Source organism: Perca flavescens, chromosome 1 (genome assembly GCF_004354835.1).
Source record: "Perca flavescens isolate YP-PL-M2 chromosome 1, PFLA_1.0, whole genome shotgun sequence".
NCBI lineage: Eukaryota > Metazoa > Chordata > Actinopteri > Perciformes > Percidae > Perca > Perca flavescens.
In genome coordinates, this window is record NC_041331.1 from 22,267,535 (window position 1) to 22,328,482 (window position 60,948).

The window sequence follows — 60,948 nt, forward strand, 5'->3', positions numbered from 1 at the left end:
GTTCAGTATAGGTAAATTAAGCTTAAAAAAACTAGTTCCTCTTTAAAGGCACTCCTCCTTGAGATTTACCCAATCAATTTCAATTTTGTATGTGCAATCTTAACCTTACCTAACCTTAAAGTGTAACTCTCGCCAAAATGCATCCTGGGGTATTTTTGTGAATGTACGTGAGTCAAACTTTAGTTTAAAAGCATATTTAGGACCGAATCGCCACTTTTAAGATTCACCGTATTCTCGTTTTTGGGTCAAATGGCCTTTTGAATGGGAGAGCTAGGGGCACTCTCATGCTAGTCTCAAAATAGCTATTTTCGAAATACTAAGAAGGCTCGACACAACATGAAACTATGCTCTAAGTATCACCAGGGGCTCTACACCTTAACGCAAGCATTGACAACATTCTTTGTGTACACAGATTTACTAAAAAGAAAGTTTTTGAGCAACTAACCGCAGCTGTTGTTGTTTCCGGCCGCAGCCATTTTGTCAGTCAAAAACAATCAATTTCCAAATGCAACGTAACAGGGAGGAGAGTAAAGACGGAAAGCTCCTAAAGCTTAGTTCCATATAAATGCACGGATAAGTCGTTATTTTGTCGTTATTGAAAAACAATATTGACCTTGTAGTTGAAAAAGGAGCCTCATATGGAGTCCGTTCATTCGCATTCGGATATCGACTCGTTTTGACTGCCGAGGTGGTAGCGGCCGAAAACAACAACAGCTGTGGTGAGTTCCTCAAAAACTTTCTTTTTAGTAAATCTGTGTACACAAAGAATGTTGTCAATGCTTTTGTTCAGTATAAGACTGTGAAAATACGTAATTAAAAGACTACACACTTCATAGATGACGTCTGGCTGAAGCTACGATGTCTCTGTGTATTGTACCGGGGATGTAATGTTACTCAAATGAGCAGAGGATCTCGCTTGTTCTTTTGCTTATCTGCTGAAAACACTTGACTGGATAAAACACATCAGGTGAGATAACGTTACAGCTAGCTAGCGAGCCGAGCATCAAGCTAGGTGAGGTAGATTGTGTGAGACGGGAGATGTAGTTTACTGAGTGGTTTCACACAAAACTAAGTGGTACTACGACAAACCTACGGCTAACTGAGACTTTCTTCGGTCGAAAAATTATCTTTTAAATTGACAAACATCATATTTGTAATCCATGGCTCAATTCAAACAGGATAAAAAAATAATTTGCTTCTCCCCGTTCACTACCGTTCATATTTCTTCTGAGTTTAGATCCCATGAGGTCCACCGGAAGGGGCGGGACTTTGGCTCTCTATATGGACTCATTAGCTGCTTTCCGACCGGAGGGATTTTTGCAGTTCCTAGAACATAAAATTCCTAGAACTCTTTTTTTCTCGTGTTCCGACTGGACCAATTTGGGGATTTTTAAGTCCCTCTGGCTGCAGTTCATGTAACTCCTTCAGCTCCAACTTCAGGGCAGGGTCTTTTCGCTGTTCCCTTTTCAGCATAGGGACCTAGGTCAACGAGGGTCGGGTTTCCGGTACAGACAGACCAACAACCGGACAATTTTAACAATTTTTGCCATCTTATTCATCACTAAATTCACTTCTGACAACGTTTTAGGCAAGAAATGAACTGTTTAGATTTCGACTATAGGCAGTCTTGCGAAAATTGATGCCGAATTGACAATTTGCTTCAAAGTTTTCAGAGGTGAGAAGCTCCATGAAGGGAGGCAACAGTCGGCAGGCGCCTGCCCCGGCCGCTAGCTCGTCACTTGCCCAGTCCAGTATTTGGTTTCTGATTTAAACACTATAAAGACCGTTGCTGTGCTTTCATCACTGCCTTACCCCTCCTATGGCAACTTGGCCAGTGCGAATGCAAATGGAAAAAGCGGTTTTGGGGGAAGAGTAGTTAGTAGAACTGCTTAGAAGTGGACTTTTCCTATAATTACGTTCCTGTAACTACTTGGTCGGAAAGCGGCTATTGTCATAGGGTCACCTGCTGGCAACCGGAAGTCAGCCTGGTATAACGAACTCATCCTACAGATCTAACCTGATTGACTTCAAGGGCCCTATCTTGCACTCAGCGCAATTGCCTTTGTACACCGAACCATGTATCATTCCTATTTTGCACCTGACGCACAGCGGACATTTCCCTCCACAGACGCACGTTGATGTGCTCCTGGTGGAGCGGGTGGACGGAGGTGGAGTGGGGGGGAGGAGGAAGGGGCACAACAGGTGCAGGTGGTGCGTTTGGAGGCCCACGCTCCATGGCTGCAGCAATCCTCTTCAGACTTGAGGAGATGCGCCCGGGAGGAGCAGCAACATCGCCACACGATCAAGACGGACATTTATTACTTTGCCGCATCTTGGACAGATCCCGCTGGCGTGCACCAGGCAAATCCTCCGTCATAATAGCAATCCCCCGTGGAACAAGCGCGCCTGCTCTTAAAGGGAATGTGAGATGACGCTCTGATTGGTTTATTGCACGTTACGCCCAAACCACACCAAGCTACTTCAGACCAACCCATTTTAGATTTGCGTGGGGCGCAAGAGTCATTTATCCCGCCAGTAAAATAGCAACAGCGGCCGAGATCTGCCCACAAAGCTACTTGCGTTTCACGTTTGATACTTGCGTTTCAGATTGTTAAAATAGGGCCCTAAATGTTTTCTGTGCAATCTAAAGAGCTTTAAAGATGGAAAAAAGGAATTAAAAGCTTTTTCTTCAAACGACGCTGGCGTGGCATTTTGAGCATTTTTTCATTAACCATGAATTTGTTGTAACTCAAATGTACATTGTCCAATCTGCCCGAAATTTCCACTGCTTGATAAGAATCCAGGCCGGAGGACAGATACTTGCCAATATTTACTCTTAGTCATAGCGCCACCTGCTGGCAACAGGGAGTCAGCCAACATCACCCTATTATGTGAAATTTACAATGTGTGCTTTACACTTGTCTCGTGCCGCCCCCTGTACTTTAGCCACGCCCCTGTCATAACTAATCAACTATTTGAAGTAGACTCTTGTAGGAGGTATTATTGCACTCAGCAGAGTTCCTCTTTTGTTTGGTGCTGATTTGCCCCGCCCTCTATGCTTAAGCCACACCCCTTTCATTACTCACTATAATCTTAGTTTTGGACTTGATACCAAAATAGTAACAATTTGTTGATTAATCAATAAGTCGATCTGTTTTAATAATCGATTCATCATTTAAGTAAAAACAAACACTCCCTGAACCAAGATTTTCGAATGTAAAGATAATGATGCTGAATTCTTTGATGTAAATAAACCTTTATAATCAAGAAACAGCGTCAGCGGATTCCTCTTCACACAACATTACAACATCGCTACCGAATACACCACAATATGTTTAGAAAAAAAGGAAACTCCAAGGCACTCTTCTTCAAAATTATTTAAATAGCCTTTATTTTACTGGCTATTAGATAGAAAATGTAAAAGACATAGGGAGAGGCAACCCACGCGTAACGGCACAGACAGCCTTCTTCAGGGTGTGCGAAAGATATGTTGCTTTAAATTGTTATCTTAATGTTTTAGACTGTTGATCAGAAAAAAAACAAGACATTTAAAGGAACACGCCGACTTATTGGGAATTTAGCTTATTCACCGTAACCCCCAGAGTAAGACAAGTCGATACATACCCTTCTCATCTCCGTGCGTGCTGTAACGCTGTCTGACGGTTCCAGCATTAGCTTAGCCCAGCACAGATCCTGCAGGTAACTGGTTCCAACTAGCCTACTGCTCCGAATTGTGACAAAAGTGACAAAATAACGCCAACATGTTCCTATTTACATGTTGTGATTTGTATAGTCACATCGTGTACAAAAAACAATGTAACATGAGACACAAGTGTTTATGGAGGGAACAAATAAGAGATTGGATGGTGTTATACGCAATGTACAAGAGTTGAAGACAAGTCTGGAATTCACACAACAAATGATGGAGGAGATGAAATCAGGATATAAAGAATCTGAAGCCAAAATAAAATCTTCTGGAAACGACTTAATGAATTTGAAACGAGACATTGGTGAAATGTTCACTAAGTTTGACCTCATTGAAAATCAACATAAAAGGAAAAATTTAGTCATTGATGGTATAATAGATGATAAGGAAGAGAGTTGGAGTGGTTTGGAGCAGAAGATACAACACATGTTCTCCAATAATCTGGGACTGGATGGGAAGATTGAAATTGAGCGTGTCCAGAGGATGGGTCAGTACCAGGAGGGCGGAAGGCCAAGGAGAATCATGGTGAATCTACTGCGTTTGAAGGATAAACAACGCATTCTTTCCTCCGCTAGAAAGCTTAAGGGGACTAACACTTACATAAACGAAGATTTCTCTGGGGCTGTGCTTCAAAGAAGAAAGGAACTGTGGCCAAAGCTTAAAGCTGCTAGAGCCCAAGGTGAAAAGGCAATACTAAGGTATAATAAATTGGTGATTTTGCCTAGAGATGAAAGGACTTAGGACTGAGATACATTTTAGGGTAAAAGGATTATGTTTCTGATGGGTTTGGTAATTGTATTCCTTATATCATACTAATGTGTACAACTAAAACTAGTAAAGGTTTGGTTTTGGCACATTTAAATATTTGTAGCATAAGGAATAAAATTCAAGATATTAATGATTTAGTGCACAAGTATTCAATTAATATATTAGCCCTATCTGAGACACATCTTGAAAGTTCTATTCAAAACTCTGAATTATTAGTTCTGGTGGTGGTGTGGCGATTCTTGTGCAAAGCAACATTCTTTGTAAGTTAAAACATAATTTAACATGTAATGACATTGAAGCTATATGGGTAGAAATCCATGTACCTTATATGAAACCAGTGCATGTGGGCTGCTGTTATAGACCTCCTAATGCACACGTGGATTATCTGACACGCTTAGGTGAAATGCTTGATAAAGTCTCTGATGTCAATTGTGAATTATATTTGTTTGGAGATATGAATATTGATTGGAATGATGATAAATGCACAAAGAAAAAGAAATTACTTTCCTATATAAGTGTTTGTAATTTACATCAAATTGTTAATGTGCCAACAAGATTCTCTATTACAAAAGCAACATGTATTGATCACATCTATACTAATGTACCAGAATTATGTAATGATATTGTGTCAATACCAGTAGGGTTCAATGATCATAATCTCATTGCTGTTAATAAGATAGCTAAGGTCCCTAAAGCTAAAGCCATTTTTAGTACTTATAAAAGGTCTTATAAAGTATCCGCTATCGAAAAGATTGTGGGAGAGGTAACAAATGTTGACTGGAAAGATGTGTACGGTGGACACAACCTAGGAGATTCCTTAAATGCTTTCATGAGTATACTTTTGAATATTGTTGATAAATATGCACCGATGAAAAATAGGAAAATAAAATCACATGCTGGGAGGTGGATTGATTCAACATTGAAAAATATGATGAAGCAAAGAGATGAAGCTAAACAAGTGGCTGTGAAAACGAGAGTATTGGAGGACAGATTAATATACTGTAAATTAAGGAACCAAGTTACTAAAATTAATAAAAGGAAAAAGAGAGAGTACTACAAAAATAGAATTGACAATGTTAAGCATGATGGCAAAAAGCTCTGGCGTATTCTAAATGAAATTATGTGGAGAAATAAAAATGCATCACCTTCTTTTGTAGAGTCTGACGGAGGTTTTATAACAGATTCTAAAGACATTGCTGATTATTTTAATAATTATTTTATAAATAAAGTTGGTAATTTGAGAAAAGGATTTAGAACAGAAGAATTTAATTACTGTGAATTGATCAAAAATGAAATCATGGCAGATAAAGTGTGTAGCTTTAATTTTAATTACGTACAATTTGCTGAAGTTATGGCCCTGTTAAAGTCTCTTCCAACACATGGTAGTCCAGGCACAGACAACTTAGACAGCATAGTATTGAACAAAACTGCTGAATGTATTGCTGCTCCGTTGTGTTGTATATTTAATCAGTGCATAGCGAGTGGGATTTATCCATCTTTGTGGAAGGAAGGAAAAATGATTCCATTAATAAAAGACAATTGATTACCTTATAATGGGCATAACTGTAGACCTGCCTGCACTCAGTAAAATATTGGAAAAGATCATTCATACACAAATTTGTAATTATTTCCAGAATAATAATTTGATGACTATGTTTCAGCACACATATAGAAAGGCACATTCGACCAGTACAGCTCTTACACAAATGACTGATGGATGGCTTAGAAGTATGGATAATTCTGAAATAGTTGGTGTGGTTATGTTGGACTTCAGTGCTGCTTTTGATGTAATTGATCATATTTTAATTGAGAAATTAGAGAGCTACAGATTTTCTCCCTCTGCTGTTACATTATCTTTCATATAGAACTCAGCGGGTTTTTTATAATGGTTCTTTATCTAATTGCAAAAGTTTAGTTTGTGGTTTACCACAAGGAAGTTGCTTGGGTCCTCTTTTGTTTTCGGTTTTTAGTAACGATTTGCCCTTAACTGTTAAAAAAGCATCAATGACAATGTTTGCAGATGACTCAACTGTTTACTATGCTTCAGATTCATGTGATAAAATTAATCATGTTCTGTCTAGAGAATTGGATTCGGTGTATAAGTGGGTTAGTGGAAACAAATTAGCATTAAATATATCCAAAACAAATAGTATGATCATCGGATCAAAACAAAAATTTATGCTAGGATCGGAATTAAAGTTACAAATAGCCGGACAAAGAATACAACAAGTAGAAAAGGCTAAACTGTTAGGTTTGGTTATTGATAGTAGTCTCTCATAGACAGAACACATAAATATGATTGTTAACAGAATAGGATGTGGCATTGCAATAACAAAAAAATGTTGTCAATATGTAAATCAGGAAACTTTAAAAATAGTAACAGAGTCATTAATATTATGTCATTTGTCATATTGCACCGAGGTGTGGTCCTCTGCAACTAAAAAGGACTTAACTAAAATTCAGGTCGCGCAAAATAAAGCAGCGAGACTTGTACTGGGCTGCTCAATTAAAACAAGTAGAGATCAGATGTATTCCACTCTTTCTTGGCTCACTTTACACCAAATAATAACAGTTACTTTAGGTACTATGATATATAACACATTGACAATGAAAATGCCGATTACTCAGTTTAATCAATTAGTGTATTGCTACTCCGTGCATAATCATAACACTAGAAAGGCAAATACTGGTCATTAAGGGTGTGACGAGATCTCGTTTTACGAGATCTCGCGAGATTAAAACGTGACGAGACTTCTCGTCGAGGTGAAAAGTTGTCTCGTGAGGCGATGTGATGTCCGCGTGAAATTACTATTGAAGATCCCCCTTCCACTTTTAAATCATTTGTGTGCAAACATTTTGGTTTTCCTGCGGAAATAATAAACGGCGAAAGAGTGACAGACAAGACGAACACAATATGTAAATATTGTAAGAAAAAAATGCCGTATACCGCGGCTAACACGAGCACTATGCAAAAACACTTACAGCACCACCACAGCTCTCTACCAACTACAGCGACCGCGACGAAAACATTAAAAGGCCAAACAACTCTAAAAGCCTTTGCATCTCTGCCACCGGTAAGTGCAAGAGCCACGGCAATAACGAGGGACATAGGCGTTTTCATTGCAGCTGATATGAGGCCATTTTCTGTGGTGGAAAATGTCGGATTTCGGCAACTCCTAAATATCCTTTGCTGTCTCCACTTGCCAAAGCATACCTTTCCATCCCTGCTACCTCAGTTCCAAGTGAGTGTGTTTTTTCTACTGCAGGAGACATAGTTACTGCCCAAAGGTCTCAACTGCTGCCAGAAATAGTCGACATGCTTATATTCTTGAAAAATAACATGACCATATCTTAGGCTGTTCTGTGTAGTTTATCTTATAGAAAAAAATTGTTTCTGTTTGCACTTCTAGTTTTGAGAGAGCAGTACTTTGGTTATTGATACACTTACTGTTTGCATTTAAACATTTTCTGTTGTTTACACATTTATTTTATTTATACTGTTTATTTTTTTATGTTCGATTTGTGGGAAGGAGTTAGATTTTACAGGGCAGAAGCCAGTTGGTAGATTTTATACAAAACATTTTGCAGTGTTTGCATGTCCTTTACTGCATATGATTCATTAAAATAGTAAAAAAAAAAGTTAAATAACATTCATCATTAATAGTTGATTTCAAAAGGCACCTAAATTGTTTTGCATTTTGTGATTTTTCAGTTGAATAAAAAAACTATTTTCCATTCATATATTTCATCATTGAGGATTTCTTTAAAAAAAAATTTAAAATCTCGTCTCGTCTCGTTCTCGTGAACCCAATCTCGTGATGTGTCTCGTCTCGTGGAGTAAGCGTCTCGTCACACCCCTACTGGTCATATAACAATCCCTTATCCAAAAACTAATTTTATGATGAAAACTGTCCCGTATAGAGCTATTGTCATTTGGAATAACATTCCTATTGAAGTGCGTCAGCTTTGTAATAAGCGGTCATTTAAAAGAAATCTTAGATGTTTTGTGTTGATGTAGGTTTTTATGTTTTTATTAAAGTAATTATATTAATATTGTATTCATATTTAGTCCTACTATGAATGGAAACTAGATTGTATATATGTATGTGTTTGTGTATGTATGTATAGATATGAAATGTGTATATGCGATTTTGTTATGATTGAAATGTGTATATTGTTGTAATGTAATTTTTTTTAGAATGGACCCTAGGGAGACTAGCTGATTGCATAGACTTTCAGCTAATGGGATCCTCAATAAATAAACAAATAAATAAACAGCCGTCTTCTAACAGTAAACAAACCGGTTGTTTACAGTTAGAAGACGGCTGTGTCTCATGTTACGTTGTTTTTTGTACACGCTGTGACTCTATAAATCACAACATGTAAATAGGAACATGTTGGCGTTATTTTGTCACTTATTCGGAGCAGTAGGATTGCTGGAACCATTCACCTGCATGTTCTGTGCTGGCCTGATGCCGCTGGAGCCGTCAGACAGCATTACAGCACGCACAGAGATGAGAAGGGTATGTATCGAATTGTCTAACTCTGGGGGTTACGGTGAATATGCTAAATTCCCAATAAGTCGGCATGTTCCTTTAAAGATGTCACATTGGGCTTCAGAAAATTGTGATAGGCATTTTTACAATTTTCTGAAAAGGCCATATAATTATCCGAAAGATAAATAGAATAATAAAGAAATTAACCATCAGATAAATTGATAGTAAAAATAATTCCATCCTATTCCAAAACGCTACTTTTTGTGATTCCTTACTAAAATGTAAACTTTTTCTTCTACAAAACATAATTTTCATTTAACAAAAGAATCTAATCTCTAAACTTCATATAAACAGAACTTTGCCCAAATAAAATATTGTCTAAAATTTGAAAAATCTGTGATTGAAATAAGTATCTGTTTCATCAAAGAATAATTAAACATTCACTGTTAGGTTTTGGTACTTCAGAAGTTTTGATGCTCAGTGCCACAGGCAGTCTGCAGTCGGTACCAACAGTATTGAGGTTCAATACCGAGCTCTATGACTGAGGGCAAATGGCTTTAATGAAAACACTTTGTTCTCCACAACATTTTGTAAAGTTCGCCATGTTCCCGAACAGTCCTTTGCCATTGAAGATGTACTGCAGTTGTGTGGACAGTCAGGTTTTTCTGACTGTGACCTTGAATTGAAAGTAGTGATTTCCTGCAATGTATTGTTGTTGAATAGTTTTTTGCTTTCTGTGCTCCGTGGCACGGGAGCCAGAGAGAGGATGTATGTTTGGCCATGACAGCAAACATGATCAAAAACCTTAGTGCTCTCTGTGAACATGGCTTTGTTAGCTCTGAGCTTTGTGCATCATGGCTGCTTGCCTTCAGCCTCCAGCGCCTTGCTAATGATTCATATGCTAATGAGCTTCACTCTGAGCTATTGGCTGCTGCTGGAGCAACTGTAATTCCTCCTATACATTTTGATCCGCTGGCATTTCCTACTCTCTCTGTCTGTCCTGCTTTCCTCCCCTCCCCCTCCTCGCCCCCAGAGATAACTGGGCTATTCAGAAGAAAAAAGTGCTAAGCTAAATTTCCATAATTTTGTAGTGTAAAAATTATGATTGCCTACTAGACTTATAAAGTATGTTAAGTGCTCCTTAAATCTTGCTATCATTCCTTTGGAGTACCAAAACCCACTGAACCTGACAAACCCATTTCTTATCTTTGTTTATTCTCATGTTATCTATGTCTCTGTCTTAGTTTTTTGTGTCACCCACCTTCTTCTTTCATACCGAATAGTCTGGTTTGTATTTGTCCTTTTGTCACTTTATCTCCATGTCCTTGTCAGAATGTTACTGATTTCTTTTAATAGGATTGTCCTGTCCTTCTCTTGTCTCCGCTGCCACTGTAGGTTCCCCTTCATAGTCCTTGTCTCTTTCTTACATATTATCTTTTGTTTGTTATGCCTCCACCCAGGCGACAGCCGTGGCCGTTGGCATTATGTTTTTGGGTTGGCCGTCTTTTGGTCTGTCCCATTCCTGTGAACGTGATATCTCAGGAACGCCTGGAGGGATTTTTAAGTGTTAATATTAAGGTCACTGTGACCTCACATAACACACTTATGGACATAGATCAAGAATGTACAACCTATTGATAATGCTATTGCTTATGATAACATTTTACTCAAATGTCTAATAGGATAAAATGATCTCTCTTGTCAAATGCAAAGATAGCAGATTTATGTATTTATGTATAATGTATTTTACATTCCCATCCTACATCCTTTCACTAACCTTAATCGAAGTGATTTTGTTGCCTAAATGTTTCTACTGAACAGAATCAACGCAGCAATTACATTTTGTACAAAAAGTAACTTGGAAAACAAATTTGTAGTATATAAACAACATAATTTCTAGGAGACGTGGTTGATAAATTCAGGTTTTGTGTGTTTGTTCACCTATCCATCTGAGACATCAATATGAATGGTACATTTCTGGCCATAAAAGGAAAAAGATTCATATGAAAGCATTTGCTCCAGGAGAGATGAAGCTGTCTGGAACTGGTCGCATGCCATTGGTTGTTTTATGGGAGTGGAAGTGGGAGGAGGTAAGGGAGAGGCAGAGGAAGAAACAGCCACAGAGGCATACAGGCAGGCAGGCAGGAAAAGAGGGTGATGCTGGTCGGTGTTCAACATCCAGGTGTCTGACAAACCTGATGACAGCAGGACTTTGTAAAATACTCCAGATGGAAGCAGGACCCCCTCAGACCCTCTCACCTCTCTTCTCCAGTACATCTACTGTGGTATCTTTAAGTTCCTCTGAACAGTATGGTGCCTTCATTATACTGGAGTCTGTTTCAAACCTCCTCTATCCTGTCCTTCTGTGTTTCTCACTTGCCCCTCTACTCTGTACTCCTGTTACTCCCTGTCCCCTCGATCTTCCCTTCTGTTTCTCACATCCACCCACACTCTCTCAACATTGTACCTTCTCCACCCTCTCCTCTCCTGCCTTCTCAAGATTTTATGATTCTGTTTAATGATAGATGAGCTGCACTTGATAGCAAATTCTTGACTGCTATAAATCTATCCTTCTCAGGGTATTAATATTATTTTGTCCTATGTGTATGCACTGTCCATTATGTGTGTGTGTGTGTGTGTGTGTGTGTGTGTGTGTGTGTGTGTGTGTGTGTGTGTGTGTGTGTGTGTGTTTGTTTGTTTACAGTGTACTGGCTGAATGTAGGTACAGATCAAGTCAGGCCCCAATGCTTGGCTCGCTATTGAAAATGTTTGTGTTTGAGCTGGACACATGCAATGCGACAAGATAAATAATAGAGTGTATTGTGGATGCATTAGTGAGAGATACAGTAGAATACATAAAGAGGCCACCTGTCTGCAGGTTACTGAAAGCTGCATTCAGATACACATTTAACTCTCTGCTGTGTCTGAAAGCGTTCAGGCTGCTTAAAATCCTTTTATTGAGTACAAGTACAGCATTCATCGTCGAGTTTACAATTCAGCAACAAATCCTTTATTAAAAAGTCTGATAAGAAAGTCAGACACGTAAAAAATAAACATCAGCAATAAACATTTGTTTTTCCTTTTTAAGAATGTGATATTTTTAAAGTAGATTGACATTGCAGGTACACTTATTCATATAAGGTGTCATAATATCATGACTAGGTTTATACTTTTTTATGAGCAAATTCTGAATGCAGCTACAGGCACTCCTCTGTGACTCTTCTTACTATCATAAATAATTGAAGGAACACAAATCCATTCAGCAAATCATGATGTCAGACTGTCCTCTTTTCAAGACTTTAGGTTGTCTCCCACATGGCTGCATAGGTTAGCACCGTCCTTTACAACATCAGGGTCATGGTTTGAACCCACTGACTGCTCTGAAAACTAAAAATAGCCTGTATGTGTGAATATTAAAAAGTTTAGCATGTGACCTGAAACAGATGTACTGTAGAAGATGGGACTGCACACTTGGGCACCTCTCAATTCAATTCAATGGGCTACGATGCGATTATAAAACAATTATCGATACATCTCGATGCAACAAAATGTTTGATTTCTATACATGATTTATTTATATTTTATTATTTTTTACTGTGTGACTACTTGCTACTTTTAAAACATTGCGTAATTATCCATAATTCAAATTACAGATGAATTTACTTCCATTATATTTTATTAATACAATACTTGTATTGGAAATGGATGAGATGTGTCAACTGGAACGTTACATTTGCCAACATATATCCCAGGATTGCAAAGAACCAACAAGAAAAGAAACAAAAGTGTGCTTGACAACTTGCATACAGTTTGGCTCTTGTCCAGGTCCCTTTTTCCTTCAACTTTTATAGAAGCTTCCATGACCTAGCTTTTAAGCCAGGGGGTGCAGGTCGGATTTTATCAATCTGCAGTTGTTCACGCTCAGCCATCCTCACCAAAACTCAAGGATCTTAGCTTAGAATGTAAACACGACGCTAGGGCTGGGTACCAAAGTCAATACGTATTAGGCACCGACCGAATTGCCTCTAAAGTATTGAGTATCAAAAAATGCCTCGTCATTCAATACCTAAAGGAGTAAATATCATCAGCGTCAGTGAGCCAATCAGCATGCAGCATGCTTCTACCAAGATCTAATAATGCTAGTGATTGTGTCATAGAAACATGCAGGAAAAATTCCACGATACACAGAGAGACCGGCTCACATTTTAGGAGCAGGAAAATAAATAAAAAGATTTTGCCATAATTTCTTTTTGTTAAAATGGATTTTGTAAAATTGGTATCGAAAAAAGAATTGTTCCGGAACCGGTATCGAAGTCAAGGTATTGATATTGGTACCGGTATAGAATATTTTTTAACGATACCCAGCACTACACAACGCATGTTTACGTCCATTACGTATCACCATCAAATTGGTTCAGCTGTAAGAAACGTATAGCTCGGTCTTTTTGAAATTTGAAATTGACTTAAAAGAAGATTGTTAGATTGCCTGATTTTCAATGGCAGGTCATTCCACAACTGAGCCCGAACAGAAATGTCCTAGTCCCCTTTGGTTTTAGGGTTTGACCGCAAAGTGGCAAGGAATGAATCTTTTTTAATCTTCCCCCACCCATAATGTCTACAGTACTTTGTGCTCCTGATGCAGGGGCTAAACCCTCTAAACTGCAAGAAAATCATGAGAGGTATCAGGATGTGAACATTACACTGTTTTTTGAAAAAAAGGGGGATTGTTAAAGTGACTCAACTATTAAATGGCCACCTGTGACTTGTACACACCAGCATGCTGATACCAGACAGCAGAATAGAAACCATGTATTAAACTACAAATAAAAGACACATTTCCTTCTTATTCTTCTTATAGTCACATTTAATTATTAGAAATAAAATGGCGGATTGCACCACTTATTTAGCATCATTATGCCTTCTACTGTTCTCTTCTTTTGAGCTGTTTGCAAGGGGTTATTTGTAGCCAACGCCGCAGTCTGTTCCTAAAAAATCTCAGTTTTGAGGCAGAGGGAAGGAGTTAGATCGACACTTCAAAGAGTGAAGTTATTAATTAGTATACCACTATTGACGGTTCTTGTGCCTTCAAAAGCACCAGGGTTGAGAGTGTAGGAGGGAAACAGGACACACCTTCATCACTAAACAGCTCCTGAAAAAGCCAAGAATAGCATCTCTGTATGTACAAACAGTAATGGTTTCTCTTCTATATATAAATGTGAGCAGAATACTATTGTTCTCATACTGTAGTTTGTCATTCAGGCATGTACTGTTAAAAGTCCTTAAATTTTAACTTTAAATCTTTTTTATTTATTTTTTTCTGGCACACTGTGATTTTTCTTTATAACTAATGTGGATGAGCCAAATGCGAAGTACTGCATATTTTGTCAAAATAGGCCATATGTGATTAAAACTCAGTCAAGTTGATGATGATAATTATCTACAGCAACAGATGGTAATGTAGCTGAGATCTCCAAATGGGATCAAGTCCAAAATGTTGTTTCCTTAAATATGGATAAAAGAAGAGAGGTATTTTCTATTCATTGGACATTTTATGGCATGTTTCATGTCCATGTTGTGAGGCTACAATGAAAAAAAATTATGTAAGAGTAGACGGTCTGTGTGACTCAGCTGGAGAGAGCTCAGTGTTATCACCCTCAAGAGTTCAATGAATATAAAGTTCAATAAAATGTAAAGCTCAATAACTGTAACTAGTTTAAATTGCTCTGCTGAAAGCTCGATCCATTATGTGGTAAAAATTTGCAGAAAGTAAGTAAAGTAAGCTGTATAATATATTACAATAGAAATGTTTTCAATAATTTTCCAAATGATCCTATTTAACCATTGCGATGAAAAGGCTTCTAAATGTCCAGTTTTAATAAATGTTTAGTTTTACATGTCTTCCAGTTTTAAATGATTATGTGTATACAAATGTCTGTCTAGATATGTATCACAGTATCTTAATGTGTCTGAATTCATTCAGTGCATTGTATAGTAAGCATGTACATTTTCTTTTGTTTGTGTCTGAAGACATGTCCGTGCATGTGAGAGTGTGTTTTTGCATCTCATTGTAGTGAAGTGGTCCCTCGGCATGTTTGATCCTCAGAAGCAGGCTGTAGTCCTGGCATCAAACCAATTTCTGCTCTTCACTCATTTATCATATTTTACAACATGTTTGGGACTTGATGCTATTCTAAAGCCCCTGTAATGTGCACTTCACTTGCAAAAATGCTTTTGGAAACAATGATCAAAACATGGCTTTAAGATACGTCTCTGTCTCCCTCTTGTCTCTTTGCAGGGAAAGAGGAATAAGCCTGGGATGGAGGCTGCCAGCTCTCCAGATTCTGTGAGAGGTCGAGGGGAAAATAAAGCCATCAAGTAGGTGTCAGGGAGGGTATGGATGAAGGCATATGGAAATTATCTATGATGTGTGTTAGTATCGCATTTTAACAACCGTTTCTGATGGGAAAGCTAATTTTGTATAGGGCTCCCCCTTACACAGTCTGAAATGTCCACCATGAAATGATGCCCTCAAGACAGTGTTATATTGGTATATTTCTCATTTATCAAAGAGGTTGAAATATTCAGTCTCTTAAAAACACCGTGGAGGGAAGTAATTTGTAGTGTTGGGAGTAACACGTTGCAAAAGTAACGCAATTACAGAAATGTATTGCTTTTTGCTGTAACGCAGTAATATAACGCAATATTATACCTGTTACAATCTCAGTAACGCATGTTACAATCTCAGTAATGCGAGTTACAACGCATTTTAACCCGGGAAAAAAAACTCTGAGTAAAAGAGTAACATTATTTCCTGTTGCTGGAATTAGATGGTTGAGATGACTTGCAGAGACTGATTCTACATTTGAGAGATGGACATACTCCCATTATTTTTCATGAGTTATGACGCTGCGTTGAAGCAAGGTGCTGTTCCTGTGGTCAGAGCCAGAACCAGAGCCGGTACGGACAATCTCTGTGTCCCAACATGTAATGCTACGTCAGTGTGGATAGCGGTGTATCCGAGCAACTGACAGATATAAACATGTTGGGAATTAACGTTTAGGCTTGATACATGTAAATATAAGCATTACATTTTATCAGTGGTGCAAAGCAACTATTCTGTTGGCTACTTTAATACGGTACTTGTAATTGAGTATTTCCCTTTTTGTCCTACTTTATACTTTAGATTAATAATACAAAATATTATGAATAAATACATTAGGATGTATTAAATTGGATAATGATGAGACTTGTCACCAGTGGTGAAATTCACAAGCTGCCCGCCAAGTCATACTTGTGCGGTTGTTTTAGTGAAAGTAACTCAAAAGTAAAACAAAAGTAGTGTAAAGCATTACAACTCAGAGACAGTAATTTTGTAATATAACTTATTACTCTTAGATGACATAAACTTGTAATCTATAATGTATTACATTTTAAGGGTAACTTGCCCAACACTGGTTACTTGTATATTTTGTTTGTACAACAAGCTTTACCTCCAAATGACAAAATGGAATTTCTTTTAATCAGTTTGGAACACTGACAAACACAGAAATGTAAATCTAACTTTGTTACACAACACTAAAACAGTGTTATCCAAAACTTTAAATTGAAAACAGTAATTTCAAGAAATTGTTAAATTCAGAATTTTGACAACTGAACTGTGCATAGCTGTAGTTATTTTATTTTGGATTGTAATATAAACATTGGGAACTAATTTGGGAATTTATGTTATTATTAATTAAACATTAGGGGCCCGATGTTAACGAGTGAAGCATGACGCGCCTGGCGCAGGTGCGTTTAGGGCGTGACCGAATCCACTTTTGCTAGTTCAACGGCGGAAAAAAGGGTCCGTGTGCCAGGCGCATGGCTCAAAAGTTACTTAGTGTCTTAATTAATCATAGGTGTGTTTTGGGCGTAACATGCAATAAACCAATCAGAGTGTCCCCTTTAAAAGCCTGGCGCGCTTGTACCTTGCCGCATGTCTATTATGATGGCGGATTTGCAGGAAGGAGAGATTTTCAGGAGAAGAAACTGATCTGTTCGTGCGTGAAGTGAGAGCGCGCGAGCAGATCATATCATAATACTATTTCACATTGTAATATTGTTATTTTTAATCTTTTGCATGTTTGTGTGCTGCTGCGCATCCCTGTGTGTGCACAAGCATAGTGTGTGCGCTGAGCACGAGCCTAGGCGCATTTTACTAATGCACTGTTAAAATAACAATGAAATGCTGCGCTATTGACTTTAGACCAGGTTTTTGTTGATGAGATAGCAATACGGCAAGAATGCACCTGAACACACCTCCCTGTAAGACCAGCACGCCCATGGGCGCACAGATGGGCGCAGGTGCATTTGCTATTTAAACGTCGTGGGTGCTGGACGGGAAACTGACAACTGCGTCGGTCTAGCAAAGACACTTGGGTCGGGCTTTGCGCTGCACCGGATGCAAGATAGAGCCCTAGTGGTGCTAAAGCGTGGGCATTGAATGACCCAGCTAACAATGTATATCACTAATTTGTTACTATTTTACTTCCAGTTTCCCAAATCTAATTCTCTTGGTTTATATCCAATGTGTGTTTTTTCAATAACCTGTTATTTGTGTTGTATACTGCCTCTTCTACCTCCTCTGTGTTATTGGTTTCCTCATCTCTGACAGTGATACTCCTTGTTTCTCCATTATGGGTGTTTTTAAAATGCACCATTATTTCATGCTATCAGGTTTTTGGACATGATAATTACAACACACTTATCTTAAACCTTTCTATTTAACCTGTGGAATCGTGTGATGAATATGTTGGACTCACAGTATATCGTATGAACAAATATATTCAGTATCTATGTTTAAAGAACTGCGCCCTTCTAGAATATAACTTTATAGGCATTGACAGTTTTCCTATTTATTAACACTCCCTGACCTTTTAGATTCATGAGACAGTATTCTAACTTTGCTGTTTTTTTTCCTCAACACTTCTCTCATCCGTCATGTTGTTCTTCTTCATAAATGTCTTTGACTGCTTGGTGGTCTTACCTGTCTTACCTCTCTCCCTCTCTCTCTAGCCACAATGATTTGGACAGAGACTTTTGGAATAACAATGACAGCAGCAACGTGCAACAGAGATGGAGCTCCTACCCGCCGAAGGAGTTCCTCTTAAACATGTCTCCCTATGCTCCCTACGGAGACCCTCGCCTCACGCCCAAGTGAGTCTCAGTCATGGCTGGTAAGGGACCCCTCAATCTGGGCAGGGCTGTAATGAACAGGGGCTTGTGTGCACCTTGGAAAACTCCCACAAAGCTGTATGACTAGTTGACATAATAAAAATTGGACATTATTAGCACAGTAAAGATATATTTTGCACATTAAATTAAAAATTAAATAAAGTTGAGTGCTGCTATTTGTTATATTTGTTAAGTATCTAACAAATAAAAAAATATCAAAGTAAATAACCTATATACTATATATATATCTATATCAAAGACAGAGGTTGATCAATATATCACTCTAAGCAGTGAAAGGTCACATTTAATAGGCAGAAAGCCTCATTTTGTAACGCTGTCTGGCCACATGTCTTTTAACAGAAGTCTCCACTCATCCCTGGTAATCCTCATGTTTTTGCTTTCAGGCATGCGAGGCGGTGTTTGGTATAGATAGAGATAGAGATGTGCAGCACCATCCCTCAATATTGCTGTGATTCGTAGGACTGCCCTAACATTGACAGAAATTACGACCTTTTTCCAAATGACCGCTTTTAGAATGAAAGACGGTGTTTCTGTCTGCCAACAGCCGTACGTAATTAATGGATCCTATCGGAAAAAAGAAAACAGGCTTTGAACCATAAATGTTTATGAGATAGAGGATTACAGAGAGAATTTAATTTATGTTGGAGACCCTCCTTTTGGTTGTTACAGTCAAAACTCAACATCAAATATGGGAAATACCATTTTAGTTTGCTTTTGCACAGGGTGTACAAGTGAAATGTTTGATAGCCCCATTCTCTACAGCCCTGCTAGCCTCATCAGACCCTCTTTACCTCTCACCTGCAGCCCATGGAGGATACTGTAGCAGACTTGAATTTAACTTATACTTACCTAAGCCATTAGTGTTTCCACAGAGGGTTGACTGTTGTTGATTTTTAAATGTTTCTTCATCTTTGAATGGGTTAGTTTAAAGAAATAAGTATGCTTATTTGCTCTCTGGCAGAGAGTTAGATGAGAAGATCAATACCACTTTCTGTTTCTCACTCTGTTTTGTTAAATATAAGGTAGGCTATAAAGCTAGCTTAGCATAAAGACTGGAGACAGGGAAACGGCTAGCGTGGCAACGAAATCCAGCTACCAGCCCCTCTAAAGCCCACTGATTAACACGTTATATCTGGTTTCTTTAATCTATACAAACACCAAAGTGTAAAATGACATTTGCTGTTTTATGGCGGGTTTACACCGCTTTTATGATGTGATTACATACAAAGTCAATGCAAAGCCAATGAAGCGAAGAAGCAAAATTTGCTTATTTATGTTGAAATATTTCAATGCTCCTAGTGTCCTGATGTTGTTGAATCAGAAATGGAGGAACAAATTATAGCTATCTGTGGGCGCCCAGAGACATTAAAACATAAAGCGTGGACTACCTGGTAAAATCTGAAATTATCTGTTGTTGTGTTGATGGAGCAGCTACAATGTTAGCATATCCCTGATCAATCCGAACTCAGAAAACAAGCATTTTAAAAGACGTTAGCTTGTCTTCTTTCAGACAGACCTGACAAAGTATAAATTTAGACTTTTTACAAATAGGCATCATAATGTAGTGCTTTCCGCTCAGTTTTTGTCCGTTTATTGCAATTAAAAAAAGAAGCAAAATCGGCACCTCAAGTAGCGCAGTTTACTTCCTGGAGAAGGCAGTGAAAATCTCCATGCTTTTTGGTCCTCCGGATAATTCATCCATGCACAATGCGTTTTAATTTTTCAACATATCTGGGACTTCCACAAAAGGTACAAAGCAGCAATAGTGGTTATCTCGTTCTCAATGTGTGTAATAATAGTAGAAATAGTCCGGCACATAACCAACTCTGTAAAATGGTTAATATTTGTTGGTAGTAATAGGTATCGGTAGACAGATATTTTTTACCTTTTGAAGTTTCCTTATGATTCCAGCCTAGCTAAGATAACTGGCAGCTGGCTGTAGCTTCACATTTAACAGGTATGAGATTGGTGTGTAATCTGCATCTAACTCTCCACAAGAAAGCTAATAAGTGTGTTTCTCAAAGAGTTCAACTGTTTCTTTAATGGGGTCATTTCTGTTCTACTTTTTTCACAGTTGTGTTGTTTTTTTGTGTTGAGTATAAATTTGTGTTTGTGTGTGTGTGTGTGCGTGCGCGCCTGTGTGTTTTTTTACTCCTCTCACATCTTCCTCCACTCGCTCAGTGTTTTCTGCTTATTTGTTGTCACTACTCCCACTATCACTCATAGTACTGTTAAGTGCTTCATGGCTGCCTGATAGTCCTCCTGAGTCTGGTCTACTGAGCCCTATTCCAAAAATAATTAAGTGATTGGATGGTAAAGCGTCTGTTATATATTAACCTTCATTCCATCATTCAGATGCATCTCACACATCTCTGAGGCATTAAGTGAACCTGTTCATTCTTATCCTCTCTCATTACAACTCACTGTGACTCTTTCAAAACCACAGGCTGATCAATTACTCTGTATATGTGCAGTAATGTTGAAACTATTGTAAAATCAGTGAGCAGCAGCGACTGTTGTGATTGCTTTGCATGTGGTTATTGAGATAATTATCTATATTTGACTGGCATTTAATCGACTGATGATAGTGGCATTTTTGAGATATGTGATAGAAGATCAGTGAGTCAACTATTTCTTACTCCTTACTGTCGAGATAATGATGCCTTTAGGCAGGTTTGTTTGTTTATCAACTTTCAAACTCAGAGGCAATTCAAAGTGCATACATAAGATGAAAAACAAATGCATTACACCATGTATTAGGGAAAATACTATAATCATACGCACAGGAGAGTTTTTAGAGTTTTTAGACAGCTGATGAACAGTAGCCCAGAAAATATCTCATTGTTCAGTGAGAAATCATGAATTTTACCATCAGCCTACACTTAATGTCTAAATGTTGTTGAAGACATTGTCCTGGTGTGCAGCTGTGTGTGTCATGTGGTTTGTCCTCACTGAAAGGTCCCTGTACTGAAGTCGACGTTCTGTCTGTACTCGTCTCTGTGACGTCTTAAGTCGAGGTCAGCTGGGGTGGGTTAGGTGGCACAATTTTAGTATGCTAAAATTTCACACAAATTAGATCAAAGTGCTTTTGTTTTCATCATTAGCTGCAATTGGGTTGCTGTGAGATTCGAGAGACATTAGTGTTCTGTTATCATTACCTGCGTCTCAAAATCTTAAGATGCATCTGCATTGTTACTCAGCTATTATGCCCAATTCACAGAGCCAGCAGATTGGTCATTCTTTGTGGAGTGAAATGAGGCCGACCTGCTGCTGCAGCTCTAAACTCCTAAAACTCCTGTGGCCTTTTTCTCACTAGAAATATTTTCAAAAACTGATTTTAGTAAAGCGAATAGCTGCAATAAGATAGAAATCCCTATAGGCAATGTATTCTAAGTCTTCACTTTGCTAGTGAGTGAATTGGGCATTACAAGTTGTCTTAACAACTTGCTTTTTGTCTTAACATAAACAAATAAAGTAATCCGTTGGCCATGAGTTCTGTGCAGTTTTGAACAGAACTTTTGTACTATGGAAGATTTGTTTTTGTTCCAGTCGAGTGTCCACAGAAAAACAACAACTGTGTTCTCCCATTTACCCACAGGGTTACACAGGAAATCTCAGCTCAGACCTCTTCACTGTTTTTTTACTGGTTGTCTAAGTCACCAGCAGCGGTTGCTCAGGGATGTTGTATGCTGGACACTTGTGAGTGTCTCACTCACCAGTTTGACTAACTTTACTGATGACTCTTTTGCTCTCCGGCTCTGTACGTCTGTCTCTCGTCTGTCCGTCTCTCTCTCTCCTTTGTATCCTGGTCCTTTCTTTCTGTCTGTCGGTGTTTCTTTGTCTCTGATCCACTCCACTGTTCCTCCCAGTGGGGCCGTGGATAAGGGTGGGCAGTGTGGTGCTGGACCCTCATCGGGGGCCAGTGACAGCGGGGGTGGTTCTTGCTCTGGGGCAGGGCCCAGTCGCAGTGACAGCATTCGAAGTATGGTGACGGGGGGCAGCAAGGCCGGTCGCTGGCAGAAGGTCCAGAGCCACATGCATGCCGGAGGCCTACGGTTTGGCAAGTGAGTGGCGCATGGTGACAGGGGTCACGCATGAGGGGCAACAGGGGGCACAACAACAGCATGGTATGGATATCAAGAAAGAGTGTGAGTTTGTAAAAACATAGTGAATGGCTTTGTTGCATGTACACTCGAAGATGGACGTCAACAGAAGCTGTTTTTTACACCTTGCAGATGTCGAGACCGTAAGGATGGGCTGGAAGAGAAGCCAGCTGCTTCTTAGACACTTAGTCTTAGACAAAGTGAATCCACACAGTCATGCTTTTCCTCTGCAGCCTCCAATTTCCTAAAGGGTGTAACAGATTTCAAAAAGATGCTAACTGAAAATCTTCAAAGATGGTGTGCTTGTTCATCTGAAGTAACAGCTTTTTAAATTCAGAGTGAGTTGCAAAAACAGCAGTAGAGCAATTTTATTAGGCCAGTGATACAAAGAAACCCTTTCCTAAAACATGGTTCAATGCAGCTTCATTTTAACCAAGGTTCACTGTGTATCAACCTCTGCAAATAGCTCAGAAGGTGTGTTTTTGCAATTATGTTTGTACACCAGCCAATCAACCAACAGATATTCAACATGATCAGCTAATAGTGTAAACAACGACGATTGATAATTGAGTTGCAAAGTTAGAGGACGCTATTTGCCCTTGTTCTTGAAGTATAAGTCCCGTTCATTTTTCCCATTGACAATTCTATGACTCGCAGTTAGAGCACTTCTACGGCTTAGATCAGCATGAAACACTCCCGGTTAAATAATCAGTACAGAAGATTAACTGTGATTTAAAAAAAAAATCTGGTTATTCGATAAAAAGTCTAAGCGATAAGCCTGTGTACATAAAGACTTTAAGGTAGACATTAACTATGACTGTAGGATTTAGACCTGTTCGCCAAAATTACGGCAAAAGCATGATTTCTCAGAACAAAGTAACCATAACATTAACCTGTAGGTTTGATACATTACTAGGGGTGGGAATCACCAGAGGCCTCACGATACGATATCATCCCGATACTTATGTCACAATACGATATTATTGCGATTTTAAACATATTGCAATATTCTGCGATATATTGCAATGTATTACCTTTTTTTCCAACTTCAGATTTTTCCCAATTTAAAATGATGTCCCGAAAGGACAGTTTTGTCAACATCTGTTTTATCTTTATTTGTTTGTTCATCTCACTTCAATTTTATTGCTGCAAAATGTGATTGTCAAGCAGACAAACTGACCAACACATATATCATAAAAGATCGATATTTGGCATCTGTGTATCGATACAGTATTGCCATGAAAGATATCTCGATACTATGCTGTATCGATTTTTCCCCCCACCCCTATACATTACCCAGGAGAGCCCTGTGTTTCTATGTTCAGGATCATTGAGGATATAATTTTAAGGAAAATTATGAAATGGGAATACAGAATGGGCAAAAAAACACAGCAACAACTCGTCCCACTTCTCAATTATATAAACATAAAAATGAAGATTAAGTATTTTACTATATTGCAGGTAGGTTAAAGCCTAATAAGGTTAAATTTTTTCTAATTAAAAACAAAAAAATAATCCAAACCCCCGAAACAAAACAACTTTTACTTTATTTAAAACAGCGTAATTACTAATGTGATTGTTGTTCCTGTAGTTACACCACCTTACCAGTAGGGCTGCACAATATGACCTAAAATCAATCAATTAATTGCACATTTTACCTCTAACAATAAATTAACGATAATTAAAACAATTGACATTGATTCGTCGACGGGCACTAATTTTTTTTATTTTTTTTAAATTACTTTTAAAAAACGTCTTTTGCATGATAAAAATGTAAATAGGCAATACAATCTATTTCTTAACTGCTAATTAACTTGTTAGTCCTACCTTTGAACCAGCAAATTGCGTTTGACACATGAAACTATATTGATGAGGACCGGCGAGTTACGTAAATTGGCCGTCTGAGAGTATACCAGGGCCAGGCAGACACACGGCTGACAACGTGCAGGTGGAGGCGCTGGAGGCAGGCTCAGACATACACACTGCAGGCCCCTGTGGACTTGTGTCGGTCCTGCAAGTGTTTTCAGGAAAGTGGCTGTATGGAAAAGTGGAAATGTATCTGACAATGCACAGAACATCAACACCAGTACAAGCCTAGAGCTGTCCACGGTTAATGATTGGTTAAAATGTTATTTCATTGTGCTTTCTTTTGGAAGGCTGGCTGCCAAAAATCGCCACTTACTAGCTAATTAATTAGCCTGAGCTAGTAAACAGAAGGTAGTGGCTGGTGTCTGGTGTGTGCGCCTGTGTGTGTGTGTGTGTCTGCGGTGAAGCTAAGCGAGCATGTCCCATCTCCATGGTCAAACCAGCACACTATATCTAAATACTGTGTCTCTGCTCCCTGACCCTTCCCTCTGGATTCTACACAAGATATATTGCTAACGTTATGTAGCCAACGTTAATCATCGCTAAAGTAGCTGACTGCTCCAGCAGCGAAGTAACCATTGACGTAACCTTAACGTTAGCTGCTATGGCTATCTGTTTATAAAGTGGAAGTAGATAACTTATCAACTAGCTAGCTAATCTGTCTGCTTATCAACTCCTTGAACGGATTATAGTAACTTTTACCACGGCTTATTGTAGAAAGGCTACTGCAAGAAAAACATATAGATTATTAAAAAGACATCATTCATGGATCATTGATGTTTGTTTGACTCTGCCGATGTTAGAGCTAGCGAACTGCTAGCGCGCTGCAATCATGCAAAATAAAAAGCAATCCAACAGCACATTATACAACGTAAACAAAGACATTTTCTTGCAGCGGCCTTTATAAAATGAGCAGTGGTGAAAGTTATTATAGTCCACGGACGTATTAAGAGAAAATTATAATCTAGCTAGTCATGTTATGATGGGAAGTGGAAGTGACCATGCTCTTCTTCTCTGTTTTTTGGTGAATTTCTGTAGCAGAAACAGCGCCACCTATAGGCCTGGCATATGAAGTAGCGTATTGAGTCATTTACAAGTGGATTCGTTTGGACGCAACTATTCTTGAAACGAATCCAGGGAAGACGGGTAAAAAAAAGATCGTTTTGGTACGTGTGGACGGGGCCTTAATTTCGGACCCTGCACACGCGGTAGAATGTTTTAAGGAGAAAGCAGGCCTGGCAGAAATAAATTATCGAAATCATCGTCACGGGAAAAATACGTCTAACAGCATCATAATTTTGATGTCGATAAATTTTCGATTAATCGTCCAGCCCTACTTACCAGAACAAAATAGATGATGTAAACAAGGTGCTGAAGACAAAACATTTTAGAGAGAGGAACCCCGGGGATTGTTCTCATCACTTCCTGATCTCCAGCTGTGTTGAGCATTCAACATATACTAACAAACAGTGACGAGGCCAGAGCCACTATCAACTCTAAGTGCTCTGTATTTAAATAATAATCTGTTCCATATATGTGAGTTGGACGTGAAAAAACAAATGGTGATCGGTGAAAGCTGCATGATTCTTTTGTGTGCATTGAATAGAATAATGAATAAAAGATAGTAGCCCAGATAATCAGTCTCTTGTACTGTATCGCCTAAATAGTTCATTCAGTAAATCTAAGGCAGAATATAGTTGGAATCGATTATAAACAAGTGCAGCATGTAGATTTACAGTAGAGCACTTTTAAAGTCCTCCTCCATTCATTCATCTTTAGCCGACTTGTATCTATAATTCTGACCTTGTTATGATACAGTAGATTGATTAGAAACATAGCAGAACTCTGCCTTCAGAATTTAAATTTATAGACATTATAAATTACATTAAATAATTTGTGGGCATTTACCTCTCCACCCTCTCTCCCACTCTCTCTCTCTTTCACTCTTCACTGTTGGCTTTTCTTTTCTTTTCTCGCTCTGACTCTGTCTCCTTGTTCTTCACCCTCCTCAATTTTCCTTAATTACAAAATCATTCAAGGTTTATAGTCAGCTTAATTGACTTTCAAGCAAGAAGAAATGTGAAAATAACCCTCTAAGTCAGTAATAGAATACAGCAGATAAAGAGGTCTCATGCTTAGGGAATATGAATGTCTGGTACTGGTGCTTTACAGACAGATGCAGAAGACAATAAAGATACAGCAGCACATGAAAGCACAGGTAGATACAACAATCATGAAAGGATTCTGTGTTTTAGAGCCTTCAAGTTATAAAAAAAAAAGAGTAAATTCTTTGCCAAATTTATTACAGCGAACAGACTGGCAAAATGTATTAGCACATGGACTGGCTCCCAGCTGTCTGGCCTAATGCCATCATGAATCCATCCAGATGTATTGATTTATCATGATGTCAGTTATGATAACATGACCCAGAAATAATGTGCAACACAGAGCTTTCTGTGTGTGCCACTGGATCCTTTCTATTTATCCTTCATTTCTACACGTGGCAGTACCATAGCTGCAGTGTTTGGTTTATATGCTCGGATGTCCACCAGTCCAAATGGAACACATCTTGTGATTGCACCATATGAACAATACATCATGTGGAGAGAAAAGTGATCTTGGAAAAGTTTAAACCAACATATACAGCACATATTATACTGTAAAAAAGTCATTGTTGGTAGGTAAACTTAAACATATATATTACATTGATGCTTTAAGATCTTGAGTTTATCGAAACTCAAATAATTTAACATAAAATGAATTACTTGAAACTAAATATAGCCTTTCAACTTATTTACGAATGAATTAGCATGAAGATGAATAGAATCACCTCAAAATGTAAGTGCACACAGCCATCAATGATATAAATAATAAAAACATTTTTTCTTTTACATTTTTCATACAACGTGGCAAAGTGTGAGCAGCCACTGTAAATAGGGCTGGGTATTAGTACTCAATACCTTTTTAAGATATCAACTGAAATAACCCAGTAGCGAGTAGTATCGAAACTGTTCCAGTCAACAAACAACAACAAACAATCAATCACAAACCGTCTTACAATACTTGCATTTAATCCTTTTTGTAGTTAGATCTCCAAAAAAATGACGTGCAGTTCAGTGTGCCAAGATGCCATCAAAACATTTGAAAGTCATTTGAACACTTGGAAAAAAAAAATGTATTTGTGTAAAAAATTATTTGGATGGGAAGGAGTGGTGGTGGCATTTTACACAACTGAATGCCTTCATCCACATGATGGGTATTGAAGGCACAAAAAAAAAAGGATCAAATTAAGTACTCTATTGGTATCACTTTAAGGGTACTGATATTGGTACTGGTATCACAATACCCAGCCCTGGCTGTAAATATTTTCAATTTCCCTTACCACTTCCCAGCAGACTGCCCTGTATCATTTTATGATCACATAGGTTTATGTAATGGCCATCAGAACTTATTAGTTCAGCTATGTTTCATGTCTTTTCGATGGCTGGCTCTAAATACAACTATACCCATGAGCCTCAGCTGCAATTGCTTTGGAGAAGAAGCCAGTCAGAGGCACGAATCAGAGCTGTAGCAAATTTAAAACACTTTCTTTGTTGCTTCTGGGTTGCTTCAAAACACTGTGCCAAAATTGACAAAAGAACCCAAAACTAAAGTGATTTAAAAAATGAAAATATTTTAAGCTCCTTGATTGTATATATCTTAACAAAATGCATCTTATGAGTCATAGTGAACTTCTCTAGTCAGGTTTTGTATATACACACATAGCTTGTTCCTTTTAACTTTTTATCAAAGAACCCGATATTCTTTGAATGCAGTTGCTCGTCTTTCAACTTGAAGCTTCATTCAAGCCTGGGAAGTGCTCCAACTACCAGTTGCCTAATGTCTGTGCAGAAAATAAACCAGACTTTTACCTCTGGAACCCTAAATGCCCAAAATGTCTCCTCCGGCCTCAAAACTCTGTAACACGTCTGCTCAACAGATAACCAGCAAACAACTTTTATATGTTAATTCACATTTATTTAGGTAAAATATTATGCAAAAGTAAATATACATTCTCATCAAAGCCTTTCCTCAGGAAAGACCTAATAGCGTGCAATATGTGAGTGAGTGTGTGTGAATGAGAGAGCCTGCATGCATGGGTGCATGTATATGAGCTCTGTCTTGTATTTACATGATCCAACATTGCTCCGCTCCTCAGTGGGCTTGTCTCCTGGCTCTCCAGCAGAGTTAGAGCCGAGTTAATACTGAAGAGCGAGCTCTTACACAACTCCAGTCCAGGCAATAAATCCTCCCTCACAGTATTAGCTCCAGACAGAGCTGTTCAGCACAAGCTTGAAGTTTTCAGGCAGGGGAGTAATTGAAGGCTGGATAAGCGGTGAAGCATTATTACATAACTGTAAGAGTAGCAGACCGGTAATTAGAGAGCAGACTTAAAGAACACTGATTGGAGGTGGTGTGGAGATATATTGATGTGAGGGCTGAGAGTTGAGAAAAGATGAATGGAGAACAGTTGAGCTCAGAAGCACAAAGGTAAAGAGAAGAGTGGAAAGGGAAACCGGAGCAGTAGCAGACAGGGCCGCAGAGAGAGACTGGTGGGAGAGAAAGGCAAGAAGGTATAAGTAGGTCAAGGCTAATTAAAGGAAGAGGTAACATACAGAAACAATTTAGCGCTGCAGATGGGGAACAGAGACTCAAGTGATAATGACACTTTCACTTCCACTGCAGAGGTTTGTTTTGACACCAGTTTGGAGAAATATAATTGAATCTTTACATGTTGCATGCCAGTCCATTCACACACTCATTCACTGTCATGCAGCAAAAGCTTAAAATTCTACACAGTTCTTTTCATACAGATGTTGAATAGTAATCAAAATCTTTTTGACAACGCTTTTCTTCTTTCTCCCTCTTTCACTGATCTTCTTTGTTGTTTCTTCTCTCTTGATCCCCTCTCCCTTGGATACTCACTGTGAACACTGTGCTGTATCTATATATGTTTTTGCCATTTTTATCTTCGGCTTCTTCCTTTTGATATCAACATGATCACGTAACTTTTTTTTTTATACATAAATACTTTCATCTCTTCTATATCCTTTTTAAAACTACCTGCCCTGTCCTGTATGTCTCATGTTATGTCTAACTTGAATGTCTTCCCTGTTGTATCCATCTCTGTCCTCGGTGCTCCCATGTTTCTGCTCAGTTTCGGGGACGCTTCCCTCTCGTCTGCTTCCACCCTGGAGCACATCCCGTCCTCGGCCGTGGCGCGCCCTCGGCCTCTGGTCCGGCAGCAGAGCCTCCAACAGCCCCTCACTCACCAGCCCCCTCCGGGCCCAAACGACCCCCCAGTAACCTCACAGAGCCTGGGCCAGCTGCACACAGGCCCAGGCGGCGGGGGCCACCGCGGGGGCCCGCGCGGGGTCCGGGGGAGTCCGGCTGGAACCTCCCGGCACAGAGGAGCAGGGACAGGTCGATCAAGGTCAAATCCTGGCAGCTGGGATCACATGGTGGAGCAGATCCGCCACAGAGGGCTGGACGTCAAGTCGTTCTTGTAAGTGTCATGAAGTTTTCTACTCTGTAAAATGTTGCTTCGGGAAAGTGTGACAAAAGACATTACCTTTGCAAAACTTTTACATGTTGTTGAAGCTTTGCCAGAGATACAGATTCAAGTCAACTATGATAACTTTTCAGGGTACAGTTTGTGATGTTGATAGATGTATCAATGTTTACTACATTATGCACATTAATAGCAAGTCAATGTCCACCATCAGTAGGTGATATTGTCTTCTCTCAGACACTGTAATCGCTGAGTATGCTGCAAAGTGATTTTTGAAAGGCCTTTGTCATTATGCTTTTCAGTTTGTCATTGTGTGTTCGTGTGGGTGTGTATGTTTGTTAATTGAAAACCGACTGCTGAATGCAGAGGTGTAGATATAACATCTGAATATTACTATATATTTAACAAGTGTATTGTATATATTGTAAATACCTAGTAACTCCAGAGGGCCTTAAGAAAACCAAACTTGTTTTGAACTTGTCCAAAGTGCATTTATGAATTTAACTGGGTTGAAAAAGGTTTCATAAAACCAAGCTTTACAGAATGTCCTTATTTATTGCTTGTGTGCATCATCACAGCATGCATACATGAACTACACAGTTGCAGTAACCTGTTGGGGCTGTTGTAAGGTTATTCTCCTCTATGTGGATCCATTGTGTCTAGATTCATAGCAAAACTTTGGAGGAGGCATGAAATGGTTGAAACAGCTAGTCAGCATTGGAAAGTTGTTAAAATATTAATTCTAAAACAGATTCAGCTTTTTGAATGAATAAACTGCGTTTTTACACATGGTCTACATACTACAGACTTGATCAATCTCTCTTGATAATAGTTTTTCAAACATAATTCGCAACAATAAGAAAAAACGTAACCCTCTATTGCATGAATTATTTCTTAAACATGGTAAAAATGTCTTGATGTGTTTTTATGACATGAAAAAAAAAATTAAAGGGGGGGTAGTTAGTAATTTGTTGCAACAAAGCGCATTTGTGGAAAGTGCCAAAAAATCCATTATTTCTTTAAAAACATGCTTTTATTGAAAAAAATACCAAACAAATTCAACTCATATTTATTAAAATGTATAGCCCAATGTGTTTACAGTGAAATTTGTTTAGTTTTAATTGTAGTTTGCGATGATTATTAATTATAACACTGTAATAAGACCGTTATATACACCTGAAAGAAGACACACGGATGCAATTTACTTGATTTAAAAACAGATCATTTCCAGTTTAATATTATAAAATTCATATTCATATCATTCATCTCATTTTGTCATCAGTAAAATCATTTTATGGTCAATGTCAACAAATCCACATTACACAATGCATTCTAACCCAGGTTTTACCCCTGATGAAAGGCCACGAAGCACTTGAGCTCGCGGGTAATGCAGAGGAAGACATCACATTTGGAGCATTTGCTTCTCAATATGCCTTGACACCCTGGCATTTTGCATTCCAGGGCCAGTGATCTGTGTTGTCCCTTCTGACAGGATCTGGGGGAACAAAGCTGTTGCGCCCTCGGTTTTTTTCCAAGACCACAGGTTGAGCAGGTCTCCCCTTTCTGTTGTTGGTGATTTTCTTCTCCATGCACAGGCAGGAGGCCACCTGGACTTTGAAGTCCAGCAGTGGAAAAACTGGTTTGCATGTTCTAAGGATGAAAATCAACAGATTCAAGCTGACTGAAGGGACAAGATAAGCAGAACACACTGACTACACTTACAATTATTGAACTATATGGCCACTGAAAAAATATTTATGATACATAATCTTCCTGTAGGAAACCCTATCTAAACTGGAAGGATATATTGACTATAAATGTGAGTGGTCAGATAATATGGGTGAGCCAACATGATTTCCTTTGGAATAACTAATTTTTATTAGCGAGCAATTCATTTACATTAGTGTGTAATTAATAACTCAGATAATATATTAATTACAAAACGGCTGGAATAACAACATAAATACATTTTATATTTTTTCCTTTTAAAATATTATAAATAATTGCAAACATAGTGTCAGAGTAGCCTAAAGTTATGTAACTTAATCTGAGCCCATTAGGCTGAATGCACACATTCAATTCAATTACATTTTATTTATAGTATCAAATCATAACAGAGTTATCTTGAGACACTTTACAGATAGAGTAGGTCTAGACCACACTCTATAAATTCCAAAACCCCAACAATTACAGTAACGGAGTGTCTATTTGCACCCCCGGTACGAATAGCCTCGGCCACACAGCTGAGCTATTTACACCCTGTGACGTAACAACAAAAAACGTTGCTCGCGTGCACCGAAATCATGGCCGACATTCATCTTCCATGACCGCAGAATCTGGCATATTAGGGAAGTTTTGTCTCTAAAGTTTATAACAATTGAATTTCTAGCGGAAAATGGATACTACAGTTGCGCTTTCTGTCTTCAGTGAAAGCATACAACCGTTAGTTTGTTAGTTAGTACCTATTTTTTTGTATACAGTATGGTTACCTAGCAACCGAGGCTTGAAGAAACCAAGTGGTAAACAGTTGTTCAACTTCCTGAAAGAACTACTAGGTGAGTGGTTAGTATGCTTAACTTTGGTATGGGAGTTCGGAGTTTAATTCCCCTGTGTGGTGATCTTATTTTTTTAAATTTGGATTGGATAATTTGTATGCAATTGCGCAAGTCAGGACCCGCGAACGCAAATTTTTTTTTGCAGGTTGGTAGGGGAAGACTCATGAATATGCCTGCTCTGGTTGGGTTGGTTAGGTTTAGGCAAGAGGAGTGGGATTGGTTATGGTTAGGGTAAGAATGTCAGGGCGATAATATTCCAAAAAGGTGTAATACATGAGTAGTATGGATAACTGTGTGTAAATATATGCCAAGGTACTGTAAATGCACAGGGGTGCAAATAACATACATTGATATTTGTACCAGACGGGGTATTAATAGAACACATTGCTGTGTGCACCGGCGGGGTACTAATAGCATTCATTTCTAATTGCACCAGGGTACGAATAGCACTTCTAATTGCACCAGGGTACAAATAGCATACTGCTAATTGTACCAGGGGTGCAAATAGCCTCACCCTTACAGTAATTCCCTCAAGAGCAAGCATTAGCAGTGGCTGTTGCAACAGTGGCGAGGAAAAACTCCCTTTTAGGAAGAAACCTCGGCAGACCCAGACTCTTGATAGGCGGTGTCTGACGGGGCCGGTTGGCGGTATGATGAACAGTAGCAAATAATAGTCACATTAAAGATAATGGAACAGTGACTTCGAAGGTAGTTGTGGAAGTTCATGTCATAGCAGGGCACATCGTGTCGTACTGAGTAGTGCAGTCTCCAATACCGGATCCTGACTACTCTGTGCGAATGAACATCACAGCAGGGCGTTGCGGATGTAATGTGGCACTGCAGAGCATGGGTGAATGCGGCGGACGCAGCAGGACGCGGCCGGGCATTGCAGAAGAAAAAACATAATAACCCATTTCACTTCAATATTCGCATAATGTTGCCATATGGCAACAAATTCATTTTAGCCTTTTACAGAATAAATATTGCATTTTAACTGGTTTAAATGATGAAAATTGAAAGTTTACTTACCCCAGATAACAGTTTAATTTTTTTTTCAAAGTAATACTTCTAAAATAATAAATAAATAAAATAAATATAAATTGTTGGCTGATACTGGAACGTGAGCTTCAGTGTGGTACATTGTGCGGAAAAGGGGCGGGCAGAGAGGATTTTCTGGTTATGTAATGTCATCAAATATATAAAATTTCAAAATAAAAGACCCATTTACACAATTAAACAAAAACAATGGATTGTATATTGTTGCCTGTGAAAAAAACTAAGAAAAAGAATTTGTTGTGATATGGCAACACCATGCAATAGAGGCGTATTTTAAAATAACCCTACTCCTAACCCAATCAGTGTTCAGAAGAAATATTCTCTCACCTTACTTTGGCAAAGATAATTACGTTTTTTACGTTAGCGATTTTCCTACTACTTATTGTTTGAGATACCGAGCACGAAGAGCTCTCTTCCTCCGCTTGACTTGAATAATAGATTACAGATGATGTGCTCCACAAAGCAGCATCACGTAAACATCTCCCTCTCCCCTCCTAACCATGAACATAGACACTCAGACACAGAGCTCTATACTCCGGTACTTTTTGCTTGTCTTCCCATTAACAGTGTCTCCAGGCCAGTGACCTCCCTGCCTTTGTACATCATCATTCAAATGAGGCTGGGCACATGTATAAGGAGGTGGGATCACCCGTCGTCCCTGTCCCTAATGAATCTCACTGGACCAAACATGTCAGTTGTTGAGCCTGAGGGGAAACACTGCGGGGAGTAGCAAAATCATGTAATCAGTGGGGTATGAACAACCAAATGCAGCAGTTTCACCTTCCACGTGTCTCAATGCCTGTCACACAGTGTGACAACTGAGCCTCCCCGCTTACATTTCAGATCAATAGAGCTGGTGTAGGTGGTAATGATTTCAGAGCCCTGTTGTTGGTGTGCGTGTGTCTTTTTTGGACATCTATACAAATCCATTCACCTTATCGACAGGCCCCATGTTGGTACTGTTTACACATCCCCTGTGGTTTCTCAAGTGCTAATGTGTTCCTCTTGTTGTCGATATTGCTTCAACAAACAGAATCTTGTTAAGGAGGGAATGCACTACAGAAAGCACATACAGGCTGGGAAATTAGATCATAAGTGAGAGATATAAATAGATGAGAGGAAGAAGATAAGAAGAAAAATAAGAAGAAACTCTTCAAATAGGGAAATAGGGAGGATTTAAGATGCAAATTTTGTCTGCCGATCCTATTGATTTGTTAATACTTATTGGCCATGTGCAAAATTGCACAAGTATTCAGTTATGCCATAGTATCTGGCTCATCTTTTCAGGATTTAAAAATTTTTAAAAGAAGTTTTGATTACTGTATTAACACACTGTTTCAGGAATAGTACAAGAGCCATCTCTCAATTAGTTTTCTCCTAAAATAAAACGTTTGAGTAATTATTAACGTTGCTAATCTGCATAAAAAAAAGGAACATTGTGCCTTAAAATTGGCAGTCGGTGATGATTAAGGATGAGCATAATCATGTTGAAATTGCCCTTTAAGAAATGACTGTTGTAAGTAAATACATAAAGGTTGTCCTTGCTTCAGCACGCTATGTTTGAGGCTACATAAAGAGGAAAACAGCATTGTAGAGGCAGAGAGAAAAGTATGAGAAGCCAGAATAGTGTAAATGTTGTGCCTACATGTGGGTTGTTATTTTAGGACTGGGAATTACAAGGTTAGTTGTAGGCAAATGTTAATTTGTTAAGGTCACTGTTTGCATGGCCTCTTAAATTCACGGTGCAGCATACTTCAGTAAGACGTAATTTAAATGACTTCAGGCATTTTTAGAGGGAGAATAACAGCTGAAAATCAACTTGATATGTTTCTTTGTTGCAGGTTTTTGTTAAGGCCACCTCAATTTTCATGGATTTCTTTTCTCTTTTTTTTCTTTTTCTGCATGTCATTTCAATTGGCTCTATTTTTTATTCTCTCTGAAACAATGCAAACCCTTTGCTTATGCTTTTCTATTTTTACACATTAAATTGTCTAGGAAACATGCAGTATAACACAGGATGATAAAGCCATGAAGGCATCAGTGGTTCTAAGCCTTTCTGCTAATGATGCTCATTTCAGGCAAACCCATTTCTATGATGAACATATCGTGGATAAAAAAAAATGTAAATACATTCCTGTGATAAGAACATTGTTCACTGATGCATTATATAATTAATAATTAAAAGAAAAAGCATCTTACTTATGTGTCTAATATATTGCACATGTTGGCCCATGATAAATATCCCCCGTATCATCCCTTGTATTTATGTTATGCTATAAAACAAATAATATTAAAAATGCACTGGCTCTATTATGAGTCATACAACATGATGCCAGTGTTAAATAACTAAAGAAATAATCAACCTAGCAAAATCATCAGATTATGTAGTAGAAACTGCTCAAGCTAATGCTACAGCCTACAGTACATTACGTAATCATAGGTGCTACGCATTATCCCAAATGTGAGAATAAGACTTTGTAGTAATTCAAAGGCTGGATGGCTTTAAATAGCACACTCTCAACCTCACAGAGGGAGTGGTAAAGAAAAAAAAAAAACAGTCTTTAGATCTCCTTTCAGCGACAGTGGATCTATTTTCTTCTGACCTCTAAAATATCTTTTATGTCTTATTTGCTAATACAAGAAAAGAGAGAGATCTGCCAGAAGCTGAGGGTTGTGCATTAATTATTTGTGTAAAGGACATTACTGATGATGGAAATGACAGATTATGTTTTCCAAATACATGAATCTTCCCGCTGTAGAATGAAACCTTACTAACTTTGGATTACTTAAAAGTTTAACGTTTGTGTTAGTGTTGAAATATGCACGTCATTTTGGTGTCACATGTCGAATAAGGGGGACAGAAAGAAAAACTCCCATTAAGATGTGTCGTGCAGTGAAATGCAAAACCATATACTGTAAGTTGCATTTCTAGGTTATGGTTTGTTCTGCACATACAATAAACCAACAGAATCCAATGTTTTACATGTTTTTAAAGTGTTCAATGAGAACACAAAATCAGCTGTAAGGAAAAATAACTAAGTATTTGGTATACAAAATGGCATGAGTTTTACTAAAGTGTCTTTATTAATAGAGCCTGTATTGGATTCTCAACTCACTCCTGCAGTGTAAAGTATGGATTGAGTATTTGTTAAGATGAAATGGTGTCCTCACAGCGGTCTTCCACCTCTCTCCCATTCTCTCTTTGTACGTGAAATGAATGTGTGCTGCGTGTGCCGTTTGTGTTTTGTTTTTTTGTGTATGTTGGAGTGCGTGCGTGCGTGCGTGTGTATCCGTGCCTATTTTCTACACACCTGTGTGGTCTTGTGATGTCTTGTTTGTCCATGTGTCCAGTGAGGGGAAGATGGTTGTTCTATCTCTAGCAATCGGGCTGGCTGAACAGGATGATTTCGCCAACCTCCCAGATCTCCAGGAAGCTCCAGCAGGCATAGAGAACGAAACCACACCAGAAAAGAGGTAATGAGAGAAAGAGAGCGAAGAATGATGATGAAAAAATTAGTATAGCTGAGGTGGCTTTCATACTGGAGAGGTACGTAATGATACCATGTAATTTAAAGTGTTGCAGGTAACCTGAAAGATAAACAGTTTCATAATCTGAAATGGTGAAGTAATTTTCATGTTACAGTTAAAGCAACATTGCGTAATATTCATATTTCTTGCGATTTGGCGCCTCTACAGTTTGAGAGTGTAATTAACTTGTGTAAATGCTGCTGTCATAAATATCAACAGCTACACATGCAAAAAAAAAACTACTGAGTCATAAACTTCGCTAACGTAGCAGAACATCAAGCAGGTGCAACAACATAAGACATAGCAAGCTGGCTAATATTACTAGTCCAACAGCAAGATGGCCAGCTGGCCGTCTATCTTGCAGGCTTTTATTTTGCAGAACTCTCACAACTAAAAGCCAGTCCAAGTTGTCCGGCTGCAGCTCGGTCATCCTCTCTTTTTCTCTTCTTCCTTCGTGTCCTCTTCGCTCCCCTAGCCTCTGCCATGGTGTCCGTAGCGGCTGCTGATCCCCTGAACCACTGTCTGCTAGCCCGGCTCCAGTTTTGACACGATGATGCTGCCGCCGCTGTCGCCACCAACATTAATTCCCCCCTGACCCTGGGCCTGAAAACCTTCTCCTCCCACAACCCGGTCTCGCGCCAGGTCGTTACGTTATTTAGATTTATTAATTTGTGTACAGGTTACGATTTTGACGTTTTTTTCGTGTACATGCAACGACTTTTAAACGTGTACAGGTCACGTTTTTCGAACCTGCTCTGAGGGACGCGATAACGGGGTAATGAGGCGCCACACGCCGGTGTTCTGACGATCTATGCTGCCTTGTCGAAAAATGCTACCGTAGCGTAAATCGATAGTAGAGTCTATCGAGTCGCGCTGCCCTATCGAAATGTGCTTCCTTATGTGATATATTTGCCTGCATATTTCCAAATGTGCAGGCAGGCTGAATCCCATAGAGGTATATAACTCTAACAGTATTGACATCTTATGTTTATTTGAGAATATTTTGATACACCATTATATCTTTATTGAATATTTCAGTGGTAGCATATTCTGATAGACAAATATACCCTATCAAATAATGCTCCCCCAACAGAATCATTATATATTGCACCACTACTCACTCCATGTGCACTGTCAGGAGATAAGGAGCATATTTTGATATTCTATTAAATTATATTTATTGAATATTTCAGTGGTAGCGTATTCTGATAGACAAATATACCCTATCAAAAGGTACAATGAATAAATTATTTATTAGATATTACTCTATTAACCACAGTATCGGCCGTATGTCCGACCGCAAGGTTGCATAGATTTATGGGCGGGGAATCAGACCATGCTTGTGGGTCGTGCGCATGCGCAGAACCGCTAAGTAGCACATCTCGATAGGTAGCATAAATCGACAGAACACCGGCCACAACAACGGGACGGGGCCGCCTACTCGTGGGACGCAACAACGGGCGCAGGGGCACACAACAACGGGGAAATAAAACGCCACAATAACAGGACGGCTATGGGTAGGAAAAAAGAAGAACAGGGAAAGGAACCGTCACACGCAGGACATGCCGACAAAGGAACTGCAACACACGGGACGCGATCTCCGGTCTCCCGGGTGAAAGTCCTGTGTTTTCTGAAAGAATCCACCACCCCAACCAACCTCTTTGCGCGGCCTTTCGCCTTATCAATACTACTCGCTACCGTCAGCGTTCTGGGATCACGAAATATGCTTCCCATTAAAATGCATTGCTTTCAATTTCGTAATCGCCACACGAAAAAAACGCCACTTACGTGTCCTGTCCATGACTTAATAGATTACATAACGTAACTATATAACGAACTGCCATGAGACCTGGCTGCCTCCCAGCGGTCTAAAGCACCTGTGCTAGCATTGTAAACACCAACACTCCCCCTGGTGTTCCATGCTCCTAGTCCTGGCAGCACAGCTAACTGAGCTAAAAGCTGACGGCAGCTATACAGTTAACAGCAGTTAGCTTTACTTTAGCAACATGTAAAACCTTGTCCATCAGGAAACTCCGTAAAGACCAGCCAGAGGACATCAGAGGGAAAACCAGAAATAAAATTCTCCGTAAAATATGATCCTGTTTCACCAAAATCAGCCTTTAGTGCCGTAAAGCGTTACAGCACATATGGCTATAGATCGTATCTGCTCCCCAAAGTTACAGTGAGCACGTAGTGCGAGAACAGGCGATCGGGGCCGCCGAGTGAGAATGACAGAGGACCCATTCTTCTTATTACTAGTGAGAGCAGCATCAAAATGATTTTGAAGCTGTTATTTTAGGGTAAAATAGTAACACAATGTTGTTTTAAAAAAACGGAATAAATCTTACCTGCTTATGATGCTGTTTATTCTACTCATAGGATTATTATGAAAAGCAACACAGACCAGTAGAACTGGCTTTTAACACAGTTTCAAAATTGAAAAATAGTCAATTTGAAAACATATATTTGAAACTTGTCAGTAGCATCTTTTATTTAAAAATCATCAGTTAAATAGTAAAAACAATATTGTATTCACATTAGTATTGCATGTCTTGATACCAGTGGTGTCATCAGGATTTTAGAAATACTGTCATGAGTGTCCCCATGGCAACCTTACCTTGCACGGTTTCTTTTGATATTGTGTTCAGCTTCATGTTCACCACATTTTCTTTCCAACTTCACATTTTGGATCCACTTGTTCCTTTTTTTTCTTGTCCAGTGTGTTCTTCACCCAGACCTTTTTTTAAGTCTGCTCACCAGCTCTTTACTGATTGATCTGCGAGTCACAGGAGAAGGGCACTCTCATTATTTAGTAGATTCTTCACATCTTCATTTAAAAGTATGCTAACCACTCATCTACCAGTGATCTCAGAGCTGCTGTCAGAGACTATGACAATCTCTCAGCTTGTGAACAAAGGACTACACTGGCTGCCCTCTTATCACATCAGTGTTTAAGGGATCTTAACCCACTGTTTTGACACTAGAAGGTTGAGCATAATGCTGGGTGTAGTTCCACATAACACTAAATGGATTTTTAGAAGTTTTCTCAAACCCTCTCTGCAGTGCATCCAAGTGTGCATTTCTAACTAGGTCATCTGTGAATTATTGGTTGATCAAAAATAGCCGCCTGTCTTAGAAAAAAAGAACACTTGTTTTTGACAACAATTGTAACCTTTTGTATGCTTTTAAAATTGAATTTAAACTGTCCAAGCGTCAGTCAGGGGATGAGGACTTTATGTCTTGTCCCCCCATTATCCTGTCTCACTCTCACTGTCTGGAGGTCTGTCAAGCATCTAACTATAATCACAGGCAGCGAGCCTCTACCCTGAGGGTTCGTGTAGGCCAAGTCGTCTAGTGTCCTTCCACAACTAATAACATCTCTCCATCATCATCTATGTCCGTCTCTCTCATCTCTGTGTCTCGGTAGTTACCCGGTAAGCTCCCTGCGCCCGTCTGCTGGCTAGCTCCCGGCCGTTTTCATGGAGCCCACCAGACTGAGAACGATGGAACAGGATGATGCGGCCAAGAATATGTGACAAGACAAGACACTGTCAGACAGTGAATGAGAGACAGAAAGAGTGGGGCAGCCTATCTTTCAGCTATCTAGAAAAAATATACTAGGAGATAAAAATAGACACTCCCGTAGAGCTTTGAGATTGTGTTAGTTTATTAATGAAATCAAATACAGCTCGCAGCACAAATATCTACAAACGCCAAATCTGATAATAGAAAAACGATAGGATAAAAGCTGTGTGCGCTTTGCATTACGTCTAAATATCTAAGTCTAAGTATGGACAGTAAACAAGCAGACCAAGTGGAATCCTTGCTTTAAGATATTTAGACATTGATAATTAAAACTGCATCGACTGATTTTTTTTAAGCACTTTGGCGCAGCAGAACAATCTGTAAACACAACATTGATGTTGTTATGGTGAACATGTTAGTTGCCTATTTACTTAACTACCAGACACAACATCAGCATTCATTTGGAGTCATGTTTGTGTCTGCCTGACTAATTCAAGTCAATATGTTTTTGTCTCCACCAATTCTTGAGAAAAATATTTGGGTATTTAGGTGCTAAAAACTCCACTATGTTCACCAGCTAGTTGCTAACTTTGTCTGTCTGCCATTTGGTGCTGGGCAGATAGTTTGCAGTGTTTTTATAGAAGCCTTTTCACTAGAAACAGCTGCCTGCCGCTGCTGGAAACAGGGTTGATGAAAGCAGTGACACTGAACCGAAACACTACATTTGTGGGACTGTAAAATTAAAACAATGATCTAAAAGGGGAACTGCAGAGTTGGTGATCATTCTTTGTCAGTTCATGACTACGAGCAATCTCTTTCACTTTACGCACAGTCAATTGATCCATTGTTATTATTAAAAACATTGATAAATGCAGATTTAATGTGTTTTTAGAGTTCCCTCAATAGTCACTGACCATCACAGCTGCCAGGGAACTTGTAGGCATGAATCATAATTATCTCATAAAACACTGCACTTGTTTTCCTTGTTCAAAGGAAAATATGTTTACATACCGTAAGTGAAGAGATGTATAACTAGTTTGTGATTAAGTGGTGATGTACAGGCAAATACTCTAGCGGTGTGCACTCAGACGCTGAGAAATGCTCATCAAAGCAAGCAACATAACACTGAGATATGATCTATTTTAATCTGTGTGTTGTGTCAAAAGTTTAGTTTTAATCTGTGATTTTGGATACAGAAATAGCCGAAGCTGTTGACTCAAAAGCTGTCCTGTACTTATTACATCTTAAATATAAATTCTCATAAGACACCAATGCAGCTTATTATCAAAGGACACATTTTGTTTCTTGCTGATCTGTTATCTACAGACAAAACCGTTAACTGTCTGCGTTAAGTCAAAGGTCCTCTTATCTCTTACTGTATGTTGGGCTTCTTGTTATGTAAGTCAGTTTGGGTCACTGTGGTATCGGCCAAAGCCCTGCAGTGGACTGGACATAATCACCCACCTGCAGATAACTATGATGGAAACTCTGAAGCTGTTTGTGTTATTATCATCTCAGAAAGCTGCTGTTGCATGGCAGAGCTGCATCTTAATGAGCTCAGAGAGATGCAGCACACAGAGATGCAACATGGAAATAAATATGAATAAACCCAAAAGTGCTTACTGGCCCTGGACAACCTCCACTCTAAACACAGAGTTTTTAAAAGCTGTAAAATGTGCTTCCATTCAATACCAAGCAAGAATACAGTACATTCTGCCCACACAGACTGTTAATGATGGGACATTCAGATTGTGGACCACTCTGAATGCGGTCTAGAATAATCTTATCACATTGTTCTGCTTTAACAGTTGACAATCATGTCCTTCTAATTCACTGATACTGAGGTATCTGTAATATTTTCACCACTGCAAAAAAAAGAAAATACTCTTGAGAAGCTGGAAGCTCTCGTGGGGAAAAAGAAAACAAACCGCACAGGCATCATCTTTGAAAAAATGCCACAGGAAAATAGGAGAGAAAAAAATTTCATAGCAGCAAGAATGAAAATTAAGCTTTGCACGCCTGTTTTCAAACCGTATATGAAGAATAAGTGATGAGTAAAAATATCAAAAATAAGCTCCCACACACTGTCAACACTTGCGGCAAATTTCAAAGAATACGTTTTCTGAAAACAAACTTTCGTCAGGCATTTTCACTGCATTATATGTTTGATGGTGCTGTTGTTTAATTACTGTATGCTGTCCCCTGTTTTCCATATTTGTATGGGAATGCATCCCTTTTGCTGGTATGTAATGTTTCTTCTTGTTTCTATTTATTTACTGAAATGATTATTGATTATATTTTGTGTTTTTAAAAATCTTTCCCAGGTGTTTACTCTGTTCTTTTGTATGATGGATTGCTCTGCCCCTATTATTGGTTGATAATCCTTTTGACGTATGTACATACATCTAATTTATTTACTGCAACTTGTTTAAATAAATGCCAGGTGAAGGTTGTTTAACTGAAATGAAGCCATTTAAAGCTGCCCTCATCAATAATTTTACATCAACAATGTATTCAATTACAATGTGTAAAAGGTCACTGGAGTGACAAAACCACAGATAAATATCACCCGCCACAGCAGTTCCTCTCTGCTACTTGAAACCTTTGAGTGTCTTTCAGCTCATTGTTTTGGTTTTACGGCTCACAACTTTATTGTTTTGGTTCACTCATCAGTGTAATTTCAGCTGTTTTCAGATAGTAACCTCTTATAAACCTACTGTTCCCAGCAACAAAAAGCCAAAAGACAAAGTTAGCGACTAGCTGGTAAACACAGTGGAGCATTTAGTAGCTATAGAGCCAGATATTTCCCTCAGGAGTTGGTGGAGATCAAAGCAGAGCTAAAAAGAGAATATATTTTTACTTACATTTGCTGGGTGGCCGCAAACACGTCTACAAATGAATAGCTTACTTTGATATTTCCACCCAGTCTGAACAAGGAACCTTTTTAATATATTGTCATTTGGAGATGAGAATAAACACGTCAAGATTAACAGTCAATTCCATTTGATTGGTGCTGTTGTTCAAACGTTGGGTGTGTACATTGTTGCTAGATGGCCTCAGTGAGAATCAGAGATCTAATCTTGGCAGCGGTAATGTCAGACTGCACTCGCTGAGTTGCACAACCCCAGACTGTACAGTATTAATCAAGCAGGAAGTTGTTGCCACCCTTTTATCAGCTGGCATATCTGACTCTTTCAATTGTGTGTCTGAGCCAGCAATCACAGCAAGTCAAGCCTCCTAATGACTCTTCAGGCCGGCCACTGGTCCCCATGGCAGCCTCTGGAGCCAGCTATGGCCCAGGAGGAAAGATGATTGGAAAGAAAAAGCGATGTAGGTCAGCACAAAGGAAGCATTTAAAAAAAAACAAAAAAAACTGTCAGATCTAAGTTTGGAGCTCATTCACCATTTCTCTGGTTGCAAGCAGGAAGCTGATCTAAGAGAGCTCATAAAAGGATAGTGAGGGGGACGTCACAGCGAAGGTGACAGTGAGTAGTGGAAGAAAAAAAAAAGAAGTGTTTTTGAAGTCATTAAACACATTTATCTCTAATTTTGAAAATGATATGACATCACTACATGTTTATGCATGAAGCGTTATTTACAAAAACAGCAACTCCCCAGTGGATCAATCTAAAGAACAAGGCAGCAAAAGTCAATTCAAAGAGCATCAACCACGTCGAACCCTGTAGATGGCTCCATTAGTTGTATTAGCCTGCGTGTTGAGAGGGGGGCGGTGGCCGGGTGATTTGTCCCTGTTGGGGGGGAGCGCTGAGTGGGCTGACATTGGAGCCTGGGCCTCATCCATCATTGATTGTGGGACCTATATTGTGTTCCATGGTCTCCTTGGGCGAGTGTATGATCAGCAAGACCCAGATACACTAATGTTTATGGAGACACACTTCCTATCCAGGCCCTGCTGGTAACCCTCATCCCTCATGTTCTCACCCGTCCATCCACTCTCCCTCCCTCGCCCTCTGCTTCCCATTCCTCTCCCCATCCCCTCATCAATTTCCTCTCTACCCTCTGCTGCCCTCATTTTGTTTCTCAATAAGATGTCTTCTCATCTCTCCTTCATTCCCCCTCCACCTCTGCCTTCTTTCTCAATCTCACCTCCACACTTGTTTTGCAAGTCACCCTCTCTTCCTCCTTTTCCATTCCACTATCTCCTTATTCACCTAATACACCTAATCCACCCTCTCCTGAGGGCGTTGACTGGAGCTGTGACGGGATGATGTTACATTACGCTCCTCACTCAGCTCGGCCAGACTCTGACAAATCTGCTCCTTGTGGGCAGTTTTCATGCATTGGTATACAGTATATTTGCTCGCACGCCCATGAGCTTTCTGCAACATCCTTGTATCATCTCTGAATGTCTGTAGTAGTTTGCACATTATAAGATTTGGCTCCAAATGTAGATACACAACACAGTTTTATACTCACCCAATCTCATCTATTGTTTAATTTATCTAAATGATAAAGCCAATATTTCATATTGTTTTCCCACATGAAGCCAGCTATTAAAATAAATGCAATACATCTTTGTCACTTTATAATCTCATATCCTATCTTAATTATTTCTGCATGACTTCTAGAGAATGATAAATGAAACGGATAGAATACTAACAAAAATAGCTTTTTCAAATGAGCTCTCTGATTCACTTTCTATTAGAGGCATAGTTCTTCTTTCTGTGATCAGTATTTAGGAAGCTAGTATACATAGTTGACTAAACACATTTTTATTAAAATCATATGCACAGAGATAAAATAGTGAATAATCTTCTTTTTTATATACTATTTTTATACTTTGTTTTGACAATTATGTTTTGACATAAAACGTTATTAGATTATGTTCACTGGCAAAGTTTTTTGGGGCGAAGGAAGTGTTGCATTTTTATACTGCATGTAAGTCTTATGGCGAAGGTTTGAGCTCCCACTATCCACCCTTTCTCAACATTTTTGATACTGGATACCTTTGATTATGGCTTAGATCAAACTTATAGTCAGAATTCAGATAGATGTCTAAATTCATCTGTTGCACACGGCTGTCTAGTTCTTTACTATCTTGAGTAGGACTAATTTGTAATGAATTCTTAGTAAATTCTGACTTTTTAAAAAACTAAAACAACATGGCTTACCAAGCAACCCACGTCAAACCACTCGACTCTGTTCACTCCAGCAGAAAATGTTCAACAAGTACAAAGATATTTTACTGTGAAAGTTCAGCGAAGGATAATCTTAAGAACAAAGCTAACACTACGGACCAGTCGAAAATCTCTTTGTGAACCGGTCCCTGGGTTTATTTATTTGCTCTTGTAAATTAGTGTTTAGATAAACATAATCCTAGAAATGAATATCCTATTTATGAGTTAAAGTAAAACATAAGTACACATAAGCACATTTATGTAGTAAAGTGTTTCGAATGGATAATTACAGACAGATTTTTACTGCTCAGCATTTGATATAGTTTTTATTCCAATCAGTTCTCACCCTGGTTATATTTAGAAAATAAAAACTCCACGCTTGCTTCATTAAGTGTGCATAAGTGCCATTTCTAAGTAAACAGATGGTAGCTAGACGAGCGTGCACAATAGACAATATGGTCGAAAAGACAAAAGTGTGAAAACGCAAACACTTAAATTCTTGTCATCCTGTTAATGTGGACTGCACGTTGCTTTGCTTGCTCTGAATATCTGTGAGGACTTCTTGCTCATACTCCTTGCTGCCGGACCTTTGATTGAATCCAGTCGCTTCTCCTGTAATTACTTACGTGATATACCTCTATCATAGTTGGTTGAATTAAGCATGTTCTTTTCATTTATTCAGTCTCTCTTAATCAATGTTAAACAGACTTTCCAACAGACAATACACGTGTGAGATAGGAGTAGATAAGGTGTCTCTGCATTGTTCCCTGGGATGTAACGAGCTGCTTTGTCCAATTACACAGAAAATGGCTCAGACTCAGATTGAGGCCATGAGGTCAAAAGTCAGGGTTTTGATCTCGATACGTCAAATCGAAGTGGTTGTCTTCCAGTGACATTGCCAACCACCCTTCCAGGAGGATTTTGTGTGTGTGTGTGTGTGTGTGTGTGTGTGTGTGTGTGTGTGTGTGTGTGTGTGTGTGTTTAGTTTCATAGACTTGCTGGTAGTTCATTTGCATTTCCCATCGAAAAAGTGAAGTGTGAAGTGAGATTAGAGCTTGCCTCAGTCTGATGATCCAGACTGTTTTATTAGCAGAGGAAGAAGGTAACTCTATAATTGCGCATTTCTGCCACTGCCTGTTTTGAGTATCATAGCTGGAGGTTGTTTTGCACTTTTTTTGGGCATTTATGAATCAGCCATTTTCAGCATGAGCTCACGCATACCCATTGTTGTGTGCTGTGGTGTTTCCGCTGGGTCACAGGGGGTTGGAGAAATTAAACGTATGAGGAAAGAGTGTGTTTCAAAGGCTTTCTAAATGTTTGCCCTGTGGGCTTTTTGCTATTTTCAATATATGCACCTTCTGAACAACTTCCTTCCTTTACTGCCCTCTTTTGAAGACTCCTGTTACCATGGTTACTGCAACCCCGTGTAAAATGCATGATTGTAGTGAGTACAACCTTAAGTGGGAGCACACATTTCAGTAGTCATGGTTACAACAACCTTCAAAGAATGAATTATGTAACTGGTGTTTGAGACAAAAGGGGCAACTCACAGCCACAGATATTCTTCCTTTTGTCCACCACCCTGGCATTATACATTTTTACTTTCTAATAATTGCACAAATGATCTTTATGTCTAGTTTTGTCAGTGAATAAAGAGATAACTGCAGTGAAAACAATGCAGTTGTTTTTAGTTAAAATGAGTTGTTACACAGGAATATTTATGTAACACGTCTCATCATTTTCTTTATCTCTGGACAAAAAGCTAATTTGAGGATGTTATCATGTCTGGTTGAGATATTATGCTGCACCAGTGCTGTGTGTGTGTGTGTGTGTGTGTGTGTGTGTGTGTGTGTGTGTGTGTGTGTTTTACGGTGAGTAAATACGTATATTTACACACACCTCACTACCCCACTTGCTCCATGTCCCGCATGTCCCGCAGGCTGTTGTCGTGCCAACAGTCTTGATTCGAGGACACTGTGTGCAGCAGCAGGTCTTTATTTGCCTTTCATGTCACCGTACATCAATCTTTGGTGACTATGACAGGCAGACACCACAAGTGTACTTGTCTAAAACAAATCCTCTTGGAGTGTTGATGAAACAAGTGTGTTATTAAGCCAATTTGTCTCTATTAAATGTGTCTGTGTCTCCAAGACAAATTCAGGAATAAAGGCAGAAACTCCAGTGGGGGAAAAAGAAGAGAAATAATCATCTCATGTTTGATAATTTTGACTGCTGACACATTTTGGCACAAGAAAACAATTGCACTTGTACAACTGCAAGAAAATCTACACTGCAGGAGGAAAAGTAGGAAAAGAAAAATATTAAATGAAATCAAGAAACAAATTGCTTTCTTTTTTAAGGCAGAGCACCAAACTAAAATTCAATGCAGGAGAAGTGTATCTGTTTTTTCCCTATGAACTCATTAGCTCTCTGAAATATGGCACATTGCTGTTACACAAAAATAAATATGATGTATTCTAAATATGATGTATTACTAAAAATAATTTGGTTTCAATTGGCTGCTTCATATTTGGGGTTTTATCTTCTGTCAGTTGAACTTATGAGTTGACACTGACTAGTCATTGAAACGTAAACATGTGGTCTGCCAAAGTAATGATGCTATGTTTTTAGTTGATAAATTAGGTCATCAACCTGAAGTGAGGAAATAACTCTGCTTTGATTTGCTTCCTGTTACTGTAATAAAACTCTTTCTCTAGCTTCCATTTTCGGTTTTCTGACATATGTTGTCTTTAGATCTCCACCTGGTTAACTGCCAGTTTGGATATATAATCTCCTCTCTAACACAGTTTATTGATCAGTTATCTCTTGTCTTATGTCTGCCTGTCCACTGAGCACCTAATTGTGTGTCTCAAGTTAGATGGAAAGAAAAGATTTACAACATCTGCTCTGTTCATTTGTTGTCCGACAAACCTTTTTTTTTACTGATGCAGCTGACAGTGTTTGACTTGACGATCAGGGGCGTCGTACTGGGGGGAAAAGGGGGACTGAGTACTCAGGGCCCTCATGTGAGGAGGGCCCAAAAAGATGCTATAATGAATAGCTGTGGATGCAGGGAGGGGCCCATAGAACATGCCTTTCTACAGGGCCCAGAATTTTGTGCTACCCCCCTGTTGACGATGCATCAGATCTTTGCAAATATTACAAAAACTTCCTGCAGGGAATACTGGAGTATACAGAGCAATTTATATGTTACAGTTAGGGGGAAAAATGCATGATATATGCAGGCCTGTATTAGCTACAACAGTTTTATATGCACCGTGTTAAAGTATTGCATGTGCTCGGCATGGCTGAGATGATTTATAGCCAAATATTCACAGTAGAAGGAAATTGAGAAAATTCCCAGCTGTGTTTATGTGAGGTTGATTAGTCAAGATCCATGTGGTCTCTGTCTTGTGTGTTGGGTGTTGAATAAGGAGGGTTCAATCGGATGTCATTGAGCCAACCCCTCCTACAAGTAAGCATTTATAGACTCTTTGGGACCCAGCTGACAGGCATATATTATTTGCTCTATAGTCTAAGTGGGGAATGCCTTTAAAGGCTCGTATATGTAGCTGAGCTGGAAATGAACTATTTAGAGGGGAGAAGGTGATGGAGGGTACATATAAAAGAGCTTTTTACAAATTAATGTTTTAAACTTCAGGTGGCTGCTGTTGTCCCATAAAATCTACCTGACAAATCTACAAACGTACCAGACAAACAACCAATCAGGCATAAACATTGTGAAAAGGGTAATGTGAATTTTACACTTTCATGCACTAAAAGCTCTGCTGAGATTTTAACGTCGGCAGTGGATGCTCGAATGTCAGAGGAGCAGAATTACCTTCCAACAGTTTTCAAACCAGTCGCAACTATTCCACCCAATGGGTGATAATGGTTGGGTGATAAAACACTGATGGACTTCAAGCAGGTTTTAAACATCTACACATTGATTTTCATTTCATAGTAAATAATTTGAAAATACAGGCTCTGTTGGGGGAAGGTGATGATCAGATCATCTGGGTATGATGTATTATATGGTCAAAAAGCTTTTTTTGTTCCACTCTTAACTTAGCTGGGCACCTTTTTAACTAATTGATCGTAGCCCCATTCCCAAAAAAGCATCATAAGGTAATATCAGTCCCATTATGCTGTAAGTCTATAGGCTTAAGGTCATCTTTACGTTAAAAGAAGTCGTAAGTATTCCTGCAAAAAACAGAATCGTAATCCAATTTACAGACGCACACAATAATAAACATATCAGATGATGATGACAAACTTAATTCATTTAGCAATTATTGCAGGCTGCCTAGGAGAAAAAGTTCTGAAATAGGTAAAACAGTGGGTATGATGCTTGAACACAGAGCACCACCACAATACATGTGGGAGTCAACTCAGTATTACAGCGTAACTGCCATGTGGTACAGTATGTCATTATTTTAATTTATTACATGGCTTGGTTGAATACTTGATTCTGATTAGTCAATCACAGCATTTTGTGGACTGCTATTTCTTTATAACAGACCGTTGCTTAGTATAACAGACCGTTGCCATGGACTGAGTCTTAGACTCAGGCGGACCATTTTTAATCAATAAAATCATTTTTTAATCAATATTTGTGCTTATACAGATCAGATCACAAAGGGAGAGAGGTTGGAGGAAACGGGGCTCCTTAATAGAGCTTTTGCCAGCAGTGCAAACAGAGCATCAGTTAGCTCATTCCCTGGCTTCCGCCAAAAAGCTGTGCTCATCAGCGGTAAAGCTAAGGCGTCATCAGCGGGTAACCTAAGTTTGAGAAGCCGTGTTTGAAGTGTTTATCGGTGTTTATCAGTGTTTTAAGCCCCCAACGTCTCCTTCCAGGCAGCGCTGCCTGGAAGGCACTAAGATTAGGCAATGGTTAGGGTTAGGGCTAAGGTTAGGGTTAGGTGCCTTTAAGTCAACGGTCACAGCATTGCCTGGAAGGAGACTTTGGGGGCTTAAAACACCATCGAGCGTTTGAAGCCATGTAATAACCGGGATAATGTAGAGCGAGCCGGTCATTATTGCAAACTGACCTCTCTTCCTGCATCACCCTGTCAGGGTTCTAATTCGCAATAATGTCATTATCCCCTGCGTAACACATTGTTCCCCTATGTGTTGGGGGTTGATATTAGAAGCTGTAATTGAACATTTTTAGCTTTCTCTGCGTTATCAGTTTGACCTGTTAGAGAAATAATGCAGTCATGTTTCAGATGTCTTCATCAGCTGATACCTAAAATAGTAAGCTGTGTTTGCAACAGAAACCATTACATTTTTAATTAAGTCTGCGCTGCATTGTTGGCGCTCTGACCTGCAGATCACAGGAAATAAACGCAGTGACAAATCTATTCTATTCTTTTCTCTTCTACACCATATCTTTTTCCCCTGCTCACTCTCGCTCTGCTTTTACTTGTCTCTTTGCTGTACAAACCCTGTCCATCTCTCACCCCTCCTTCTTCAGCCTTCTTCTATTTGTCTTGCCCATCTAACATGTCAGCTTGCTTCCTTTCTGACTCTTTACCCGAACCAAACCTGTTCTGTTTCCAGGCTAGTGTCAATCTCCCTTCTTTACTTTGGTGTGTGTGTGTGTGTGTGTGTGTGTGTGTGTGTGTGTGTGTGTGTGTGTGTGTGTGTGTGTGTGTGTGTGTGTGTGTGTGTGTGTGTGTGTGTGTGTGTGTGTGTGTGTGTGTGTGTGTGTGTGTGTGTGTGTGTGTGTGTGTGTGTGTGTGTGTGTGTCAGTCTCACATTAATTTGAGTCCGTAACCTCACTTTGTTCATTCTATTATTCCTCAGAATCTTAACCAAGACAAATCCTCTCCTTCACTTTTTCTCAACCTCTGTGTACAGATAAGTCTTCAAATTTATCTTTCCCTCTAAGATCATATTTTCCACAATACCTTCTTCTAATCTCTTCTACTTTTACCTTTGTGTTTTACAGCTCACCCGCTCCCGCTCTGTTTCTCTAAATCCTTCTGTTTTTTTCTTTCTGGATTGTCTCACAGCGATAAGTGCTTGTTAGTCTTATTTCTCAAAAGGCTTCTACTGGTATAGATTTTTGGATTTTCCCTGTTTACCAAATTGTTACATATCCTTCACTAATTTTAGTATTTTATTTATATTGTCAGTCAGATATATTGGTGTTTATTACTTTAGGTGTGAATATTTAGTTGATGGCCTAGTTTTGTTCATGCACAATTCTCAGTGTGTGAAAAGACAGGGGGTGGTGGAGAAAGTTTCACAGGTGAATGTTTAGCTTGAGGTCTTGTTATGATTATACTGACACTGTTTGACTACTGGACATACAGATTCAACTGAGTGATCAAATCTAGCTGTTTCCAGCTGAGGCTCTTATCTAAGGTCAAGTCTTTATCATTTAGTGATTTTAAAAGGGTCATACTTTTGTCTTGACTCACCTCAACTACTGTAATGCCCTCTATGTTGCTGTTAGCTAGGCCTCCCTGTCACGCTTGCAGAAACAAAGGCAATATCCTTTTGAAACCGAAAAGGACCCTTCCGAAATATGAGCATTTTTATTTGAATATGTGTGTGTTTGTGTCCATTTTAACAGGACTCCGGGTAACAAACCAGGCAGCAGCCCCAGAGGTCAGACCCCAGACGAGACCGGACGTCGCCACGATGCCAACTCCTCTGTTTCTGACTTGGCCAACTCCGTCACCAGTGACATGCTCATGGTAACAACACAGTATATCTCAAGCTCCACAAGACCCATTTGATATTGATACACCACTAACTCATTCGTGGTCTGTCTGTTTTCTGCATTGCCAAACTCATCTATATTAAGACGGGGAGGACTGCTGTCAGAAAAGCCTTTTAAATCATAATAAATGAGACGGCTGAGAGACTTGAATGGTGCTTCCAGATCATCTTTTCTAATCTCAGATGAAAGTTTCATGCAGGCCTTGAGACAAGGAAGTGGATGAGGAAGCAAGGGGGTAGACAAAATAATGTAAAAAATTCATTCAGTTCATTATGTCTCTGTTGCTTGGTTTTTAACTTGTAGCAGCTAATCTTGTTTGATACAGCTTGAATGCACAGCTTGGCAGTTCATTCTTGACCTTGGAAACTGCAGTTGACAAAACAATCTCCACTCAAGGGCTGTGTTGTATATGTTGGTATTGATTTAACTAAGATTTATGTTGATATTCTATGAGAGCCCACTTTAAAAAGCAGTGCCTTTAGTGATAACGGTCACTTGGACAATTGGCTGAAATTACTTTATAGCAGTATTTGTGATTAAGTTGGAGTTTAGTGTTCAGTTTTGTAATTCCACTTTCTTACAACTTGGGTCCTTTTTTTGCAGTTTCACTACAAAAAAATCACTTATGTCAGTAATAATATAATTTTACTTATCAAATTAGTTGCTGACTATCTGGGAACATGGCAGCTTTGGTAAAAATATGTCTGCTTGGGCGAGAAACACAAGCATTCAGACAATCATGCCAGCCTACAGGTTAGCCAAACTTATTTGGGAAATTAAACAAAAACTGTTGTAAACATCTATCACTATTTACTGACTAGCCTCCTGGTTTAATTTTGACCTAAACTTTACCTGCCAGATCACATTCAATGTTTTGTTTTTACACTTGATAGCAATGAGGCCAAGGCTATACAAATCATTACATACAATCATTTTTAATTAACCAGAATTATCCTTAATAAAGTAATTTTGCATTGGGGCGCCTAGGTAGCTCACCTGGTTGAGCGTGCCACCATGTACAGAGGTTCAGTCCTTGTTGCAGCGGCTGTGGGTTCAGTTCCAACCTGTGGCCCTTTGCTGCATGTCATCCCCCTTCTCTCTCCCACTTTCCTGACTTAATCTGTCCTATCAATAAAGGCAATACATGGCAATAAATAAATAAATCTTAAAATAATTTTGCATGAGGTGTTTACATTTCATTGTCTACCACCTACTGTAAACAATACACTGTGTCTGTTCCAGAGAAGAAAGTGAGAAAAGAAAGTCTACACATTTTAGTTCAATTGAGCGAAGTCCTCTGAGAAGTGTTTCCTCCTTGCAAGTCTTTCATCACTCAGAAAGTACTGTCTCCATCCCACTCAGCTCACAAACCTGTAGAGCATCACAGTTAGTTATTGCCATACAGTAACTCCGATAACTGAAACATACAGTAATCACCACTCTGGAGTGAGACACTGGGAGGGGAGGGGATGTGCGCCTTTTCAGAGAGATTCAGTAATTAGCAGTGAAGGAACACGGAGTGCTGTGGGTGCTACGAGAATATGGCAAGGATGGGTATGAGCAGTGGGTAATTATGTGGGTCTCATGGTGTGTCTAAGGAATTCACAGTGGTGGTGCTTAATGATAATACTCATTCTGGGCAGTTTTGCCATAGGCATCTATATATTACACAACCCTCATTCCATGCTGAAAATACCTATCCAGCACTTTTAAGCCACTTGTGCTGCTGTAGGGAAAGCAGTGGCAGTATATACCGACTTTATTTTATACTGAGAAAAAAAGGATGCATGGAAATGGCATTGAACATCAGAGTATATATACATCAAACCCTCTCAAGCGTCTCGGGTGATAGGGATTGGGGGAGGATCGGTGGGGGTCATGTCAGCATCATATGGTTCTTATCAGGATGTACTCTGACACTGCTTTCATTTTTTGAGATGCTCACAGAGCCGCTGGTGTGAAGGTGTCTTTTCTCTGTGTCAACACCCATCCACACATTTGCAGAGGTGTGCTTTTTTTTGTTTAAAGGATAAGGCTGGCTATGTTTTTTTGTTTTTGTGGATCTGTCAACAAATCCCATGAAGACCAAATCTAGCAATGTGTTTGTCCGTCCCTCAATACTTTTTGACTTCCACAGCCTACAGTGTATGTGGATCTCAGCACCAAGCCCATTCATTCTTACAAAAGACGTGAATCTTTAGAAATTGGTCACATACTTTCATTTTGTGTTTTAAAGGCTAAATAATTTCATAAAACAAGGGGGAACTGTAGCTTACAAATGTATACTATTTTTCAGATGCGGATTGAAACACATTGAGCTATTGAGTATTTACAGCAGCATTCGAATTGACTCAAAATAAACTATAGTGCCCATGTTTATTGTAATAAATGTAAGTCAGTGCAAAATGTGGCTAATTCTTGTAGTTTTTGGACAACAATGGAGGTTAAGCAAGACTGACAATATTTGTTGGTAGAATCAATTCAATGAGTTTCTTGATGAAACAAAATATAAAATTGACATGATGAAATGAACGCAGAGAAGGCACATCAGTATCCATATATGTAGGCTATCTAACGTTGAGCATAAATTTAAAGTGTTGTTCAGACTTGGCCATGTTTTGGGCTCCCAGAGAATCTGCATCTATTGTACGTGGGTTGTTTGGGTATCAGAAAAAGAAATTAGAGAGGAGGATTTAAGAATTGAATAAGATGGGAGGACTCTGGAAAAAAAGAAAGAGCACCCAACACAGAAAATGGGGAAAAGCAATTTAGGCCAGCTGTTGGGTGGAGGATTGCATAATGAAAAGTGATCATATTTAGCATGGAGAATGAGGCTGAGCACCACCATCAGAAATATGTGGGAGAATACAGAATTGGATATTACATTTCTGGAACTGCTCCTTGAGTAATGCCTCTAGCTCTTCCCCCATCAGATAGCACTTTTTAAACTGGATTTCTCCCCCTCCCTCCAGGCCACGCCACCATCAGTCAGAGGGTCTGTCTACCAACAGATAATCTCCTCTCATCTCCACACAGTCAGACAGCAGCCATGACATAATATTATGCTAGATTGCCAGTTAGGAGCTGTGTTAATAAGGTGGAAGTGCAGAATTAGTGCCCCCTGTGGATTGGAGTCCAATATTCTTATTTAGTGTGATACCACCTGTCAGCTGCTATGGCAGTGTTTAATCTGTGTGAGGACATGCTTTGAATATTGCCAATTTGACCTAGTGGTCTGATGATACTACAATTTTAATGATACTACATTTTGTATATACTTATACACTCCACTGTCAATTCATTAAGTACATGGTTAAAACTAAAACTCATAAATGCATCAGCCCTGCAATAAACCCTACCTTCATGAAATTATAAGAGTTTCTGTTGACTGTTTTCAAGGTGCTGATTCTACTTTGTGGTTGAGCTTGACATTTCATTCTTGACCTTGGAAACAGCAGTTGACAAAACAATCTCAACTCAAGGTCCACTCACTTGTGTTGTTTTGAGCTTTCGACTGTATCGCATAGCCCTCATGAAGAAATTCCTCCATTCTGAGAAACTCTAATATATGCATATGTGTGTGTGTGTGTGTGTGTGTGTGTGTGTGTGTGTGTGTGTGTGTACAAAAAGGAGTAGGAAGAAGTAAAATGTTGATGCTTGTCTGGTCCTACCCTTCTTCTATACTATTCAAATCTTTCAGTTCTCAATACCAACTCTCCGGAAGCATCCATCCCAACAACTAAATCACTCAGTTCTTCCTCTTCATACATAATCAACATCAATACCCAAGAATGTGAAAAAGAACAACATCACCATTAGCATGCTTTACATCCCCCTTTCTCGTTTCTGTGCCTTGCAAAAATATTTTTTTTATCACTTTAAACTGTTTTACTTAGATTTTTACTTTTGATTTAAGTTTAATTTCTTCCTCTAGTCCATTCCACAAAATCACCCCACAAATTGATATGAACATACATTTGAGATTGGTGCGAACATGTTGTTTCAAATTAACATTTTCTCTTAAGTTATGTATTTTTTGTATATTGCCAGGAAGTAAATTATGTCTTGCTTTGTACATTGTGCAGTCTTAAATTCCACCAGATCCCTGAATATCAATGCATGTGACTTTAAAAAACGATTATTAGTGTGTTCCCAATATCCAACATTGTTTACTATCTTTATGGTTCTTTTTTGTTGTATGCATAATGATTGGAGGGTGCTTTTGTAGGTGTTCCCCCATACGTCCTAAACACAGTAATTAAGATACAGTAAATGAAAAGCTTACATAACTTTATCTCCTCTTCCTCCGGTGTCCTCCTTAGTTGTCTCCAGGTTCGGAGGATGATGACCACGAGGGTCAAGTGTGTGAGAAACTGGGTCGTATTCAGTTCAGCGTTGGATACAGTTTTCAGGACTCCACCCTCACTGTCAAAGTTCTCAAGGGCCAGGATTTGCCTGCTAAGGACTTTTCCGGCACCTCTGATCCATTTGTCAAACTCTACCTGCTGCCAGACAAGAAGCACAAACTGGAGACCAAAGTCAAGAGGAAGAATCTGAACCCCCACTGGAATGAAACCTTCCTGTTTGAAGGTTTGATGGAGGAAGCTTTCCTAATACATACATAACAACATTAACAGCGCATGCAGGCACTCCATAGCTGTTTTTTTTCTATGTGCATCACTGACTTATCGAGACTGTGTTGTTTTTCAGGATTCCCCTATGAGAAGGTGGTCCAGAGGACTCTATACCTACAGGTTCTCGACTACGACCGCTTCAGCAGGAATGACCCCATTGGAGAGGTGTCCATCCCCCTCAACAAACTGGACCTGGCCAACATGCAGACTTTCTGGAAGGAGCTGAATCCATGTAGCGATGGCAGCGTGAGTAAGAAGGAAAATGGGGGGGAGGGAAGAAAGAGGGTAGAGGAACAAGGAGGACAGGGAGGAGGGGAATCTGTAGATTGGACAGAATGTAATGGGTGATGTCATTCCTGGCTGCCGTGATGCTCTCAGGGGAAATGTGGCAGCGTGCTGGTGGGAGAAGAGAGAGAAGGGAATATGGAGAGGCTGACAGGTAGATGGAGAGAACGCAGACAGCCAGATGAAGAAACAGAAGTACACAGTAAGCAACAGAAGGGAGAGCAATGTGAAAAGGGGATTAAAAAAAAGTAAAGAATTCACTGTTGTTGTGTGTGATTTCTCCAGGGGAGTCGAGGGGATCTGCTGGTGTCTCTGTGCTACAACCCCACAGCCAACACCATCACTGTGAGCATCATTAAAGCACGCAACCTCAAAGCCATGGACATTGGAGGCACTTCTGGTATAGATGCTCCTTCATCTCCCGTGACCTTTTATTGTTGCTCTTCTAAATCATTGCTGCTTCAAAATAAAAAATGATAAAATCTTATTTTTTTTTGTTCACTACTAAAGAAAATCCATGATAGCACATAAACTAACATTGCATTAAATTGTGGTAAACAGGAATAAGATATTGTAAACAAACAGCACATTTCCCTCTCGGCAGACCCCTATGTAAAAGTGTGGTTGATGCACAAGGACAAGCGTGTGGAGAAGAAGAAGACGGTGGTAATGAAGCGCTGTCTAAACCCCGTTTTCAACGAGTCCTTCCCCTTTGACGTGCCTGCTCACGTGCTGAGAGAGACCACCATAATTATCACCGTCATGGACAAGGACAGGCTCAGTCGCAATGATGTCATTGGAAAGGTATCTCCTTCCCTCTTCTTCACTTCTTCTTCTTCTCTTCTTCTCTTTCTCTGTTTTCCTGAGTATGTGACAGAGCATCAGCAGCTGATCACTGAGCCAGTCTCTACTGACCCCTGCTGGAACACGCAGACCCGTCTTCTGCATTGAAAATTAATAAATGAGAAGAAAAACGCTTAATTTTAAGGGTGAACCAGTTTTTATTTGGACTTACACCAAAAACAAATAAGCATGACATGCAGGCAAATCTTTTATGTAAATATAGTCACTCTGTGATGTGTCCAAATTCCCCCAACTATAACTGACTTTAATATATGGCACATTGCATTATTGGCTATTTGTTGAACCATCAAAATTGGCTAGTACAAAGGATCTGTTGCACACACCAAGACTAAGAGAGGCAAATGAAACCTTGAATGTTGAGGTTTCAGTGTTACCAATATATGTGTGTTGTTGTATTTCTTCTATTGGTTAGTTAGGGTCTGTTATTTCCTCATCATTTCTCAATATTCCCTAGGAAAAACTGTAATTTGATGCTAATTATGGAAAACATTACGTTTAGATAGCTGTGGTCAGTTAGTTACTTGCTTTCCAAAAGAATGTCTTTGAACGTACTGCTGCGTTTTAAACTCATTTATCATTGGAAACTTTATCCATCATATATATTCAACAAAGTCACATTTTCCCATTTTCAGCTGACCTTTCTGTGTACTTACTGAAAGAGTTTAGGCTAAGTTAGCTCAACAATTAATTGGAATTAATACACTGGAAGTGTACCAATTTAACACTCTCTGACATTGTTCTTTTCAGGACAATTCTAAGGAATTTACTGACCCGTCAAATAAAGCATTGCCTTAGTTTCTGCTATTTTTGTTACTGATTCATAGATCATTATTCAACTTGACTCTAACCACATCAGTCCTTGTGCATACTGACAGATTTGTTTATTTCAAATCAAATACCCACGTCTCTTAATGTATAGATGTACACTGGAGATACGAGCTCTAACACAATTCAATGTATCATGTCTGTCTAAAATACTGGAAAGACCCCAAAGCTCAACTCAAATGACTTAAAGACTTAGCGTTTGATCTTCATTAGTGTCAGCATTAGCCTTTCTCAGAGTATTTCAGCAAGTGAAATCTCTTCCTCTAATGGCTCTTTTTCTGCCCTGGATTTGAGTTAAATTCTGATTGGAGTGGCAGGCTTAGTGGTGAAAACAGGGCTAGACTTAACACTCACAGTGAGTTTTTTTTTTACTTAATACCCCCATATTTTTTTTTCCTCTTTACAAATAACATCAATCTCTGTGTGACATTTAGGTTACATTAACTCTCTCTTTCTCACAGATTTATCTTTCATGGAAGAGCGGCCCAGCAGAGGTAAAACACTGGAAAGACATGATGGGTCGTCCTCGTAATCCTGTGTCCCAGTGGCATGCTCTCAAGGCCTGAGGGACCCAAGGACCAACCTGCCTACAGTGTTTTCCCCTCAGAATTCAGCATTAGCCCCTTCCCTTAGCACATATCCCCCATATTTCCTGACTGCAGTGTTGGGCTGCAGACAATGTGTGTCATCTCTTTGTTCTCAGGCCTCTTTGATATCCTCCGCCCTCAGTCATCCTTAAAATTTCACCCTCGTCAAGTTCCGATTCCCACCTGACCCTTGTCTCATCTCTTTTGTCAGAACTTAAAAATGTCTTTGATGTCTTTCCTCACTTCCTCCTTGTGACCTTTTTCAATGAGATTTTTCTTCAAGATCATTCTCAGTCTTTCCTTCACCTTGTCAACCATTCCCAGTGTTCAACATTAGAGCAGGACCTCTTGCCACCCCTGACTACAAACTACCAACCAAAAACGTATCAAACTAATATTCCAACAATTCTCTGTGGCGGCAAGACGTGTGTGTGTGAATGGCACTGACCTGTGCAACCCATTTATTCACCTACATCTGGTGTTGCAGTGAGGAATCTTCCACTCTGCTCCTCGCCTCTTCGTTCAAGTCCTCTTCCGTTACGTCACTATTCCTGCATACCTTTTTAAAATGCCTGAAAAATCAGGAAAACCGACACAGGCAATGGAAGAGTGATGGGCTGTATTTTAAATTAATTTTTAAATGGAATTAGACTCTGTCACTCAACTCATGTTTGATCTTTTTCACTTTTCACTCTTTCTCTGGCACCACTGTAATAATTCTTCCTTGGCTGGAACCCTTTGTCGTCTGTGCGTGCTGTGGGTGATGTGCTGTAACCCCAAATGAAGTTCTTCGAAAAAAAAAAAAAAAAAAAAATATGAACATGAACGTTTAACGATGGTCCAATAGGGCAAGTGTAAAAAAAAGAAATATGTTCCAATTTTTTTTTTTTTTTTTTTTAAAAATCCCAATGGACGGAAAAAAATGAGTAACGTGATTAATGTTGTTTTCTTTTTGGATTTTCAAAAGAACTTACAGAATCAACCTGTTCTTCCAGACACAGAAAATAAGCAAAAAGCCAGCTTCCGTGTGTGTGTGTGTGTGTGTGTGTGTGTGTGTGTGTGTGTGTGTGTGTGTGTGTGTGTGTGTGTGTGTGTGTGTGTGTGTGTGTGTGTGTGTGTGTGTGTGTGTGTGTGTGTGTGTGTGTGTGTGTGTGTGTGTGTGTGTGTGTGTGTGTGTGTGTGTGTGTGTGTGTGTGTGTGTGTGTGTGTGTGTCTGTCTGTCTGTCTGTAAATAAGGAAGTATTTTGCACAGCTAAATAAGACTGTAGACTATAAGACTAAGAAATTGTTGAAAACAGCTCTTGATAACGATAATGAAAATAAGGTATTGTTAGAATTTGTGGTGTTGAAGTTGGCTGAAGACGTGGGGAGGTCACTGATGTTAAATGATCAGTCCACCCAAATCACAGACACATATACAGTATTTTCTAACATACTCCTAGTGGTATTAAGCCAGGCAGATAGTTTCAGATGTATTTGTGGTGGGTTTGATCT

General features: G+C 39.2%; 1 protein-coding gene across 2 annotated transcripts; it reads left to right on the forward strand.

The window, feature by feature from the left end:
- Positions 1–15,202: 15,202 nt before the first annotated feature.
- Positions 15,203–60,248, forward strand: syt7b (synaptotagmin VIIb). Of its 2 annotated transcripts, none has more exons than XM_028579172.1 (10): positions 15,203–15,345; positions 18,025–18,185; positions 29,371–29,718; positions 36,687–36,809; positions 52,110–52,233; positions 56,582–56,849; positions 56,970–57,139; positions 57,464–57,578; positions 57,783–57,982; positions 59,329–60,248. In XM_028579172.1, the coding sequence occupies exons 2-10, from the start codon at positions 18,085–18,087 to the stop codon at positions 59,431–59,433; spliced, it is 1,554 nt and encodes a 517-aa protein (XP_028434973.1). In that variant the 5' UTR covers positions 15,203–15,345; positions 18,025–18,084; the 3' UTR covers positions 59,434–60,248. The 2 variants fall into 2 exon arrangements, with proteins under 2 accessions (XP_028434973.1, XP_028434980.1); XM_028579179.1 differs by lacking the exon at positions 59,329–60,248 and adding an exon at positions 57,272–57,380 and having other exon boundaries at positions 57,783–57,856.
- Positions 60,249–60,948: the final 700 nt, after the last annotated feature.

Bases quoted from the DNA above. Each gene is read 5' to 3' on its own strand.
- syt7b (XM_028579172.1), top strand. From the start codon at position 18,085: ATGGAGCTCCTACCCGCCGAAGGAGTTCCTCTTAAACATGTCTCCCTA. The intron at 36,810-52,109 runs GTAATGAGAGAA...CCATTTTAACAG, and splicing joins GAAACCACACCAGAAAAGAG to GACTCCGGGTAACAAACCAG. The intron at 57,579-57,782 runs GTATAGATGCTC...CCCTCTCGGCAG, and splicing joins GGACATTGGAGGCACTTCTG to ACCCCTATGTAAAAGTGTGG.